At 44.1% G+C, this 67606-nt stretch overlaps 2 protein-coding genes across 2 annotated transcripts; both read left to right on the top strand.

The window, feature by feature from the left end:
- The first annotated feature begins 26908 nt into the window (after nucleotides 1-26908).
- LOC133903865 (uncharacterized) lies at nucleotides 26909-29558 on the top strand. The gene is made up of 3 exons (XM_062345337.1): nucleotides 26909-27340; nucleotides 27413-28018; nucleotides 28105-29558. The coding sequence occupies exons 1-3, from the start codon at nucleotides 27235-27237 to the stop codon at nucleotides 29391-29393; spliced, it is 2001 nt and encodes a 666-aa protein (XP_062201321.1). The 5' UTR covers nucleotides 26909-27234; the 3' UTR covers nucleotides 29394-29558.
- Nucleotides 29559-31354: 1796 nt separating this feature from the next.
- LOC133902961 (ubiquitin carboxyl-terminal hydrolase 9-like) lies at nucleotides 31355-42745 on the top strand. Its single transcript, XM_062344290.1, has 13 exons — nucleotides 31355-31711; nucleotides 33571-33795; nucleotides 34125-34269; nucleotides 34777-34836; nucleotides 34938-35033; nucleotides 35529-35924; nucleotides 36015-36155; nucleotides 38610-38780; nucleotides 40266-40523; nucleotides 40618-40766; nucleotides 41118-41675; nucleotides 41793-42069; nucleotides 42160-42745. Exons 1-13 carry the CDS (start codon nucleotides 31563-31565, stop codon nucleotides 42334-42336), a joined length of 2802 nt encoding a protein of 933 aa, XP_062200274.1. The 5' UTR covers nucleotides 31355-31562; the 3' UTR covers nucleotides 42337-42745.
- The last annotated feature ends 24861 nt before the right edge of the window (nucleotides 42746-67606 follow it).

Raw genomic sequence — 67606 nt, forward strand, 5'->3', positions numbered from 1 at the left:
TCTAATAAGCACAATGGAACATGTAAAGCTAAATGTTGGAGCTGATCACTTGGTCTAGCGTAAAATCAGTAAAACTTCAAAAAATCAGTACATTACAATACAGAGAATCAGATGTCAATTACCAAAAAGATAATCAAATGAAATTCTTCAGCAGCAAATTCTAGCTAAACAAATCAAATCTACACGACTACCAGAGAAGTCTAACACATCACTTGGAGAGAGACACTATTACGAGGCTGGCAAACAATGTATTCACTTGGAGAGAGACATGTTTTCAGCTTGTTTTGGACAGCGCCAGCTTCTACGAAAATCCTAAAACTGAAACATGCTTAGTAGTTGATTTGTCTTCCAGCCTTCCAGGGTATATGATTGTTTCACTATGTTTTCACATTTGGAAAGCCAGAAGCATAAAACATTAATACACTTAAAGAATGAATTGTAACTTCTTAAATCATATTGTTTCATTCCCCAAAGCACACTCCCTATCAATACAGATTGATAAAAAAATAGGAGGGTGTTGGGAAGGAGATGCAGACAGACAATATACCAATTGTGCCACATAAAAAAATATTATCAACAAGTAATGACAACAGTGGTTCACCATCAGTGTCAAGCATAGAAGCACCCATGAAATATCCTATCTATAAAGTTTTTTTCATCTTTAGCCGGTTACAATTGAAATTCAGTGCAAGCCATGAAATAACAAAGACACAAGAATAAAAAAAAACATCTAGGTAAAAACAAGAAAAACCTAGTCGTTGTGTCCATCAGGTTTACTTTGTAATTTACCACAAACAATCCCAGTATCATCAAACTGAAGTTGTACATAACTAGTATATTGAACAGTGCTACATGGAAAAGAAGAAGGACGAGGTCGTGAGGAAGAGGATAGACAAGGTCGTCGGAGAGGAGGTGGTGCAGAGGAGGTCGTCGAGGAGGAGGCATCGCGTTGAGGTACGGTCGGGGAGGAGGCGTCGAGAGGAGACGGCGGTCAGGGAGGAGGCGACGTGTCGAGGCATGGTCAGGGAGGAGGCGGCGGTCGAGGAGGTGGCGGTCGGGGAGGATGCAGCCGTTGGGGAGGAGAAGCGCTCAGGGATGAGACGGCGCTCGGGGATGAGGCCTGTCCGGGAGGAGGCGGCGTTCGGGGAGGCGGTGGCGCTCGAGGAGGAGCCGTGTCAGGGTGAATGTAGCGAACCAGGAGAGTGGCTAGTGCCAGTTCTAATTGCTAACCGGCACTGATGCATGTATCAGTGCCGGTTCTAGAAATCAACCAGCACAGTGTCGGTTCTAGAAATCAACCAGCACTGATACATGTATCAATGCCTATTTCATTTACCAACTGGCACTAATACTTTATCAAACAACACTGATATTTGGAGTATCAGTGCCGGTTAGTACTTATAACCAGCATTGATAATTATTTTTACCCTAGACATATTCTTCTATTGTTAAATTCAACTGAAAAGTTAAAAAATTAATAGAAAAATGATTAGAGTTGAGAAAAATGTGAAACCAAATTTGTTGAGTTTGTATTACTATCGTCTACATGATAAAAATACTTGCATACATGAAATGCACATTAAATTACCTTTATTTCATTAATAAGTCTGTAATTTGTTAATTCTGTAATGAAATTATGAGATATCCATAACCAAAAGAACATGTAAAACCAAAAACTCTGTGATTTTTAGCTCTTCATTTGATTTTCTCCTTTTAATCCAATTTAAATTATAATCAATTCATATAAGTTCGATCGCATGGTGCGGCACTCAGATCAAAACTTTCAAAAAGTTACTATTCACCATACCTGTCCTCGATACAAACTAAAGCTTATCCTAAATTTGAACAAATTTCACCAAATACATGAAAGCTGCTTTCATTAAACGATTAATGCTTCGTTATGGTCACTACGTATGTAGGTAGCTTCCTCAGTGTCATCAATGAGAGAAAGTTTGACATTCTCTCCAAAAGGAGGCAGGTCATCGAATTTGTCACAGTCTTCTTCATTGACAACATCCTCAACACTGACAATCTTTCTTTTTCCTTGAAGAACCACGTGACGCTCCTCCTTGATAGCTGGGTCCGGGCCCTTTACATAGACTTGTGCAACATCCTTGGAAAGCATGAATGGTTGTTCTCTGTATCTGACGAGTTTGACGTCCACGATAGTCATACCATACTTGTCGACCTTGACTCCCCCTGGGAGCCTGACCCAGTGGCACCGAAACAGAGGGACCATCAACTCGCCATATTCAAGCTCGCAAATCTCCTCTATGAATCCATAGTAGGTCTCCATGTTGCCAATGTGGTCATAGGCATCAATTCAGACATCGCTATTTTGATTAGTGCTCTTGTTTTCTTGTGCTCTCGTATAAAATGTATAACCATTGATCTCGTATGCTTGGAATGTACGAATCGTAGTTGACGGGCCATTGCCAGCAGTTCCAACAGAGCATCGTCGGCATTCTTACCCATCATGTGTTGACGTAACCAATTACTGAAATTATTTCTATGCTCTCTTGCAATCCAATCATCTGACTTCGTTGGATTTGTGGAGCATAGCATGCTCACGTGCATATTGACATACGGGCTCACTACAAGTGACTATTGTAGAACTGTAAAGTGTGCTTAAGTGAATGAAACACGATCTTTGATATGGATTGAAGTATGACCTATCATCCCTTTCCCCTTTAGCCTCCCATCATAGCAAGATATAGGCATACCAATCATGTTCAGTTTCATGTAGTCGATGCAAAACTCAATGACCTCCTTCGTACTCCATCCTTGGGCAATGCAACCTTTCGGGCGACCTCAATTACGAACATATTTCTTCAGAACCCTCATGAATCTTTTGAAAGGATACATCTGATGCAGAAACACGGGGCCAAGGATCTTTATCTTACCCACAATGTGAACAATTAGATGGGGCATTATATCAAACAATATCAATGGGAAAATAGTCTCAAATTGACATATAGTATGGACCACGTCTTCCTGCAGCTTGGCTATTTTGTTCGGATCAATGACCTTATGTGAAATTGCGTTGAAGAATGAACATAGCTTTATGATTGGGTCTCAGACCTTATCCAGTAGAATACCTCTAATTACAACTGGAAGCATCTGCATCATCATCACATAACAATCATGAGACTTCATGCTAACTAACTTCTTATCTTTCATGTTTAATAAGCTCCTGATATTGGAGGAGTAACCAGTCAGAACTTTGACATCACGCAAGCAACCACACAGGCGGATCATCTCTTCCTTGCTCACAGTGTAGCAAGTTGTGGGAAGTTTCTTTTTGTCATTGTCAAATTTTATGTAATATAGGTCCTTCCTAAGGTTCATTTCTTCTAGGTCTAGCCATGCATTTAATTTATCTTTTGTTTTGCCGGATATGTCTAATAAGTTACCAATCAAACTATCAAGCACATTATTCTCCACGTGCATGACGTCGATTGTGTGTCGAACCATAAGATACTTCCAATAAGGCAGCAACCAAAATATTGATATTTTTTTTCCATATAGAAGCATGTTGCCCAGCCAGGATTTTTTACTGCCTGTCCCCCTTCCAAGTACAACTCTAAGTGTCTTTACCATCTTAAATACCTATTCTCTAGTGTGAATCTTTAGAGCTTGATGATGCTCCATTGTCCCATCAAAAGCACTTTTATTCTTACAGTTTGGGTGATCTGGACGAAGGAACCTACGGTGTCACATGAAGATCATTTTCCTACTGTTCGTCAGCCACCGCCCCCCCCCCCAGTTTCCTCCAAGCACTGAACACATCCATTGTACCCTTTTATAGTCTGTCCTGATAGGTTACCAAGAGCGGGCCAATCTAAGATCGTTACGAACAGCATAGCGCACAAGCTAAATTCCCACGTCTGTACTCATCTCATACCCATACACCATCTTTCCACAGTACAAGAAGATCTTCAACCAATGATTTGAGGTAAAAATTGATATCGTTGCCTAGTTGATTTGGCCCATTAATCAGCAAAGGCATCATAAGGTACTTCCGCTTCATGCACATCCAAGGTGGTTGTAGATACAAAGATTCACATGCAAAAGCTATCAGTATTTCTCGTGTTGTCGAAAGGATTCATCACATCTGTACTCAACCCGAACCTTATATTCCTCACTTCATCTCTGAATTCCTTGTATTTTGAATCAAATCTCCTCCATTGCATGCCATCAGTAGGGTGTCTAAGTATTCCATCTTTATTGCATTGTTCGGCGTGACATCACATCAACTTGATATTTGCTCTATTAGCATACAATCACTTCAAACGGGGGATTATAGGGAAATACCAAATCACCTCGGGGGGACTTTTCTTCTTTCTTTTCACCCCCACGCCATCGCTCTTAGTATCATCAACGTTGCGCTTGTACAGTGGTGCATTGCAAATGCGACATGCTTCCAAGTCTGCATCCTCGTCGTGAAACATGTAGTCATTTCCACATGCATGTATTTTCTCTACTTCCAATCCCAACGGGTAGACAACCTACTTGACATGGTACGTATTTCGGGCAACACGTTCCCCCTTAGAAGCAATTCCCTCAAAAATTCTAACAATTCATTGAAGCCCTTATCGGCCCAACCATTGCTTGCCTTCATTTGCATCAGTGTCAGTACCACATGCAACTTGTTGTGCTCATCTTTACAGTTCGAGTAAACTGTTGTTTTAGAGTCCTCTACCATGCACTGAAACTTTTGATGTTGTCTTCCATTCGTGAAGTCCTCCTCCCCATCGCGCAACATTTGCTCTAAGTTGTCTTCATTGTTGCCAACAAAAGTGTCCCCTCCATCATTCTCGATAAAAGTATCTTCAAATGCCGATATATCGAAGTCTTAATTAGCCATCATATCGTTGCTTATGTCTTCTTCGACTGTTGGTTGGCCTTCACGCACAACATCTCCAAGTTCACCGTGCTCAGTCCAGCGGGTATAGCCAGCCTTGAAACCCATGTGAATCAATTGTGCACAGATCTGCTCTGTGTTTGAAAACTACTTCTCGTTCATGCAGTCTACACACGAACATCACATATAGTGATTGGCATGCTTCCTTTTTGGCTTGTTGTACAGTACGGTAGCCCTTAGAAAATTCTTAACGCTAACAAAGAACTCTGGCCCTCGATCCTTGCACATTCATGATTGATCCATCTGTAAATCATTATAATTAAACACATTCAACTTATAATCATTAAATATTTTAAAATTTAGAACAAACTTATTGAATTACTTCGCATCTTGATTGGTCCCTATTTGAGGGCCCATATCCTTTCAGTACTTGGGGCAGGTCGGGGGACCCACCTTCCAAAGGCTGCCGTGTCCAATTGCGACCTGTGGGTGGACGTGCCATCCCTACAAAATAGTATTGTATCAATTGTGTTAAATTCACTATGTTGATTAATGAACAGAGGAAACCACTGAATTATTTTTTAAATTCAAGACTTTAAAAATATACGCAAACCACATACTAGAAAATTAGAGCTAGATTTTAGGGGCATTTGCAAATACCTCCATGATTTTTTATTCTTTGCAAGGATCCCACTCAAATGACAGTTTTAGTGGTATTTTTGTAATCTTTTAATGGTAATAACGGTTCAAGTAGTGGCAAATTTGCAATTATCCATAGATTTTAATGTACGCACCCACATCTATTTACATGTGACTATCAATCTACTCCTTAAATCATCTACAATAGCAAAATAGCGGTCATTCTCTAATTTATATCATATTAGAGCTCTTTCTCATTCCAAAATTCAACATCAAGGAACAACCACCTAAATTCAAATCTAGAGCAATATAGCAACTGAATCCAACTAAGAATCAAATGTAGATCATCTCTATACATCTAATAATGACAAAGTTGCAAAGTTTACCTAAATTATATCTCAATTGCATCTCTAAATCCATAACCATAGAACAAGCACCAACCATCAACCCTAGAGCAATCTACCAAGTAAATCTATCTAAAAAAGAAATATAGATCATCTTATTAACCTTAGAGTAGTTGACTCCTCCAAATCTTGAATCCTCCAACCGTAGAGATGGCAAAAATGGTGATCGGCACTATTCTAGTGGGCTTGCGGCGGCTCTAGTCACGCTGGTTGCGCTTGGAGGAGAAGGTGGACTTTATACTATAGCGCTCCATCAGTGCCGGTTGGCCTATAGAACCGACACTGATATATTGATGCCGGTTCCAACCACGAACCAGCACTAATAGTATCTATCAGTACTGGTTCTTAACTCATCAGTGGGTGTTCACGTGTGGGAGTTTAAGAATCGGCACTGATACGTTAACAGTATCGGTTACTATTGAACCGATACTGATGAAGCACCACATATGTGGTATTCTGTAGTAGTGCTCTAAAATCAGGGACTCCATTGCTTGCGCACTTGGAAGCACTACCTTTTGGATCAAGGGAAAATGTGAGTTTGAAAACCAAAGGAAACAACAATAGAGAGAGCCAACCAAGAATGAAAGAACCTAGAAACAAACCCGCAAGCGAATACCAAACTGAGTAAGAAGGAGGAAGGGGCGAACGCGGCTTACTAAGCAAGAAGGCTCCAAGCAGCCTAATAAGCTTGCAACTTTGCAACATAAGCGGTATAGCTAAGCTTACTCACCAAGGGCCGATAGATAGAGCTGCTCTTGTTGCTAATGGAAAAAGATTGGAGTGAAGTTTAGTGTGCTTTCTAAGATCGGAGGAGGAAAAGAATGAAGGTGTGGGCGTGAAGGAGATCAATGCCGACATGCATTGTCTTGATGGAATCCCACGCCTCCTTGGTGCTTGCCTTGATAGCAAGTGTTGAGATCATTGGGACGGCACACAGGATGGCCTCCATTGCCTTCTTTTCCTCATGCAGTTCCATGTCGCCGGTCTCAACTATGTCTTAGAGACCGCATGCCTGCAACATTACCTATGAGTGACCAGTTGCCATAGTTTGTGTATGTGAGCATGGGATATACAGCTGATCCCCTGACCTCCTTCACCACCTGGCATACCACCAGTTCGGTGTTGTTGCCGCTACCACAATGTGGACTCTGGGACATGACGATGGAGATATGGAGTGCCGGAGAGATTTTTCAAGCTAGAGCGCGACATAGTGGATCATGATAGCCAGCTCTGATGCCAAATACCAGCTGCTTTTCTGCTGCAACACACATGAACACGCACACACAACCTAATCGAACTTGAGGAATAAGATGAATAGGAGATGGAACACAGGGGAACTTTTGTGCTACAAAACTGGGCAGCGTTTTTTGTTTTGATCATTGTCATTTAAAGGAAACGCCTAAAACTAAACGTGGACACTCAATGCCGCCCCATGCGTGCGCCACGATCCTCACGAGCTATACCATCCCACAATTCCAATCGTGCCATGTGAGACTCAACTGAAAAAGGAAAATGACCCGCTCCCATGCGAATAGAGAGCACATATAGCTAAACAACAACATGGCTAGTAGATTGCCATGCTAACGATCTATTCCTATCAAACAATCAAAAAGAAAGCAATGCGTAGGATTAATAAACATGCAACATCTGATGGAGTTCTGGGGGAAGGTGCTGGTGCTGCTGGGTGAGTACTCCGTCAGACATGGCGTGGCGCAGTGCACCTGTGTATTCAAGATCTTCGAGATGGTGCTTGAGATTTTGCCCCATGTTCAAGGCGCCAAAGCTTACAAGGTGGAGCTCCGGGAGCTGCACGACCGAGCGCTCTATAAATTTGCCGCAAGGATCCCCTCTTATCCCTTTATGTTAAATAGGAATCAGAGATATACATGGTTGGAAATTTGAATCCTCATCTAAGTTACAATAGCTAGACTTTGTCAGACTACTACAAGATTCAAACTTCTATCTATTAATGCATGGCTAATCAGTTAAAACTCCTAGCCGATTACAGATAGGATCATGCTAGCACTAATAGGCTGAACTGGTTATGGATAGAGGCGCCATATAGATCATATATGCTATTCGAACTAATATATCTTAACATCATCCCTCAATCTAGACCGGGCGCAGCAAGTTTCATATTGCTTCGACATCGAATGAAGAGTTGAGTTGATAGTGGCTTTGTTGGAGTATCAGCTAGTTGATCTTTTGATGATATACTACATAAACAACCATCAGTGTCGGTTTAGAACCGCCGTTAGTGCCGGTTTTTTAACTGACATTGCGCAATTGAAAATGATAATTTGGGATTATCACTGCTAGTTCCTAAACTGGTTGTGCTCATTGTCTATCATTGTCGGTTTGACCAACAAACCAACAGTGACATTTCTACTGTCACTGCTGGTTTTATCCACGAACTAGCAGTGATATTACCACTATCACTGCCAATTTCAACCATGAACCGGTAGTGATATCACCACTGTTATTGGCGGTTATTAGATCCATGAACCTGCAGTGATATCTCCACTATCATGGCATGTTCATGACATTAGCCAACAGTGATAAAATAAAATCACTGTCACCGCCAGTTCATGGCTCAAACCGACAGTGATAATTCCACACCCAAAAAAGCATAGCATATATGGTTCACATTCATGACATATCACATACAGGTAACCGTCACATATCGCATTTAGAGAGGGTTCACATATAGGTAATCATCACATTTCACATATATGGTTGTCATACAGTTCATCATTCACAGATGGTTTCATCATTTATTTATATAGAAATTGAAAAGGAGGCATTAACACTATATAAAAAAAAGCTCATTAGTGGCAGGTGTCACACTTGGCACTCTAAACGCATCACTAATGTGGACTCATTAGTGACGGGTCTAGACCCGATCCGTCAGAGATGATTGTACATCCATGACGGGTTGGTTCCAGACCTGCCACTGATGACTGTACATCAGTGACGGGTGTGTTTAAAAAACAAAAAAAAGAAAACTTTTTCGCATTCGACTAACGAACCCCCACGGCTCCTATGGTCGCTCTCACTCGAACTGTGCAAATTACGTGCTCGTGCATCTTCTAGGATTTGAACTGGTGACCTCCCCCTCGCGCAAAGCTTCCTTACCATCTCACCTCATAGTCTTACCCGATGAATATGTCAAAATTAATTCTTTTGACCTTTCCTGCTCATATGTTTGAACGATTATTTAGGCATCTATATGGCTTTAATGAAAAGTTGTCAACTACAAAATTGCAAATCTCGTCAAGTTCTACAATGTTCGTATAAAGTTTGTCTCCATCCGACTCCGTATGAAAAAATAAATTTGTGTTCAATCCGTGCATTGTTCAGTAAAACAGCCATAACTTTTGCATACGAAATCTGATTTCGACGTTCAACCTCACTTTCGAAGCTAATGAGGAGGCACATCCAAAATAATTCACATGTTTACACACGTGCCTTTCTTGATCCCCAAAAAGGCTTGAAAGACCCTCGATAGGATCTCTGAAGTTTTTGGTCGAAAATTGACCTTCTCCAATTTGACTGAATTTTTTTAGACATAGTGCTACACCTGAAAGTTATTGTTGCACTGATGTTTCATCAATCCGAGTTACCAAACTCATGATAATTTTTTTTGAATTTGCAATTTTCAACTTTGTGGTCCTATTTGTGGCTTTTTTAATCATTCCTATTTGTTTTACACCAGATACAGCAATTTAGTTTGTGGTCAAGTGTGTGGTTTCCTTCAACATTATTTAGACAATTATTTGTGCATCTATATGGCTGTAAATAAAAATTTTATCAACTACAAAGTTGTAGATCTCGTCGAGAGCTATAATTTTCATATAAAGTTTGTCTTCATCCGTTCCCGTATGAAAAAGTTATGGATTTCCAAAATGAGTTGCATTTAATCACTAGTGACGGGTTATAGTTATCACCCATCACCAATGACTCTATTCAGATTTCGAGTAGCCTTTTGATATTGGCCACATTAGTGATGGATCATAGCTGTAACCCATCACTAATATGTGTTCTTCTGACCAGCTACAACTCAAAATCTAACTAATCATTAGTGACGGGTTATAGCTTTCACATTAGTGATGGGTCATAGTTCTCACCCGTCACTAATGAGTGGCCCCGGCACTATACGGTCCAGAGGCTGTATTTTTTGTGTGTCTCATCTCTACCCTTCACTAATGACTCTATCATTAGTGATGTGCTTTCATATGAGCCGTCATTGCGGTCTTTAGTGACGGGAGATTTCCTCTCCCATCACTAATGACTTGGTCGGGTCTCAGCTTAGGGTCACATTAGTGACAGGTCGTCATTGGACCCATCACTAATATAACATTAGTGACAATTTCTTAGCGGTCATCACTAATATGGTGTCTCCTACGTTAATTTCTTACATAGTGTAATATGTAAAATTGCAAATCTTAGCACAATTTAGGAGGATTACATCTCTGTCATTGCAGAATGCATGTGAGTAGCTGAAATGAGCCCTCTTGAGAAATATTTTGGTGGTTAATCGTATGTTTGGCAGAGGAAATTTCACTGAGTAGAGAGGTAGGAGGGTGGCTCTAATAGTCCTAAGATGATCACCATCCACCCCCTTGCCCTACTAAAATCTTTCCTGCTACGATCTCTCAACGATGGCCATCAAATGAACTTCAAAACAACATTAGTGAAACCCTGCATCATACGGATAAAAGCAATGTAAGATATGACATCTCATTGACAACTATATTATTGTTTGAAACTGTTGCCCTCATTGGCTCATGGTCTCAGCTTAGGGGCGCAAGTCATAAAATCAACAATACGTGGATTGTCACAATTCCACATCTCCTTATTCCACACCTCATATAATATGAGAGAGATTGAAAGAAAAGATACAAAATAGTGGCAATTAAGCTACGGATCCTCAATCATATAAGTACATAATCATCACAGGCTCATACAAGCTATTGTGCACTTCAGTCATACAAAAAAAGAGCAAGCTATCGTTCTAAGAAAATGACAATAAAAACTATTCATTTTTGACTTAGTTGTGTGTCCCAACATCACATTGAAACTTTATTTGACACGGTATCATCATGGAAAATTACATCTACCTATTCAACATAGTCATTTTTCTACCATTAATCATCTATTTTTTCTCAACTAGCTAAGTGCTCATGCATTGCAACAAAAACACAAACATTGAAAACATCAAGCACAAACTCATGATATGGAGATGTGAATGTGCCATGAGAGCATCACTGAATGAATACGTTAGGAGTGATATTGTAGTTTGATTTCAGAGGGGATCCGAAAAAGGAGGAGGAGACTATCCACTAATTTTTCTCATAAATTTTTTGTATATATTCATTAGTAAAGCTAGTCTCATATCTGTAGCCGGTAATGAGGTAGGGAAGCTGTAGGATGAGGTTGCACGACAAAAGTGGGTAAATTAATCAAGTTTTAGTATTTTTATTAGATGAGAGGATAGTAGGAGAAGGGGTGATGTAGGAACCAACTTGTGTTTTATATAGTAGAGATAATCTTCTATCCGGTGACCATTTGCAACAACACATATCTAAGTTCTTATATTTGTAGGGAGAACTAGGAAATAGTTAGGGATTACCTTGGGGCAATGGCTCTAAGATTTGGACGAGCTTGCGTAGTGGAGAAGGCTAGGGAGGGTACGACGCAAGGCCAAAGCCAAGGCATCATAGTGGAGGAGGCCGGGGAGGGCGTGGCATGGGGCGGATGCCGTGTTGTTGGAGTGGAGGAGGTCGGCATCAATATGGATGAAGAGGCGACGTCAGCTTCGAGATGTGGAGGAGGTTGCACGGTGGATTGGCTATGAGATTTGGAGGAGGTCGCGGGTTGGAGGAGGCTGGTGTCTAGGTGGATGAGGGGTCGATGTCGGCATATAGATGTGATGGAGGCCATGCTGTGGGGTTGGCTACAAGATGTGGAGGAGGTCATGAGGAAGAGAAGGCTGGGGAGGGCATGGCGTGGGGTGGGAGCTGAGCCGTCGGAGTGGAGGAGGCCAGCAACAAGGTGGATGAGGAGGTGGCGTCGACTCCAAGATGTGGAGGCGGCCACATGGTGGAGGAGGCTAGCGTTGAGTGGATGAGGAGGCGGCAGCGCTTCCAAGATGTGGTGGCCAGGTGTGGCTAAGTGTTGAAAAAGGGTGGAGAAGGATGATTATATAAGGTAGTGAAATTATTGCCGATTCACAACTACAACTTGTAGTGATAGTATCAATGAGAAGGCTAAGGGAATCAAGGTACTATTCTATCACTTTCAGTCGGTAACCTCGAATGATAGTGACTATCCACATAAATACATCTAAAAATTATGAATTGAGAAAAGGTTGTTTGAACTGCAAGGCCAGGAAAGCCACTCATATGTTCCAAACCACTGCAAGTCCAACACAACCCTTCGGTTGTACAAGTCAAAGATGAGATTTATAAAGCATGCAAGTTGTTCCTCGATAGATATTTTGGTAAGGATAGCAAATATAGCAAGTTGCCTTGGGCAAAGATATAGAGGGAGAGGTGAAATACGGTAAATAATTGGCTCACAACGATTGTGTTCACTTGGCCCAAATGATTATGACATACAGTGATATTATCAATGCCAGTTGTTAACCATAATTGGCAATGATACTGTCAACATAAAACACAACTTTAAAATGTGAATTGGTAACAAGAACATAGAAGAAGCATTGTAACAATTGGGAAGATAAATAACTTAATATTAATAAATACAAATTACACCATAATACATAAAAGAAGTTTAAATATAATATATATAAAAAAGTTCATTACACCAGTTAAAAAACCCTCCTCGTGTTTAAATTGGTTGTTAGATCATCTCCCTCCTCTAGAAAGGTGATGTGGCTCAATCTGGTGAAGACGATATTATCGTCATCAACATTGTACACATGACCATGTAGAAATAGAACATTCCCGGGTAATAGGCAGAGTACATTGCTGGGAATCAAAGGCAATCCAGGACAACATAACAATGTTTTGTCCCAGGGTGTGTTGGAGAATAGCATCAATGGTCATCCACCATGTTGAAATCTAAATTACAACATAATGAACATGTATTTCATGGATACTAACTGTTCATGTCCTCATAACAATGGGGTGGAGTATTTATAGGCATACCCAACTACCTAAGTTCAAATTACATTAATACCCTTGTTCATAGGAACATTCCCAGAATATTCCTAAGACATTAATGTCATTACATCCTTACAGACTATATCCTCACAAGACAGTACACATGTCATTTGGCCCTTCGAAAACCTGGGCATGTTTTCGATTTCCACTGGAGATTAGGAATCAATGGAGTTTCATTAGGATCCATTTTTTTGACAGGATTTATCACTACTTTAGCTACTTTAGCGGTTTGGCCAGTCTGCCTCTAGGCCTTCTTTCTGCCTCATCCCTTCGTTCCTTGCCGACGCCTTTGGTGACCTTCATTCTCGCAGCTGAAGCGTTGGTCTTTGGGCCCTTTGCTTCACCTCAGGTAGCTCTTTGAGCCTCACTGATACCTTTGGGACTCCTGTTATTCGGGAGGCTGAAGACTTGGCCTTCAAGCCTCTCGCTTCATGTTGTCTGCCCTTTCCGCTCCAAACCTACAAAATAGCTTCACTATTGTGTTAGCTCTATCAATTACTTCCTATCTAGGGTTGACTGAGGTCGGCCAAAGTCAATTGGGGAGGGGGGGCTGACGTCTACCATTCCCCCAACACACCAGCTTTAGGTTGGATGAACCTATCATCCCCAAACTAGAAGCAAACGTTATTGGTCACCTGGAATGAGACCTAGGTGACAAGCAACAAGCTGACCGACCTTAACCTCCAAGGATTAAAATGAGCCATCACAATGACATAAGAAGTAGATATGCAAGAAATAAGATAAGAAAAATATAGATCTAAGTAAGGAAGAAGGAAGCACTAGATGATAATGAAAAGAAAAACGTGTTGCTTCACAAACCTTTGATGATCATCAGAAGAGAAATGGAGAACAAAGAACTATGCTCTCAATAGTGTCAGAGTAAATTCTCACTTGTGGCGTAGAGAAAAATGATAGAGGCTGGAGGATTAAATAAAGGTCGTAGTTGTGCCGGTTCAAGTTTCCAATATGCTGTGATAGATTGACACATCAATTACCATGCCCCCTATCACTACAGATTGTAGTTACCAAGTGGTAGTGATATCTTAAATGCCCCTTCATACCTCCCACGTGCCCCTTCATTTATTTTGCACCATTGATACTGCATGTGTGATGCCTCTTCGTTGTCTACCACTTCGGCTTCCTTGAATGACCATTATAACGCTCACCCCTTCATCCCATGTGTAGATTAGTTCGTTCATCCTATATATAGCTAGCTTGCTAATTTCAGCCTCTGATCATGGCCAAACCTCCTCCACCGCTGCCACCTCCGGCCTCTCCTCCATCCCCACCGCCATACTCATCAAAGGAAGAGGAGGCAATGCCGGCTTCCTCTAATGAGCGCTCCTTCACTTTCATTGATGATGACTGGTACTCCTCCCCAAATGATTATGATTAGGAGAACTTGGGCCTCAGCCATCTGCTGAAGAATCACTACTGGTTGGTGAACTCAGAGGACTCCTACACCAGCATCAAGGATGATGCATCCTCTAAGGAGGAGGATGATGATAACAAGGAGGAGGAGGCTGGCACCAAGGGCTCCAATGTCAAGGTGCACTCCTCCTCCTCAAGCACTGGCACTGAGACCTCCGACGATGATGATGATGAAGAGGAGGAGGCCAGCATAGAGGCCTTCAACAATGACGATAAGGAGGAGGAGGTCAACGCTACCACGATGATGATGATAGCATAAGCACCGATTTTGACAAGCTCAAGAAGATGACCTTCGAAGAGGAGGAGGCTATTGTTGCCTCTAGAGGTCACAACAGCCCCATCAACGTCAACAATGAGAATGATGATAAGAAGGAGTCATTGTTGTTGTGAGACGATGATGGCCCACCATTAAAGAAGTGGAAGCTAGCATAGGCATACCTAGGGCTAGCATAGCCTTAGTCTCTTTTGCAATTCGGATGTTGGTTTTTCTGTGTAATCTGGAACTTCCAAGCTTAATTAGTCTAATTTGAACTTCCAAGCTTAAATAGTGCAAATTTTGAACTTTCAAGTTTGGCCAACATGTCCTCTTTTGAACTATGTTCCGTGTCACTACCGGTTCATAGAATCAACTAGCGGTGATAAAGGTTATATCACTTCAAGTTCATGTTTTGAATCAGCAATGATAAGTGATATCACTACAGGTTCCAATGGACTCATCAATCTTTTTGCCATTGGTGCTTATTTGTTACACCCCAAAAACCCTAACCTGGTCATCGAGCACACACATGCAACATGACATCATATTCATGCTTTTATTTGTTTTTTGTTTTAAGTGTTCAAAAATGTTTTGAATTGTTACGTCGATAAATGACTCGCTTTTCCACCATATACTTATGAGTGAGAATAGTTTTGAAATAGTTAGGTAGCCCAAAACCATTTAGGAAGGAAGAAGAAAAAACAGTACAAACAGGGAAAAGAAAGAGAATTTGCTACACAAGGGCCCAGCTTGTGGCCTAAACAGGGCTACCCACGGTCTGACCACCAAAGCTCAGAGGCACCCACATAAAACCCATGGACCACATCTCTTCACTCTCTACCACACTCATTTCCACTCCACCTAAAACCGAGAGAGAGGGAGACCACCTCGACCATCACGACGGTCGAAGATCGACGGAGGAAAACTTCCCCGAGCTTCTCGAAGCCTCCCTGAGCTCCTTCCTATCATTTTCCTTGTTGAAGAAGCTTTCCATGTGGTCTTCTTCCACCTCAAGGCCAAACACCACTCCAGAGTCCTATCTCCAAATCGAAGCCTCCCCAGAGTTGACCAACCTTCTAAGAAGCTTTCCCGCACCAAGGTGAAACTTCCCCGACCATTTTCCGTGATGGGCAAGAGTAAAGCCAGTGACACGAGACTAACCCTGGTGATGCTTAAGGGCAAAAGCATCATGGGTGAGTTTTGTTATTTTTTTGTATATTTTTCGCTGCATATTTAGATGAACGTTGTACTAGAGATGAACTTTTCTGTAATATTGTTTCTAGTCTTCATTTTGAGTCCAGTTTGTTGATAACTTGGAACTAGCTACCTCTTATTCTGATAAATTAAGTCGAGCCTTGTTGTAATATAATTTACACTTGTTACACCTTATTACGATGAACGTGTTGTAAAGGTACATGTGTGATCCTAGTAGGCATGTACCAGGAATATCGAACGATTGTGTGATGGACGGTTTATAAGTGTACTAGCTTTCATCTTTATAGCCAGTTGGCACGTTCGATTAAGCTGAATGCAATTTGGACAGCTCTCACAGGTGTGCCATCAGAGCAAGGTTCAACTGAGTGACCCTAAGTTCCGTAATGGGAGGGTAGAGAAAATTTGGCAACCCCACTAAGAACCGTTAATTGAAGTAAAAGTTTGAAATTAAGATTGGTTGTTTGATTTATTCCTTCCCTTATCCTAAAACTATGTCGTCCCTTATTACTTCATGGTGGAAGTTAATTAAATGGATTTCTAACTCTCCTTGTTCTTTCATACTTAAGGATGGCCGCTTTTACCATCGTGATGGCTACTCGTGCTGAGGGTGTGGAGGGTTTCCCAGCACTCCTCCGCGAGATGCTTTGGCGCGTGAATTTCACCTTTGCGCCAGAGTATACAGTGTATGCTCAAGGAATTGGACCTGACTTGGTGGACTACATGGCAATCGTGGACATCCAGACGCGTATCATTGAAGGCAGAGCCAACCCTCACTACTTCGAAGCAGTTGGAACTTTAGAAGAGATGGTTATTCAAGCTATGGCGTACAAGGCAATGGCCATCCTTTGAGGTGAGTTACCCATACTGAGTGAGTGGCCATTCATCCATTTCCCTTTCGCGGATACAACAACATCAACATCTTTGAAGATGTTTCGAACACAGCCTCACTAAGTGAGCACCGCATGGTAGAGTTGGTTTGTTCGTTGGACCAATCATACCATTGCGTTGTGGCTAAATGACGGAAGACGCGAAGGTGCTACAATCAACTTCAACATGCGATTAAATTGAAAGTGTGTCGCGGATTGGTGAACCACGAGGTGCTATATGGAGAGGGCCATATAATGTTGTATGGGAGGGCACCTCAGTCTCATCACTTTCCTATGGTGCTAGATGCAAGGGTACCTCGTCCCTGGGGTCATGGTGTGAGAGTATCAAATTCATTGCAAGTGCCCCAGTTCTATAGTTTAGATGTCACAAGGGAAATGTTGTTAGGTGATTCGAATCATCTTACGCACTCAAGTGCTCCCAATGACACAGGATCTACTCAAGTTCATCTTTTGGATATATTTCATGAAGATTTTGCTAGAGCTTCGTATGGCGAGTGGTTCTAGGCTAGTTGGAGCTAAGAACAAGGTAATAGGGCATAGCTTCTTTTTTGTGAACCTTGGAATGATTAATTGGCCATATTATGCCCCTAAGTGTAATGTATTCGTGAACTTATTAAGAGGATGATCGTGGATGTGGATCATGTTGATTTTGTCGTTGAATCATGTAATGCATGTGGAATGTGGTGGAAAGGCTACTACTTGGCGCCAAACCTCCCAGCAGTCTAATCACTGGTGACAGCAGTCTGACTGCCAATCTAGTGGTATGACCCTGACACTTGCATAGAACGCGTTGTGAGCAGTGAGCTAGGCTACATGAATGCCCATACTGCACCTTATCTTTGAACATGCATTCTCCCCTGTTGTAGGATGTTTTCATGACCATCTCATGCCTTGATCCAACCTATTTTGAATTTCTCAATTGAAGTTAATCATCCATCTTTCTTTCGCCCTTGTCGCTGCTAACTTTTCCTAATGATAGAATGAGAACCCGCACTAGAGCCAGGAATGAGAACCCGCACTAGAGTCAGGAATGAAAACCCGGAGGGATCTGGAGGACAAGGACCACCGACATCACCTCCTCCTTCGACCTTGACCAATATATTGATGCTGATCGAGCAAAATCGCCAATATCAAACCCTTATCCTCCAAGCTCTTGTTCAGAACACCACTCCCCATGGCGATTGTGGAGCTGATCGTCAGGATGACTACTTCGACTTTCTTAGAACCCATCCCCCTACTTTCACCAAAGCTAACAAACCTCTAGATGTGGATCATTGGCTTCGCACCATTGAGCAAAAACTCACTCTCATTCAGTGCGGGGACCATTAGAAGGCTCTACCGCACTCCAACTCAAGGAGTGACAGGTGAATGGTGGACCAACTAAATCGCTATGCACCCGGCTAACTATCATTTCACAAGGGTGTAGTTCCATGAAGCTTTCCATGCCTATAAAATCCCAAAAGGCGTGTTGGATAACAAGGAGCGTGCCTTTCTTCATCTCAAGCAAGGAAACAAGACGGTAATAGAGTATGGGCAGGAATTTAATTATCTAGCCCAATATGCAACTGATGAAGTGAACACCGACGAGAAGAAGCAGGAGAGATTATTCGATGGACTTAACACCAAGATGCAAGAGAAGGTTGTAGTTCTTGAGTTTGCTGACTTCAACAAGTTAGTGAGCAAGGCAATCATAGTTTAGCATATAGTGAAATGCCACAAAGAGTAGAAGAAGTGCAAGAGAGTCATACTAGCATCAACGAGTGGCAACTCTCAATGCCCCCGCTCTGGATCCCCTCCTCCACGAGTTGCAACTTTGGCTCCTCCACAGCCGATGTGGATGATTCATTGATCGTATCCTCCTCCTTAAGGGCAACCTCAGTGGTCTGCCGGAAGTCAGGGAAGTAGTTAGAGTATTAGTATTTATGGCCTCTGCTACAACTGTGGATGTGAAGGTCATATTGCTTGTGACTATCGTTTCCCCCAAGAAAGGCAGTGTGGTGAACACCCCAAACCCCCACCACCTCCTGGACAGCAACATCCTGGAAAGCAAGTTGCTCAAGACCTGAAGCATGGTTGTGTCAACTACACTAACACAGGAGAAGCTAGTGAGGACACCATTGTCATGTTGGGTACATTTTCCATTGATTCTCATCCCACCACAGTTTTATTTGATTCTAGAGCTTCTCATTCATTTATTAAGAGGAGCTATGCACAAGCTCATCGGTTTCCAATGGAACTCGTGGCCATACCACACATGATAAGAGCACCTAGTGGTGAGATATACACCAACCAAATAGTTTGAAATGCGAATCTCCTTACCAATGGGGTCAATTCTGTGCAAATCTCCTTGTGATTGATACAAACGGATTAGATGTCAGGGTATAAATTTGTTAACTAGGAATGATGCAACTATCCAATGTACATCAAGGTCAATTTATTTTACAAGTCCTTTAAATGCCTGGGTCACTCTCCATCTTAAGGAGAATGATTCTTCCCTTCATTCCTTAGAAGTCGTTTCCCCATCTGACCTCACTTCCATTCCAGTTGTGAGCAAGTGTTCCGACGTGCTCCCAAAAGAATTTCCCGGAATGCCATCGGACCGGGACATAGAGTTTGTCATTGAACTCAAACCCGAGATAACACCCATCTCTAAACAGCCATACTAAATACCTCCAAATTAGCTGGTGGAATTAAAGAAGCAAATTATCACACCCCAAAATTCCGATTTTGGGTTGTGAGCATTTTAAAACAATAAAATAATATTTTTTCTGAAATTTGAAAGCTTTTCAAATAAATTTTAGAGTTTAAAAAGAATTTGTTTTGTGTGATGAAAATTATATTTGTAAAATATAAGAATAGGTTAAGGAATTTCAAGGTTTGATAAATCCTTGTTGCATTTTTCCCATATCATTCAAAAGTTCTCCGTGGACAATCTCATTTCACGTCTTTTTTTTATCCAACCCAACGTGTATTGTCTTTTCTCAATGTTTTTCTCTCTAGCCTGTGGATCTAGACCAGCATCATGCCATCAACCTTGCATCATGTTGGATTGCTAGTAGGACGGCCCACATGTGTGCTAAAGCCAGCCCAAACCAGCTCGCTTGCATGTCCATCTACCTGATTGTTTTCATCCATCTCCAAACGATGTCGTCCATTCGTCTGGCAGCCATGGCCACCCAGCTGCCCATCTCCATGGCACTTGCCCTCCTCTTTATCCCAGTCATTTCTTCATTCAATCCCTCACATCAATCCAATCTTTATTCCCCTAAATTCAAGATCAAAAAATGCTGCTCTAAATGTCTCTAATGACCATAATAGCAATTGAAGCCGGCTGTCAGTTACTCCTCGTCGCTAGCCTCATCTTCTCACTCAGATTCAAATTTCAAGACGGCCTCAAATGCAAATATTGACAGTACCAAAGTTGTAGGTCTCGTCGAGAGCTTCGATTCTCCATTTGGATAATGGAGCTAGGAGTTATTGCCCCGAGATCAGTGTTGCGCAGGCTGAATTCAAACAGTTTATCTTATTATGCATTTTTTATATCAAGATGGCATTTCTAGAAATTCCAATGAATACCAAAGTTGTTTGAGTACTACAAGATAAAGTCCAAAAACATCCAATTTGGTGTCCATAAGGTGGAGATATCGTCCTCGAACCATAGCTATCTGTTTCGTCTTCCACCCGTTCATTTTGTATTCAATCTCCAGCTATTTCCTCTCCCTATTTCATGGCCAACAGCACCCAGGCTATAAATAGGAGCTCCACACCCTCCCTTTCCCCTTCCCATTCCCCCCAAATCACAGCCACAGCCGTTGCCCTACCCGTGCACCGCCACCGCCGTTGTTTGCTGCCATGCCATCGACGATTGGTATTTGCGTTCCCGGTGATGCGCCCAGACAAATGCCTTGATTTTTCACAAAGATGTGCCCCTGGTAGGTGCACATAACTCCTCTAAGTAGCATGTCCAGAGGAGCAAAGAAGCCACCAGGATCTACATCACCGTGGTCGCTGCCTGGCGCTTGGGTGCGTCCAGCGCTCGCTCTGGGATGTTATCAGTGTTCCTGATGATTCGGCGAATATTAAGCCGTGCCACCCATGTCACGGTGCATCCTATAATATCTTATATGTGACCATAGGAGGGCTCACTCGGATCTGCAGTGATGCAATGGGAACACAAGCCAGACCTCCAACGCAACAGTTGCCGCCGATGCTGCCATTTGGCACCCCGATAACCTCCTCCCGACCATCATAGCAAGGTGAGTGGTGAGGACCAGCCTCTTCCCCTCCTCCTTTCCCCTGTGTTGTTATCCCAAGTCATCCCTAGCCAAATCCTCATCCCCACAGATCCATCGTCGCGCCGCCACAGTCTTCGCCGTCACGGACAAGCGTGCCATCGCGAATGGCATCGGCGTTCCCCGGCCGATCAGAGCTTGGATCACAATGCCCTTTGACCAACACGTGTCCCTAGATGTTCCACACACTCTCACCAATCAAATCAGCTATTAGAGCATCGACGCCACCGGGATCACTATCGCCGTGCCGCTGCCCAAGTCTGGACAAGTTCTGCACGTGCAGCGCGGGTTCATATCGCGTTCCTCGGTGAACTAGAACTCCAATCCATGAGTCCTTTGGCTGAGACGTGCCCCTGCTAGTCCTATAGATCCTCCCAAAATTGGTTTGTACAAAGCTATAATAGAGCCCCCTATTCTCGACGTCGCAATGCCTGTTGCCCAATGCCTGCACATGTCTTGCGCACCTAGAATGTCAGCCACGTTCCCCCGTGAAACGTAGCTCCAATCACCAATCCCTTTCAATGAGACGTGCCCCTGGTTATCCTCAACAATCCCTAAAAGCAGTTCAGCCAGAAGAGCATCGACATCGATGATTTTGTGGTCGCTGCACCACTGCCCCCTTGTCTAGTGTGTTCTGCGTGTGCACCCAGAATGCATCTACGTTCCCCATTAATCCAGCAGCCATTTTGATGCGCCAAGCATGTCATAGCATATTGAATCATGTTTTCTGCTTGACCCCAGGAGGGTGCACCTGGATCTATAGCATCATATCTGGAACGCGAGCCCTAATCCTAGCACTGTCGTCCGAAACCTTCACCGCTTGATCTCCTACTCTGGTTAGTGCCCGGCTATACTGCCTTGTCAATACGTGTTCTAAGAAATATCAAAACCTTCTATTCAAACAATTATTGAATATCACAGCCAATCTCTGGGAACATGCATGTCTTCTTTGATGTGTCTATGCACGATCACCACCAAACCTTTTGTCGTTGTTTTGCCGCTATCTCAGAACCTCTCTACCCAAGACCAACTATAAAACCAAGCTTGTCTTCCCGTGTTCTACACCATGCTCTTCTTATTTTGTTGAAACACCATTGCTACCCAACGTCAACATCAGTGATCGTCATCACCATCGCCATCTAATCGTGCACCTCACCTCCTTCAGCTCGTCGGTATGCGTGTCCTTTTGTACCTCGGGTCAATCTGAGCCCTGCATGAGTTCATGGCTGCGCAACGACTTTGACTGCACCATCTCAATCAACCCCGAGCCTTTCCCCCACCGGCGACGCCGAGAGCCCACCACCGGCCGACTCCTCCATACCAAGCTCCCCTTCTCTGCTCTCTGATCTTCTCTCTTAGTGAAAATCCCAAATAATCCCTCCAGAGATCCTTTATTTCTATCCTTATCTCCTGTTTAGGATATTTACATGTTAGCCCATGCCTTCTATAGTCAATCATACTCTAACTCTTATAATTCAACTAGAGTTATCATCTCAAATCTTGTTCACCGAGTTTCTTCTAAATTCGAATACCACTTTATACTATCATCCAATTCAACAAGTTCCAACGGTTCATACTTATTCATGCCAATCTATCAAAATTGGTCATGTCGAACTGTATAATCTCTAAGTATTGTTTTAATAATAGAATCCATATTAGAATGCTTCGGCATGCAGGGCCCACATATCGTTACACATACGCTATAGATTCAAGGTGTTAAAATAATACGCTAGAATTATATTAGATATCACACGCTAATATTCTCATACATCCTTTCACACCTAGCAAATCCCATATATTCCTTGCGCTACTGTCATGTCATTGCATGTATTTAGTCTTTTATTCCTTTCCCTACCGATATCATGCCATCGTTATAGTTGTGGTTTTCCTTTGGCAAATAATGTCACAAATTCATCAAGGATATTCCCAGGGAATATGCTGTCTCCTTTTTTCCTTTTAACCCTAATTTAATCTTCTAAAAGCAAGTTCTCCTTCTGAACTCTGATTTAAGCACCCAATTTCTTCTAAAATCGTACCCTATCCGACCATAGTATTTTTATGATGTGTTGTCTCTATTTGGTGTATTGTTTCTTATTTGTTTTGTGCCTTTTCTTTTGTCGGTAGATCTTGTGAGCAAAATATAGCGTTTCTAGAGATTCGATGAGCTATAAGGTCAAGACTTCAAGATATGCCAGAACCAAGTTTACGAAGATAACTGAGCAGCAGCCAAGCAAGTGTCCTTGCTCATTTTGCACCTAACTTAGGGTCTTATGATAGTTGTTTATCCTTCATGCATGCTTATCTAAATTGAAAACCTATGAATAGGGTTTACTAACAATTGTCTGATTATCCTTGTTGTCGTTAATCAAGTAATGGGAAATAAAGGGTAGATATGCTAGTCGCTATCATGGTTGGATTATGATTTAAACTTGACTAATATTTATGCAACATGAATCAGGTGTGGTAATCTTTTGTAGCAACATGGTATAGGGATCCTAACATGATGGTTTATTTGTGGATGGTGCAAGAAGGCGCATGTGTTGTGCTGCACGGTGGGAATGTGTATGTTCCTGTGTGGGGTCCTAAGAACCGGTTCTTGAAGCATGTAACCCGGCTAAACAACGCAACCACGAGACCTATATAGGTACAGTTTGGCCAATTAATTAGTCATCCCTCCGATTTTGTGGGCACCAATGGACGGTTGAGTGGCACAAGAGGGGGCTTCTGCAGCGATGGAATCGTTTGGTAGCGATGAAATCTCAGTAGGTGCCTACGGATTGGCGGAAGCTTTTGTAAAGGCCTGTAGTGATCTCCTGGAAGCACACCATAGGAAGTGTGCAAGTGCTTGATCAGCACAGCAACATGGAGACTGTCACCTGGTAATGCGGGTGATGAAATCATGACTCGTGGGTAAAGTGTGCAAACTCTGCAGTGTATCAACTGATCGATCAGCTGTGCTCACGGTCAAGAGCAGGCTTGGACTTCTTCTTGATTAGATGGGATCAGGGTTCTGGTATGGTTGGTCGGGTAGCCTGGTAATGGGATTACCTGGTGAGTTTGTTAGCCAGATATGGAATATCTCGTGAGTTTGGTAGTCGGATGAAATCTGATGAGCTATACTTTTTGTTTAAGTTGTGTCTTCACGCTTAGTAAATATGATGCTTGTTTCTTGGAGTTATAAGTTAAGGTTGCTTAGTGCGGTAAACCAGTGTCTAACCTTTTCTTAACTTAAGCCCTCATGTCATACTTTCATACACTTGCGAAGTACATTATGTACTCACATTTGTTGTTTCCAATATTAAATGCTGCTCAGTTAGAGAAGACTATATGGAGATTAAGGAAGCTGAAGACTACAATCAAGACGGAGTGTCCTTGGTCGCGTTGTCCCCAGTAAATTGCATGTGGTGTGCCCTGAAGTTTTTGTTGGAGTTCCCTCTTGTTCTTTCGCTGCTGTTTAAAAACTCTGATATCTATTTCAATAAAGTTGTTTTGTTCGATATAGAACTATGTATCACTTATTATGTCACCGCATATATGATAAAATTGATCCTAGCATACATATGGAATGTACTTGATTATTCTTTTGAAAAACCGGGCATGACACAAATTAAGGAGTTATTCGAGAAAGGCTTTGTTCAACTAAGCTCCTCACCCAGGGGATGCCCGACTCTTTTTATCAAGAAAAAAGATCAGAGTCTCCGAATGTGTGTGGACTATCGAACAAGCATCCTCTCTCCAAAATTCATATCTTGTTTGACCAATTGACCAATTTCCGATTCTTCTCCAAGATTGATCTAAGGTTTGGTTACCATCAAATTAAGGTTCGAGCCAAAGATATTCCCAAAACGACTTTCTCTACTTGTTATGGGCTTTACAAGCATACCATCATATCCTTTGGCCTTACCAATGTTCTAACCTATTTCATATATTTGATGAACAAGGTATTCATGGACAAGCTCGATGTGTTTGTTGTGATCTTCATAGATGACATTATCATTTATTCCAAGACTGAAGAAAAACATGTTGAACATCTTTGAATTGTTCTTAGATGACTTCATGTAGGATCAAATATGCGTAAAATATCCAATCAGAGGGGGCGGGGGTGAATGATTGTAGAAACCAAATTCAAATATTAACTCAGCCAAATCAAAAATTGATTTAAACTCGATACTCCACTCGAAATAGATTGTACACACTCTAGTAAAAATAATGTAGAGAAGGATCCGTTGGTCCGATTACCCTTAAATTTTAACAAAAAAAATTAGATTCAAATATGAAATTATTCCAATAAAAATCGAGTAAATCGGTTATGTGGATCAATAATTATGCCTAGTTTAAACAGACTGTATCAACTAGAATCGAATAGATCAAAACCTAGTCGAGTTGAACAAAAAGCTACTCAAGATCAAACCAAAGCCACTCAAAATTTTCTTAGATCAAACACTAAATATTCTAACAAGGTTTTGGATGGATTAAACCAAGTGAAACTCGTTAAAAAATGAAATTAATCGAAAATCAAAACCAAGCATGCAGAATATAGAACAAAGAGAAAATTCCGAATCAGCTATTCATCAACTTACAAAACTTGAGTTTCATTGCACATATGAGTTTACAAGATGCCTCTCCAAAGGATCCAACAAGGATTTTCATGAAATCCCAAAACAACCCTCAAGAAGCGGGAGACCAAGATGCTACCAGACATGGACCAGAAAGGAGAACACGAGGCGCAAGAGTGTCCAAGCCCAATTTGTGATACCTGTTGGGCTAGTAGGACGTGTAATGTGAGAACCGTAAGGTTTAAAGACTCGTGCACGAGCGAGCGAGAGAACTCAACTCAAAATAGAATACCTAAACTCTAATACAGCTGTCCTCCCTCAGTCTCTCCCACCTTCTCTTCTTGCTTCTTCTACCTCTGATTCCCTTCTCCAAATCCCAGTCTTTTTCTCTGATCGATCGGAACATAACAGTATGATGCAACTTGCATGCCTCATACCTATATTAAAGGAGTGACCGCCCTGTTTCATGTTTGCACCCTAGCTGGCAATGCCATTGTCTCCTCTCTTTCAAACAGAGGCTCTCGACCTCGATCTAGGAACATTTAGAAGATTTCGAGCAAAGGACTCCGTGCATGTAGACAATACATTCAAATATGAGAAAGACAAATGCCCTGTTTGGTCCAACTTTTCTGAGCTTTTACTACTCAGAAATAGAAAGCTGAACTAAACAGTCCGTTTCTGGAAATAACTTCTGAAAAGCAAACTGTTTGGTTCAACTTTTCTGAGCTTTTACTACTCAGAAATAGAAAGCTAAACTAAACAGTCTGTTTCTGGAAATAACTTCTGAAAAGCAAAAACTATCATTATTATTATAAGCCAAAAACTAGTTTGGAGAAACTTTTGTTGCTTCCAAGGAATAATATTCTAAGGGCAATTGTATATACTCCCTCCGTTCCGGTATACATGGCGTATTAGCGATTTTGCTAAGACCAATAACGCCGCGTGCTACAAAATTTTGGACGAACGTACCCTCCCGCGCGGCTGCTTCCTTACTCGCTTAAATGCCTCGCAGTCAAACCGTCACCGCCCTTTCTCCTGCATGCATGCAAATCCTGCACCGCCCTTTCTCTTGCATGCATGCAAATCCTGCACCGCCCTTTCTCCTGCATGCATGCAGATCCTCCTCTTGCGCTCTTCCTCGCTCGCCATGCCCAAAAGCAGCAGCGGAACTTCACCGCGCGCACTCCCGCGCTCGCCATGGCCCAAATTGATCACGCGAACAGTCACCGCGCGCTCTTCCGCGGTCGTCACCACTGAAATACTGCATGCAGATCCTCCTCCCGCGCTCTCCCTCGCTCGCCATGCCCAAAAGCTGCAGCGGAACTTCGCCGCGCGCACTCCCGCGCTCGCCATTGCCCAAAAGCTGCAGCGGAACAGTCGCCGCGCGCTCTTCCGCGCTCACCATTGCCCAATTCTCCCGCTATGTATACTCTCTTTTGCCCTCTTCTCCCAGAGACATTAGCATTGATATCTACCACTCCCTTCTTCTCCCAATTTGAGTAGATGGCCAATTTTGATCTCAATTCTTCCCCATCTGATTCGAACGAAATTGTTGATTACCCGGTGATCGATTTGCAGTACGACCTTGAGTTGGCAGCAAGCGATGAAGGTGAGCATATGAATCGATTTGCAATACCCCTGATTTCTTTGTTGTTCTTGGATTGATTTTGATGTTTAACAGAAGGAGGTAGTGGCGTGCACGGCCGAGATAGACGCTGTCAACGCACGCTCGGACTAGCGGGGCGAGGACGTGCTGGACAAGCCAGCCTTGGTGTCGCTGGAATCGGACGCGCCGGCCGTGGAGTCACTGGCCTACGTAACTCACGCCTAGGATTCGCCGGGCGCGGAGTAACCACTACCAGTGCGTTCATTGGTCGCGGAGTCACCACTACCAGTGCGTTCACTGGGCGAGGACAGGCCAGCCTACGAGTCGTCGGAGGAGGACAGGAGGGGACCGGCCATGAGCACGAAGAAGTAGGAGAAGGCGGTATTGGTGACAACTGCCTAGGAAGACGCTGGCAACACAGGCTCGGACTCGCTGGGCGAAGACATGCCGGACGCGGGTTCGTATGTCGTGTTGACAACAGACTCGAAGTCGCTGTACATGGACGCGTCGGCCACGGAAGCACCAGGACCAGTGGCCTCGTTGGGCGCGGACTGGAGGGCATCGAAGGAGTAGTAGGACTCGCCGGAGGAGGACTTGAGGACAACCATGACGGCCAGGAAGAAGAACATGCTCAAATGGATGAGGACGGTGACGAGTCTGTATCAGCACGCCCTGAAACGAGTAAGATTGAGTACATTTGATTTCTGGCCGAATGTATTTTTGGTTATGTTTGATAAGCCTATTGTTTTTTTTTTTCGCATTTGTAGATCAATGTGACAATGTCATTAGAAGTAAGCAGCACACCGATGAAGACAAACGTGCTATATATGCCATTCTCTTGCATAGAACTTCCTTTGGCATATTGAAGCATAGAGTGACCGCGGCAGTTGCTGCTGAAACTGGTGTGCCTTTGAGAACTGTTCAAAGGATATGGAAGAATGGAAAGGATGGTGGGGTACTAGGAGTGGTGAGCAAGAAGCCAAATAATTGTGGCCGCAAGCGAATTGCTTTCGATCCCGAAGCCATTAAAGGTATATCGTTGCATAAGAGGACTACTCTTAAGGATATGGCGTGTGAGATGCATATGTCAAAGACCACATTGTTCACGCGGTTAAAAGAGGGTAGGTTTAGGCGGCACACAAATGCAATCAAATTTACGCTAACAGCTGAAAATAAGAAAGCTAGGGTTCGATTTTGTCTAAACATGTTAGACCACACTAGCTTGCCGCACCAACCAACTTTTCAGGGAATGTATAACATCATCTACATAGATGAGAAATGGTTTTATCGGACGAAACAGACACAAACATACTACTTGGCGCTCGACGAGGAGGATCCAGAAAGAACCACACAAAGCAAGAACTTCATAGAGAAGGTTATGTTTCTGGCGGCTGTTGCGAGACCTAGGTATGACATGGATGGTAACATGACCTTTGATGGAAAAATAGGCATATTTCCATTCACTTTCGTGGAGCCAGCTCGGAGGTCGAGTGCAAATAGGCCTCGTGGTACATTGGTAACCAAGGTTTTGCCATCAGTCACCAAAGATGTTAGTCGTGATTACATTGTGAACAAGTTGTTGCCGGCTATCAAGGAGAAGTGGCCCGTGGAGGAACATGGTACCCCAATATTCATACAGCAGGATAATGCGAAGACACACATTGCAGTCGATGATCCAGAGTTTATTCATGCGGCCTCATCGGATGGGTTTGACATTCGGTTAATGTGCCAACCGCCGAACTCTCCTGACGTCAATATCCTAGACCTTGGTTTTTTTGCAGCACTTCAAGCATTGTTCCATAAGTCATCTCCTTGTGGTGTAGAGGACATCGTCGCGAAGGTATTACAAGCGTTTGATGAGTATCCGGTCGAGTCGAGCAATCGTATTTTCCTCACCCATCAATCTTGCATGAGAGAGATTCTGCGGCTAAAAGGAGGGCAACACTACAAGGTTCCACACTTGAGGAAGCAGTTTTTAGAGAGACATGGTGAACTTCCGATTAGGTTGCAATGCGATTCTACCATTATAAACGAGGCAATGGAGTTCCTCAGTTAATTTTATCAATGTTTAATCCATGTAATGTTGAACCAAGTTTAATCTATCTTACTCGTTTCCATGCACTAATTGGAACTTCAACTCTTTTCCATCAGTTAATTTTTATCTATGTTTAATCAGCTGGTTTTGCACCATTAGTTTTTCCAAACCTGCACCGTCTTATACATGCACTTCAGCAATTTCGAAATTCAGTAAACTTGCACACATATAGCAAATGAAAATTAAGTAACCAAGCCAGAATAGTTCATCCATAGAAGCAGTAGTCCATGGATAAATACGCAACAAGCATTTCTTCGATACAAACTGCATTAATTCATCGATACAATGATGGAAGCAAAATTTTCATCATGTCGCCAATTACCTTGTTCTCTGAATCGAGTACCAGTGAGTCAGGCACAAATCAGTCGTTCAGTGTATCTGGTGTGAGTTCGTCGAGCAGCAACTGTTCGCCGTCCTGGGTTTCGTCATCCTCGTTGACAAAATGCTTCTTTTCGTCTTCGCCGCCTACCCCGTGGTCGCGCTCGTCACCTAGCACATCCACGTGATCGTCAACTAATCCGTCCACACAAAATTCGCCTAGCCCAGGGCCGCGCTCGTCAACTAGGCCGTGGCCGCGTTCTGCCCCGCCGGCGTGCACCAGCCGCCATCCTCTGTAGACAAATCGAGATGCACACAGGTCCTCATCCTCAACCCCTTCGCTGGCTACCCCGTGGTCACACTCGAGGCCTTGCCCGTGGCCATCGCCCTCGTCATCGCCCTCGTAACCGCTCCCAAGGCCATCGTTGTCCTCGACGTTGTCCTCATCACAGAAAATAGAGATGTACTCCATGAACTCCTCCTCAGTGAGATTCTTCAGCCAATCCGGACCACGCACGAAATCCACAACGGCAGCGCTGACGGCATGGCCGAGCTCGCCGCCGCCATCGCTTTTTTTCCTGGCCGCCAAGCACGCCAAAACATCAGCGCGAGCACCATGGCCAAGGTCGCTGTCGCCCTGGGTGCTCTTCCCGGCCGCCATGAACATCAATTGTTCAGCGCGGACACCATGGCCTGGTGCGTCGTCGCCATAGCTGCTTTTCTCGGCCGCCGCATAGACGACATCTTCAGCGCGGACGCCATGGCCGAGCTCGCCGTCGTCCTGGCTGTTATTCTCGGCTGTCGTCTCTGTACTCGCCATGCAGATGTGATGGCTGTTCGGCGGGGAATGGAGAAGAGGAAGCAGCACTGTGAAAACTTAAGGGATTAAGGGAGTACATGCAGGAAACGTTGGGGTTAAGGGAGTAGTAATGACTACACATTACGAGGGGTCACCTGAGTAAAAACTTAGAGGGTATCTCAGGAAACAAATCACCAAAAGCATTAGGCGCCATCTAATATGAAATCTGCATGCAAAAATTATATGCCATGTATACCGGAATGGAGGGAGTATTATACATTTCATCTATATAAAAAACTAATTAAAAACAATTTTTAAAAACAATTTTGCAAAAGCCTCTGCTCAATCAACCACGGCAAACCCGGAAGCCCCTCGTTTTATGCAGTGTCTGGCGCTCCCACAGCCACAACTCGGGCGGGACAGCTACACCATTTACACTGACGGCCGGGTCCCACTCTGTCTCATTTACTTCCCATCCTCGCATGTCGGATACGCACGCAACGCCTGCACGGCAACCCGCTCGGCATTCTTCGCCTCCAATACACGCCAGCTACTCACCTGACCTGTGGGTTCCGCGTGGGCCCACTCGTCAGAGACAGCCACCTGGGGCCTGGACTCTGCATCTGCCTCCGCGCGGTGTCCAGAACAATCGTGCGGGGAACCCGAACACAAACCCACACCCGTCACACCGACACGTGGGCCATCGGAGACCCGTCGCCACATGTCAGTGACACGAGAAAGGACAGGGCTTTCCAAGTCAGGCTCGTCGCCTCGCCTATTATTACAGCGCGCAATTTGACAATTTCTAAATATTTTTTTCTACTCCTAGTTCCTGTCTCGGCTTCTCCGTTCCCTCCCCTTCCCTTCCCTCCGCTCCGCTTCGCTTCTTCCTCCTCCGAATTGAAACGCCCCAGCTGCAAAAGCAAACGAAGCCCTAAGCATCCATTCGATTCAGCGTCTCGCTGTGGTCGGATTCGATCGGGCGCGGGGTCGGATCGGGGCGGCGGGGCGGGATGACGATCCCGAGCGCCGAGGGGTTCCTCGCGGCGGCGAGCTGCCTGCCGTGCACGGCGGAGGAGGAGCGGGAGACCGTGTCCGCGCTCATGCGGGAGGCCGAGGAGAATGTCAAGGACGGCGATCTCCGATACCTCGTCGACCAGAGGTCGGTGCCATGCCTGCCGATTCACCCACCCTGCGGTTTTCTCATTTCTTGTTAATTAATTGTTGTGTGCTTTTGCGTGCGGAATCGGTTCACCGTTCCGGCCGCTGGTGCGGTGGTCGTGCCCCCGTGGATCTCACAGAGGGGGCGAGGGGGGCATTTAGGGTTTGGATTTGGACCGCGGGATCCGAGGTGTACCATTCGTGCGTGACGCAGGCGCGTGGTTGAATCTAGGAGTGCTTGGGCAGGTGATGTTAGGGGCAGTGCAGCGATTATCTAAATACCGAGCCAGTACTTGATTTATTTTCTGTCGTTCCCGAAATCTGGGTGGTTTGCGCGATTGTAGTTGGTGATTTGGACAACAATTATTTGGTGTTGGGAACAGTAAATTTAGGTGGGGGGCCTAGGCTCGGTCTTTTGTGAGCTGATTGGACAGAATGGTTGGATTGGTGATCATGATATATAGAGGGGAGAGCTTATTATTTGGACATTTCCTTCTTTCAAACCTAATCGTATTTTGACCAATTGTAATAGTTGGAAAGATTATATTTATGGTGGTGGAAAACATAAATCAACGACTCACCTGCTGATTTAGGTGGTGCTATGTCTGATTCTGCAATTTTTGTTGGGGGTGGATTTAACTTGTTTAGTAATTCGTCCTCAACTTTTGTGCATTGGTTGTATGTTTTTAGTGTTTGCTTCCTGTCAAAGGCACATGGAATGTTTTAGTTCTGACCACTCTATGCCAATTTGAAGTTGATTCCCAGCAATGTAGCGCCTCTTTAAGGAGGAATGTAGGTTGTGAATATGTTCACTGTTCTATGTATTTCTGGTACGACCTTTGTAGTAGCCAAATGACTCGACAAATGTAGGGTAAGGGGGATCCTTTGGGCCCAAGCGAAACAGTACCAGTACTTTTGTCATTTTTTAACTTATTCTGTGAGTTAGGACTTAGGAGCATGCTCTTGTCCCTCCTTTTTGAATCCAAGGCCCGCCCCTAATGGGTTGAGTAGCGCAGAAGGCAGGGGTAGGTCTATGCTAAGTTATGCGCATAGTGGTAGAATTTTGTGGTTAAGCAGGCCTTGAAATGTAAAACCAGCATTTATCATGGCCTGAAAAATCCTGTATTCTTTTATGTGTCATCGTCCCGGCCTTTGAAAGTTTAAACTTGCAAAGATTGAACTACTAGTATTATGTTCTTTTATGAAACACTACATTATACATTTGAAACTCAATTCTATACTTGTCTTCTTCACTTTATCATTTGTATTGCAGACGTAAATTCCTATCTATTGTACTTTTCATTTGTTAAACTGCTTACTAGTTTGCTTTCAAGGCCACATTCTGCAATAGCAATACCCGCATGCCACGCGCTTGCTGCTATTTGGGACGTTGAATATAATGGGTTCCTAGAATCGCATTTGAAATTGTTAACTGCTGACCCAGATACTTCTCTGATCACATAATTTACGCTTAGATCCTTGTTTGGTGATGTACACTTGCATATATAAATTGATCCACTTGCATAGATAAATTGTACAGGCAACATACACTCTCTAAATGAAGTATGACGAGGTCTTGTGAATTCTACAGATGCTTACATTGGACTATGAAGAATCCATTACTCGCTTTAAAAGTCTTGCAATTTTATGTTCATCATGATTTATATAACTGCATTGTCCAAAACAATTCAGTATACAGGTCCTACATGATAGGTTGCCTGTAAATGCCATATCTTTAGTGCATCAAAGAGTTGGCATTTCTTTTAGAAGTTGAAATATTTAAACCATCCACCTTTTTTTGTTGCACATTTGAAGTTTCACATTGTGGTTATTAAATTACACTGTATGTAAATGTGGCAGCTGGTGGATGAACTGGCAACGTTATGTGGGGTTGATTAGTGATGTGGAAAATGGCACCGAGAAGCTTCTTGAAGCTACGAATAGACCTGGAGAGATTGATAACTCGAAGCTTGTTTTGGAGGAAACAATCAGCAGTAATGAAGAGCCACAGCTTCAAAGAACCTTGAGAGAGGGGCAGGACTACACTTTGGTGCCCCATGAAGTTTGGCGGAGGCTATATGAATGGTATGTTATATTGTTATGTTATACGTGTTTTACACTTTTGGCTTATTTTTGGTAGTTCCAATTCCATTAACTGCACTTAGCAGCAGAAGATGGTCTTTTGTTTGATTTTATCAGAGTTCTCTTTGTTTATATGTCATATTATGAGTTTATGGTTTTGCTAGATCTGCAGTGAGCCTTAATGTCCAGTATATTTTCTTCAATTTCACTGGCTAATCTTTCAGAGAGTTCCCTATAAACACCCCCATACCAGCTCCTAAATAAAATAAAAAACCATGCTACGTGGCATGCAACTCTTTTTCTTATAGTGCCTTCCTTTTGAATACTTGCAGGTATAAAGGTGGACCAGAACTCCCTAGAAAAGTTATTCTTGATAATCCAGCTTCCAAGTCTTACCTAGTTGATGTCTATCCCCTCTCTCTAAAACTGATTGATGAAAGAGACAGTTCTGAAAAGATTATCAGAATAAGTAGAAAGGTGAAGTGGCACTACTTTCTTGTCTTTGATAGAGTGCTCTATATGTGGCTGTCCATCCACAATGCAAATGAAGCTTCTCTGATTCATTTTCAATTTATGATACACAGCCAGTAAAAAGTGAGTTAAGGTTAAAGTGAATCACAAAGCTGGATACTCACATTTTCGGTAGCAAATCGGTTATTTGTTGTGTATTTTGGTATCATCTGCTTTCGTCTGCTCAGGCTCTATTTTGGGATGTCGATACTTTTTGGTTGGCCGTGTGTGAAGGAGAAAAATGTCTCAAATAGGATATGGAATTGCATCAGACTAATGTGGATGGTGGCTCAGCAGTTAGTTTAATGATCATCTATCCAAATTGTTAAGTGTTTGGAGTAATAGGTCATTTAAATTTCTACTTGTCTTAGCATTGTTGGTAAAAACTTGCGCTTCCAAATGAGGACCATGCTTAATAACCTTTTTCTTCTGCAATTGATTCATTTTGTTAACATCTGTTTTTTATGTTTTCAGGCCAAAGTTCATGAGCTCTACAGGATGGTTTGCTCACTTATGTCAGTGGAGCAGTCTAAGGTATAAGTATTATCATCTATTATATCTGATATATTGATGCCTTCTATGCGTAGTATGGCTCATGTTTCCTGATTTTGCCCCGTTTTGCTTTAATGGTTCAGATCAACATATGGGATTATTTCAACAAGGAGAAGAGCAAAAAGTTGACTAATCTCGAGGAGACACTGGAAGAAGCTCAACTTTTTATGGACCAGGAGGTATTATGCTATGTACCTTTACTTTTTTTGGACTGAAAACTTTGAGTTCCCTTTAAAATCATAAGCGAGATGGTTGCTGTCTTTTGCCATTACTGTTGCCTCGGATCTTTCTCTTCCACGGTATCTTTTGTACTTAAATCTTTCTTATTTTGTTATGTCACTTTATATTTGCTTTCCCAAACCATCTTGCGGTTAGGATTTGAGTGAATCAAGTTAGCTCTTTTAGTTTTTATTACATAAATCTGCTTTTGAGTGTTTTTGTTTTACTTCTGTCTACTTGTGATATAGTATCCATCTAAGTTTTTTATTGTGCTGGACATGAATGAGCTTGTGTTCTGGGCTGGATGCTCACTATCTGTTCTATTTGTAGTACCAATGCTTGTGGCTTTCCGAATATGTGTACTTGCCCTTTTTGGTGGCAAGTTTGTTACGGCCTAGATAATTTCTGGTTGTGGATTATCTAAATGTAATTGCTCCTTGTGCTTGCATTTGCAGATCCTCTTGGAGGTAAAGGCAGATGATAGCTGTTCAGATTTTAGTACAAGATCCACAAACAATGAATTAGCATTAATTCCATTAGAACCTTCCACGTCATCATTTTCAATTGCTGGAGGGCCCACCTTTTCAAATGGTTATTCATTTGGAATTGGTTCCAGTTTTTTGCAAGATAATAGCTTCAATCCGTTACTAAGAGATACAGAAGAGGGTTATAGTAGTTTCAACAATGGTACGAAAGAAGACATCCATGGATTGAGTGGGTTAAATAATTTGGGTAATACATGCTTCATGAACAGTGCCATACAATCCTTGGTTCATACACCTCCACTGGTGGAGTACTTTCTGGGGGACTACACTACAGAAATAAACACAGAAAATCCACTTGGGCTGCAGGTATGAGTTAATTCGTATACTGAAGTTACTAAAGAAATCTAACATTTGTGATGATGTTGCTGATATTTTAGGACTTAATATTTTATACAGGGTGAACTTGCAATTGCATTTGGAGAGTTACTGAGAAAACTTTGGTCGGCTGGTCAAACTTCTGTTGCTCCACGTGCATTTAAATCAAAGCTTTCTCGTTTCGCTCCACAATTTAGTGGATATAATCAGCATGATTCTCAGGTTGGTGTGTGTCGTATTTCTTCCTAGCTAGCATAATGCACTATGTCGTAGATATCAGATATCTTTGGTACTAGCCTACTACATTTTACGCAGTTCTGAAATACTGATGCATGATGGCTACTATTGAACAAAGTTCATCCACGTTTAATGTTTTCATATGCTTATTATGGATATATGTCCTTTTGGCTATAAATACAAGACTGCTTTTATGCATATTTCCCATCACTTGGCATCATCTCTTTCTGAAAAACTGACCATCTTAAGTTTAAATTCTCTTGAAAAAAAGACCAAGTTTTAGTTCTCTCTAATTCTCCTCTTCCTCCTCCACTGCCTATTTTCTTTCTATCTCCTTGCCTTTCATATTTTTCTCTCTGGCCTTCCTTGATGACGTACATAGTTTGTATTGTTAAGGGTATAATAGTCAAGGGTATTATGATAATCTCCTAGTCTTATGGTTTCTCTCATGTACTCTATATATTGCCCTTATGGGGCCCCCATTGAATACAAGTTGTTATTCCTAACATGGTATCATAGCTAAGTTTTCTTTTTTTGGACGCCGCAACTCGTCCCGATCTAGTTCACCCGCCGCCGCCGCCTCAATTAAGTCGGTCGGCTTCCACCCACCCAAACAGTTGGCCGGCCTTGCTACTCGTCGGCTAGCTCGGTGCTTTCGCATGCTCCCCTTGGTCGTGTCGCTTTCGTTGCCTCCCTCGCCCGCACCTCCTCCCGCTGTATCCCGCTGCCTCCCTCGGTCCTCCGCCCGGCGTTCCAACCCGTCGGATCCGCCGCCTCTTCAAGACCGAGGCAGCGCCGTCGATCCACCTGCTCATCCGTTCACTCTACCTGGACCTGACAGTCTCCCGTCTGATTGCTTGTCCTGTCACTAGACTCGCTTGCCTATAGTCGACTTGCGCCTCCCACCATGTTCGTCTCTGGTTCCATCCGCCTCTCTTCGCCATTGTGGTAGGCCACCGTGGTGCTCCCTCTGCCGCCACTGCCCAAGCCACGTTCGATCCACCTCTCTAGCCAGCGAGCACGGCACATCCATGTACCCCACCGGCCGAATTTGTGCTGATGGAGAAGCTTTGCCTCGGCTGCTACGACTCCTCCCGTGGCAACGTCGTCTTTCGGTCGCTGACGAGACCATCAGGATTTGGTGGTGAAGCGGTTGATTGCGCTGCCCGACGACTGGATCCAGTTCCCGGAGATGTAGGAGATTTGACAGATCTTGGTGGACCACTGTTGGGTGGAAGGGGACAATGCAAGCGTCGGCTGGGACTCCAAAGGCTATAGTCCTATTCCTTTGGGTCTAATGCAGGGGAGGGTCACACAGTCTGGCTGCCCAATAGATTTGGTCGAGTGAAAAATGCTAGAAGGAAGGATTATGCCAGCGGCTTCAGCTTCATGATTCGTGATTCTCTACTTCTTTGCTTGCTCTTCTAGCTGCTGCTTTGCTGCTCTCATTGTGAGCCTTTGCAAGCTAGTTATGAGTTGGGATTAGGGAAGGTATTCGATGTTTTGTGAGCTGCTGTGTGCTTATGTTCTTGCGAGATGGCTTGTTGTCCGTGGTCCATGGTTGCTACTCTGCTAGCTTCCTTTGTTTCTAGCTTTAGTCCTTGTCTTCCGTTGCGTCCATCCAAGTCCTAGTCTTGCTTTGAGTTCGTCTATGCCATGCAAGTCCACATATTCCTTAGTTAATTAGTCATTTTCTTTTGTGGTTAGCTAAATATTCGTCTTTGTTTGGCTAATCCTTTCCTGTCCTTATTGATGCAATTGTGCCATCTAGTTCTTTCCGTAGTTTTAGTGACAACTTCATACTTGTCATTACTTTGTTTGCAATTCTTGATCTCAGGTATTCTTTTGTCATCTTAGTCATTTCGTAGCTTTAGTGACAATTTCATTTGTTGTCTTGCTACTCGTCGTCGCTTTGTTGTGATTCTTGACCAAGGGTATTCATTTGTTGTCATCATCATGACTCTACTCCTGTGCTTTGTTTTGCACTTCTTTGGCTTGATTTGACAGGACTACCAAGGTTTCACTCTACGACGGCTTTGAAGAGACAGATTTTGAATGTATTAGTTCTATTTTGTTGCTATTCCTAACATGTATCACTTTGGCATCCCTTCTTTACCAGGGTTGTCAACTCTGTGCCTGTTACATCATCTTCCCCATGTCATGTCTTTCAGATCGTGATACTTCACTTTGTGTAATTCTGTTGATAGTGTCATAGCATGTTCATTTTTGGAGACGCCCTTTGCAACTTCACTTTGCGTTTTAGGCATCATATATAATTCTTTCCAGCATGTCAGTAAATTGTCTCTTTTAGCGGTTATTGTACCTGAATGCATTTGCATAAGTTTGCTATTTTTATGTGGATTTTAAAGTTTTTGTTTGCACTTATTTCATTTGATATTCTTCTGCTCTTATTTCGGTATTACCCTCACTTTCCTACAGGAGCTACTTGCTTTTCTGTTGGATGGTCTGCATGAAGATCTCAACCGTGTGAAAAAGAAACCATATATTGAAGCAAAGGATGCCGATGGCCGTCCAGATGAAGAATTTGCTGAAGAATGCTGGAGTTACCACAAAGCACGAAATGACTCAATAATTGTAGATAAGTTCCAGGTAATTAAATCTCCCAACATGGCATTCAATAATTCATTTTCGTATTTGGACTTTGTGGATAATGTTCTACTACAAACTGAATCAATCTTTGTGCTAATTTTTGTACAAGAAAAATTCCATTTTGCCACTCGTTGCAACCCTAATCTCTCTTCTTCCAGTCAAGAGTTATTCACTCTTTTCCCACTTTCCATCAGTGCACATTTCTCTTTTGCCATGCCTAGGTCATTTGACCATCAAGAAAAATACAGAAAATTTGAAAAAGTCGAGAAAAGTACCAGAATATCAAGAAAAAGAAAACAGCAATTGCTTTGGGACAAAAGTGGAAAAGTTCAAATGTCGGGATGCACTAGGAAAAGTGGAAAAGCGAGAGGCAGGATTATGTGACATTATAAGAGAGAATATTATTGCATTGATTGGCAAATGGCTAGAAAAAAAGTTTTTCTTATAAGATGCTACCATTCCTTTTGGTATAGGCAACATATATAGGTGGGAAAGAACTCTGTAAATCTCTGCAAGTATGACACAATAAAAGTTATTTTATATTGGAAAAATAACACTAAAAGCCTGTTATTTATCCAAATTTGAAAAAAAAATCTTGATCTAGTTGGTCAATGATTTCGGAATTCGAATGATTTAAATTTCTACTTACAGGAAGTTTTTGTTTTGTCTAACAAGAAAGCATATTAAAGATCTATGAAATATTCACAAAAAATGCCATTCCAAAGAGTGAAATTTCCTGGAACACCCCAGGATTAGCATCCATGAAATAGCCACTCTAAAGGTGAAAATTATCAGGAAACACCATTCTTAATTTCTCTTTCCCGTTTTAGCAATCTGAAAACACAGACATGATCCTTCTTCCTCCTACCCTCACCATACCCTGTGCCAATCTGCCTCTTTCTATCACCTACCACCGTGGCTTTGCTTGACCTCCTACATCTTGGCAGCGTGAAGCCATTTATGTCCAGTGTGATGGTTCCGGATCTTGTTCTGCAGCTTGTTTATCGGTGTATACGTGTAGTTGGTCAGTTACTCACAAATAAGAAGGCAGACACAATGGGGACTTTGCTGCCTGCATTGATTTTGTTGGCTGCGAGGGCTGATTGGTGTTGCGGGAGTGGAAGCAAAGGCTCCACTTGACCTTGACATTGCATTAGTTCTTGATGTGATTGTCCGCGCTGCTAGGAAGCTTGGTTGATGGGCTGAACTAAATTCGGCTAAGATACTGAGATTGATTATGTACTCAATAGATTGCATGAACATAGAAATCTCTCTGTTTTCTGGAAAATGTTTTAAGGATCGAATATACAGTAAGAGTGAACCGAATAAATTCTGTTATCTTGCATTTTGCTTGACTTTAATTGTTACATAATTACTCTTTCTCTGATTTCTTTGTTTTATATACATTGATTGTTTGTTAACTTGCGATAATTCAGCTCTTTGTGTTCTGTGCTGTAACCATCAATTCTTTGGTTGATGCTGCAGGGACAATACAAGTCCACATTGGTGTGTCCGGTTTGTAACAAAATCTCTGTTACCTTTGACCCATTCATGTACTTGTCATTACCACTGCCCTCAACAGTTACTCGAATGATGACTGTAACTGTGTTTAGTGGTACTGGGGATGCTCTTCCCATGCCTTACACTGTGACGATACAAAAAAATGGAACTTGCAAAGACCTTGCTAAAGCCCTGACTGATGTATGCTGCTTAAAGAGTTCTGAAACACTGTTACTTGCAGAGGTAAGAGTCAATATTTACCTTTCTTGTGCAGTCATTCTAAAAGCCTACCTTTTACAGACAAAAAAACTGAATAAATATTATTCATATTCTTCAGGTATACGAGCACCGGATTTATCGCTACCTAACGAATCCTTTGGAGACACTTTATAATATAAAAGATGAAGATCTACTTGTTGCATATAAGCTTCCTGTTGGTCATGAAAAACTTTTGAGGTTAGAGATCCTGCATCGTAAGGGGGACAGGTGAGGTCATTATTCACCTGCATATATAGAACATAAATTATGACGCCAGTACCAAACATGCAGAAGTCAATTCTTTTATCTGTTCATCTCAGTAACTATTTTCTACCGCGGTTTATCATTAGTCATTACTATGGGTGGTTTATTGAAATTGTACTGTGGTTCAGCAACACAGTGATGGATTTTAGTTACAGGCCTCGAAGAAGCACCAGACACTTCGAGAACTCATTCCTTGTTTCATGTTCCCATGTTCTTTGATGCTTGTTTTTGCTCTTTAATTTTGTCTGTTCGTTTTTGTGGAATTACTTTCCGAATTTATGCTTATGTATGGTAATGTTTTTGTTAATCTCCCAGATTTGGTGCGGAAACCCAGTTTAACATTAGCCGGAAGCTCATTGGGAGCCCTCTTGTGACTTGTATTCCTATTGACTCCACAAGGAAATCTGATATTTATGCGGCTGTCTCTGCTGTTCTGGCTCCTTTTGTACGAGCAAAAGTACACGGTTCTGATGAGTCTGTAGTCAAGTTGAATGGCTATGGTCCACGTCTGGATGGTATGGTACTGACTGATAATGGTAACTCCTGTGAGGAGGGTCTCTCCACATCAGATGCAAATGAAAAAGCAGCTGATGATGAGCTTTTGCCATTTCAACTTTCATTGACTGATGACAAAGGTATTACGAGAAATGCTATAAACACAGATTCTAATCGTGTTTTGGGGTTAGTTATGAGGTTATCGATGGACTGGTCTGATAGAGAGCATGAAATATACAACATTGATTATATGGATGAACTCCCTGATGTCTTCAAGCATGGTTTTCTGTCAAAGAAAACACGACAAGAAGCAATCAACTTCTTTTCATGTTTGGATGCTTTTCTGAAAGAGGAACCTCTGGGCCCTGATGATATGTGGTTAGTACGATTCCCATGTTCTTTGTTAATTGAAATAGCTTTGCATATTGTTCTCATTTGAAACAAGCCTTTTCTTTAATCTGGTGGCCTGTACTGATGTCCTGCCAATCTAAACAGGTACTGTCCTGGTTGCAAGGAACACAGGCAAGCTAGCAAGAAACTGGACTTGTGGAGGTTGCCTGAGATATTGGTAGTTCACTTGAAAAGGTTTTCATACAGCCGGTATATGAAGAACAAGCTTGATACTTTTGTGAATTTTCCGATCCATGATCTCAATATGAGCAAGTATGTGAAGCAGACATCAACTAGTGATCAGCGCCCCATGTATGAACTCTATGCAGTGATCAATCATTATGGTGGCCTTGGTGGTGGCCACTACTCTGCGTATGCGAAGGTACTTGTACTTAGTTTTTGATATATATATTCTGCATGTCAATTTTGCATTTGTTTATGTTCTTAGACGTGCACTTGTACGCACATGCAGTTAGTAGAAGAGGACAACTGGTATCATTTTGATGATAGTCATGTTTCGTCTGTTAATGAGGATGAGATCAGGACATCTGCAGCTTATGTGCTTTTCTATCGACGTGTTGGGGGTTCAAGTACAGTGGTGAAAGACGGCCCGGTTGACATTGATATGGTTGATTCACTGGAAACATAGATTCTCGAATCATGGACCAATGTGTGGTTATGATTTTGTGGCCAACATATGATTGCTAGACTCAACATTGGTGTATCGTAAGTCCATTGAGCCATTGACGTTTTGAAGGCGCGGTACAGAAGAAGCGACATCTAATTAGCATGACAACATTGATCTTTCATGCATTTTACAACCCTTCTATAACGGATTGGGGTTTACGATATATACTCTGTTCCCCTCTTTTTTAAGTAGAATTGATATTGACAGGTAGATTGAGAAATGTCGCTGGAGACCGGACTGCGACTGAAAGGATGTCAAAATACTGCATTTTTTGCCTTGCTGAGCTACAGCCTAGTTTTGATTCCATTTGTATTATACTGTCCCATCCTCATCAGCTCTAATGCTAAGTGTTTATTTTGTGAGCAATCAATTCGTTGTGATGCCTACTTAGCTCTCAAGATGATCGCATGTTTTGTTTGAAATCAGCTGTAATGCTGAGTGTTTATTTTGTGAGCAATCAATTCGTTGTGATGACTACTTAGACTATCTCCAGCAGCTATTTCAAATTTTCATCCTTAAAATACTATTACAACATCCCCTATCGTTATTACAGCATCTTTGATTTTTCTACTGTAGTAGCTACAGTAGACCGCAAACACTGTAGCACTGAAAAAGTGAGATTTAAGGACTCTCTTGGAGATGCCTTAGCTTTCAAAATGATCGCATGTTTTGTTTGAAATCAATCAATCGATCGATGGAAGATAGTGTCGCTGATGGCCAGCCGATTAAATAATACAACTGGTTCATGTGACCGGTTTTAAATTTTGGTAGATACAGTACGTCCATGGTGATACGTATCTGCTGTTGCCCGTTCTCCGTTTGCATAATTTTGTTTTTGCAGCGGCCGGTTAGGACAGAATAGAAGCTGTCGGTATTGGAGGGTCTTTTCCTAGAGATCAGAAAAGATATTTTCTTTATTTTTTCACTTGAGAGAAGATGTATAATTAGTACGTCATATACAGTCTGAAGGAAGGGTGGACCAAACTAATAGGAGAATCTGATCGATGCATGCCAAAATAATCTTGTGATCGAAGTCTCAATGGTAGCAAATTCCAAAAAATAAAGCATTCAGGTGTGTTTTTGGCTCTTTCAACTTTTTCTATATCAACCTTGAAAGTAGTGAATACGAAGAAGAGGATCCAACACACCTTGTATTCACTATATGCGACCCATATAAATACACCTGAGTGTTTACGAATGAGGTGACTAAGAGCATATCCAGCCGCTCCCTTAAAACTCATCTCCTATGTCTTCCCTAAAAGATTTCTCTCTTATGTTTATTCACTCTCCACTAGATCCTCTAAATTTCAGCCTCTATTTCTCACTCTCCAATATTACATTGAAATCTTATAAAATATTTGAATTGTAACGGCTATATTTTCAATGGCTAATTATGTAACAGATATATTTTTAATGACTATTTTTGTAATGACTATTTTTTCAACAGTTATTTTTGTAACGGATATTTTCCGAATAGCTATATTCTCAACCACTAATTTTCCAACAGCTATATTTCGAACCTCTATATGTTGGCTCTTCCTGGTGGTCCTCCACCGTATCACAATGAGTCGCCGCAGCTTCCTCATGCAACAAACCCTGGATTCATCGTCGTTAGATGATGATGGCGAACTTATTATTACTACCACACACATATCACACAATCAATATAAGCTTTTGAATGCACCACGCTATGGCGGTTCTGTGCCTGGGCATCAAGAAGTTAATCGCAATAGAGAGGCAGGGCATTTGAGACTACCCCAAGACTACTTTTCAGATGCTCCTACCTACGGCCTAACTGTCTTCAGGCGCAGGTTTGTAATCAGTTCATATATTTGTGTTCATGCTTTGTTGTTGATCCTCTTGACCACAACTCATTCTTCTTTGCCACACAAGTTTAGAATGGCGCGTTCTCTATTTTTGCGCATAGTGCATATACAGTAGAAGACCATGATAAATATTTTATGCAAAGAAGAAATGCAGTTGGACATCTTGATGGAGTACCAGCGGATGCTACAGATGATTATGTTCGGGATTGGAGAAAGCATGACTATAGAGTCTGAAAATGTTTGTAAAAGCTATTGTTGAAATATTTGGAGATGAGTATTTAAGATCACCAAATGAGAATGATACTGCTAGATTACTTGCAATTGAGGAGGCAAAAGGTTTTCCGGGAATGCTAGGGTGCATAGATTGTATGCATTGGAAGTGAAAAAATTATCCTGCAGCATAGCAAGGTCAATATAGTGGCCATGCGCATGAGCCCACAATCATTCTAGAAGCCATTGCTTCACAAGATCTTTGGATTTGACATGTATTTTTTGGTTTACTTGTGTCTCACAAAGATATTAATGTTTTTCAACATTCCCCACTCTTTGCAAGACTAACTGAAGGGCAAGCTTAAAAGTAAATTATATTATCAATGGTCATAATTATACAATGAGGTATTACCTTACGGATGATATATATCTTCCATGTGCGACATTTGTGAAGACAATACAATCTCCACAAGAAAATAAGGCAAACTTATTCGCACTAGCTCAAGAAGAAGTAAGGAAGGATGTCGAACGAGCTTTTGGAGTTCTCCAAGCTCGTTTTGCCATTGTTTGTGGACCAACTAGATTATGGGATCAGGACACACTATGAGAAATCGTGATAGGTTGTGCCATCATGTACAACATGATAATTGAAGATGAGTGAGATGAAGATGAAGACTTCCATTACGAAGGTGTCAGCAAAATTGTTAGACCATCACATGCTCATACGCTTGAACTGGATAAGTTTCTTCAAATTCATCACATTGGAAATAAGCAGACTCACAGTCAGCTTCAAGATGATCTAGTCGAGCACATGTGGCAACATCATGGAGGATTATAGTTTCTTACAACTGTAATAATCTATTATGTATTGTTTTAACAATGTAGTTCACAAAATTATTATCCGTATTTTCCATTCTTCACAAGTTCGATTACTGCATTGTAAAAAATGGAGATGAACGTAGCAAGGCAGTAAGCTTTTGACCATACCAAATGTGCCAGTAGCCAAGCATCTCCTCGCTCAGTCGAGAGCCACCTTATCTTCAACTTGGCTCCTCTCCTTGCTCTCTCCATCACTCGCCCCCTCTCACTCACCTCCTGCTCTCTCTCTTGGCTGCATCGAGCGCCACAACCACAGAGCCGAGTGAGCTGCCATCGAGCAGAGCACAACAGCAACCGTAGAGCACGTCACTAAGCTGAGCTTGTCGTCCACCTCATCGACTACCACTAGGATCCACCGAAGGGCAGCGCTAGGAGCTTGCTTACCCCCTCCTCAAGCCAAAGCCCAACTGAAGCTCGCCGACGCGCCTTCTTCTTCCCCACGGTCGGTCGCCTCCACCCGAGCTCAACCCTCTCTATTGACCCACCTCTCCAGCCACCCTCTGACCGAGCTGACCGCACCACGAGCTCCTCCTTGCCGAAGTGAAGCTCCTTGGCCTCTTCCCCCTCCCTCTCTCCCTCTGAATCACGCTGCTGCTGGGTCATCACTTGGGCACAGGAGGCAATGCGTGGGAGGCGAGCGCGCAGGAGCAGGCGCGGGGAAGGGCTAGGTAGTCGGATAGGGGATGAGCTCGCTCCCCTACATTTGAGGGATGATCTCGGGGAGTCAGGGGACTCCTATTTTTAGGGGATGAGATATGACATATGCTAGAGACCGATTTCGGAGCCCAATCCCTCAAATTTAGCTTTAGGGGCTCAAGTAGAGCATGTGCTGGTGATGCTCTAACATCCTAGACCTATACATATGCCACTATCCAAAGGAATCGGCCATGATCTATCTTACTAAGACTCAGCCTAGCTAACAGTCAAGAGAATCGAGCAGAAAGACTCGGAAGTGCCTTTGAGGACTGTTGAGAACGATTGGCGCGTTGAACTGGTAAAGGGAACCATTAGCTATTGCTAACACCCCGCCACAGTCGATGCGTTGTGCGAGCCAATGCAGAGGCTGGAACGAAAGTCTTCAAAGATCAACATCAGGCTAGAATGAAAGTCTTCAAAGATCGACATCAAAATACCTTTGGTTATAACATCAGCAAATTGTTGGTTTGTCAGAAAATGAAAGACGCGAACATCACCGATGATGACCTTTTTATGAACGAAGTGGATATCCAGCTTGTTGTGGTTTGTGATAGTGGTGGACGGAATGGCAACCATATATACTGCCAATACATTGTCACAGTACACAATGGTTGCTTTGGGCATGAGACACTGTAGCTCATCCAGCAATTGTCATAGCCAGCGTCACTTGGTGACAACGATCGGGACACTGTGGACTGGTGCTTAGATGGCCAGGACACAAGGAAATTGCCGAGGAAGATGCAGAACCTTGAAGTTGACTGACGTGTATCTGGGCACCCGACCTAGTTTGCGTCGGAATAAACCACTAGATCAAATGAAGAGGAGCGGTGAAGATGAAGGCCAAAAGTAGTAGTGCCTTGATGTATTGCAGAATACACTTGTCAAGGGCCATATGACCTTCCCACGAATCATGCATGTGCAAGCATATTTGTTGGACAACATATGCTATGTCTAGGCATGTCACGGTCTGGTACTGCAAACCCCCATCAATGCTTCTGTAGAAGGAAGAGATAGACACTTTGTCACCGTAGGAGGAAGACAACTTTGGTTTGACATGAATCGGTGTACTGGAAGCCTTGCAATTTGACATGCTAGCGCGGTCCAGGAGCTCGCTGAAGTATTTCTCTTGTGAAAGGAAGAAGCCATTGAGAGAGCGCTACACTTGGATCCGGAGGAAGTAGTTGAGCGGACCCATGTCCTTCATGGTGAACTCGGTGTGCAGGAGGGCAATGATGTGTCAAAGAAGAGAGTTGGAGCTTGCGGTGAGCGCAATGTCATTGACATATAATAGTAGATAACTGAGATAAGTGCCCCGCCATAGGACAAATAACAATGTGTTCGAGCGCATTGCAGAGAAGCCAATCGAGTGGAGAAACTTTGGAAAATGAGTGTACCATGCCTGAGGTGCTAGCTTCAATCTGTATAGGGATTTGGAGAGAAGACAAACATGATTGGGATGGGTCACATTGACGAAACCAGCAGGTTGTTGGCAGTAAACGACCTCAGAGAGCTTCCCATGGAGGAATGCATTCTTCACATCGAGTTGGTGAGCGGGCCCATTGACGTGAAGTGATGATGGAGAGAAATGTTTGAATGGATGTAGGCTTCGTCACCGGAGAGAATGTTTTGGTGAAATCAACACTGACACATTAGGACAACCTGCAGACCACCCATCGCACCTTATACGTTCAAGTGACCTATTCGGCTTGAGGTTATGCTAAAAGACCCACTAGCTGGAGATGACATGCACGCTGTGGGGATGACGTACAAGCGATCATGTGTCATTGGTGAGCAGAGCATCGTACTCTTCTTGCTTAGTGGGGCACCAGTGTGGGTCGTGAATGGCAGCGTGCACAGAAGCTGGGATTGGTGACATCGTAGATGTGTCCGCCAGATGTGCGTACCATTGGTTAGGCATGTGGATACCGCCACATCCACGAGTGACCATTGGATGATAGGAGCTAGTTGAAGGTGGAGGCGCCAGATCTATCGATGGGTTAGGAGCCACTACGGATGATGCACCTAGAGGAGCTCAGTGCATCCTAATCATGGACGGAGGAACCACCAAATGTTGATGGAGAAATGTGATGAGCGTGGCCACCATTGATCCTAATGTTACTGTGTGGCATAGAGACATCAGGGTGCGAGGTTGTGGTGTTATTTGGCGAGAGTCGATGATTTGAGGTGACCAGGACAAAGGCATCGACACCGGATGCAGCAGGAGCCCTCATAGAGATCGGCCGCGAAAGCATGATGGGAACATGTGTCTTGATGTTGATCAACTGAATCGCAAGACCCGTTAATGAGGAAGGTGCTGACATGTGGTGCTCATGGTGAGGAGAGAGAGAGAGAGAGAGAGAGAGAGAGAGAGAGAGAGAGAGAGAGAGAGAGAGAGAGAGAGAGAGAGAGGCACCAGAAGAGACGAGGATCAAGCAGTCATTGATACCATGAAACGAGTGAACACGAAGAAGAGGATCCAACACACCTTGTATTCACTATATACGAACCATATAAATACATGTACCTGAGTGTGTTAACTGACTAACATCCTAGACCTATTCATGTGCCACTATCCAAAGGAATCACCCATGATCTATCTGACTAAGACTCAGCCGAGCTAACAGTTGAGAGAATTGAGCAAAAAGACCAGGAAGTACCATTCAGGACCGTTGAGGATGATCGGCGTGTTGAACTGGTAAAGGGAGGTAACAACGATTGCTAACACCTCGCTGCAGTCGATTCATCATGTGAGCCGATGTAGAGGCTAGAACAGAAGTCTTCGAAGATCGACATTGAAAGACCTTTGGTTATAACATCGACAAATTGTGGGTTTGTCAGAAAATGAAAGACACGAACATCACCGACGATGTTCTTTTCAAGAATAAAGTGGATATGTAGCTCGATGTGCTTCATGCGACAATGGTGGATGGGATTGGCATCCATATATACCACCAATACATTGTCACATTACACAATGGTTCCGGTGATGGGTCTAGGTGGCACTCACAACCATTTTCGGCATCCCTGGGCCGATTCAGCTCCTCCAGCGTTTTGGCCCCTTTCATCCTTATTGGTGTGGGAGCACCAGGAAAAAGCCCTGATCTGCTTCCTCTTGATACCGATGACCCCCTTAGGTGCCGTTCCCTCCTTGGAAGTGGTGCTGTTGTGTTTCCCTGTATTCTCTAGGTGAAAACCCAATTTCGGTTATCTAGATGGACGACGACACCATTAGCATCATATACTTCTTAGAGGCGTTGACTGGGAGTTCCTCCCCTGTGTTTCTGGGTGGCAGACGGCTTAGGTCTGGCCTTGGTATGTTCTTCGGCATTGTTGGCCTGGTTTAGCTAGGTAATGGGTTAGGTGATGCGATGCTCTCGGCCTAGTTTAGGTAGTTTGTCCACTGTATTTGCGGTTTTGTACTCAGTTTTCTCTTAATTAACCGAGGTGGCTATGTGCATCTTAGCTATACAGAGGATGCAGACGGACTTTTATATGGTTGTATTCTCTTGATATAACGATGAGAGTCGATACAACTTCCATTATCATCGAAAAAAGAGTCTATTGTCTCTAAAAAGGAAGAATAGGAAAGAAACATAGTCTACTGAAGTAGATCTACCGACAAAGAACAAAAAGGTACATTAAATTCCCGATAAAAGTGATAATTTTATGACTGGCTTTTTGACAAAATTGTACTATCTGATGTATGTACTACAAGTCCATAACTGTTTTATATACTATGATACCTATCTAGAATACATTATCCATGTGAGATCATATGGCATATGGCACTACTTGTCAAGCTATGGCTTTGCTCAGTAGATAAGCTCTACCCCAGAAGATGTAGAAAAGACAAGCATTTGTTGCACTATTTTCACTTTTAATCCCTATTTTTATGGTAAAAGAGGTTAAGTTGTTGTAGTGTACGTACTGTTTAATAGGGCATATTTGGTCACTTATCAATAGCTTTTTCTCAAACTTGGTTCATCTTTGGTTTGTGCACATGACGGTTGCACGGAGAAATACAGTGAAACGAAGGGCGTACATTGTTCATCCATCCTCAAGGATGAATAGATGGTTTATTCAATAAGTACATGGACGAATCCAAAGCATATGCATCCGAACAACATAAAACTCTCAAGTTATGTTGGTTTGTGATATATTTGAGCTAATACTAGGAGCTACAGCCTATAATAGGGTCCTTTAATAATTAAACAATTCTCCAGAGGGTCAGTGCATGATTGGGGAATGGCAAGGATATTCTACTTGTTAGCTTGTTAGTGGATATAATCAAATATTTTTAATATAACATTAATAACAACATGATCAAAAATATATTCCAAAGCTATAGTATACAAATCAAATCATTACCCATAACACATGATGGGGGAAGCATGCAGTCAAGATGTTTTCCTTAGCTAGGCACATGTTTTTTCTGAAGAGCTTTTCTGAGAAGCTGGCTACTCTGAGAGTTTGCTTGCTGGAGAAGCAGACATTTTAGTAGTCCTGCTTTTCATACGATTTATTGTCTATTTTGAGTGTGAAAAGATGAGAATGCTCCTGAGAAATATGATGACTTTTTTGTAGCTAGTTTAGTAGAGATATTGTTGTCTTATAACATTTTGATATTTTTTGAAAGAAAATTTTGATGACAATAATAGCAAGGAAAATTTGAGAAGAAATTCTACATTCTGTATATGCACAAATTGTAATTTAAATACTGATTATGTCGATATCTATGATGACATGTCTATTTTCTGATTAATGATGATATTGCTGTTTTCATTTTGTTGGGGAATGGTTTCACATGCCCCCTTCGGATGGTGAGTCGAAGGCCTCTGATGAACACTATTTACTAACAAAGAATACAATTGCGTTATTTTAGAAAATACTTGATGACAAATGGACCCTTCGGGCAAGTGGCTCAGGCCTTCGGAGGCCGACCGAAGGCCTGCCCATGTCGCCTCGAGGAAATCCCCGAAGAAAGCGCCGAGGCTATCATCACAGATGAAGCCTTTGGTGGGCCTTCGGAGGTCAACCGAAGGCCAATTCGTGACGCCACGACGAAGCCAACTGAAGGTATGCCGAAGGTCCCATCTGTGATGGACCTTTAGGAGCTCGGGCGAAGGGGCGGCGTTCACTGGAATCCGAGGATGGTAGAGGGTATAGTAGTAAATATGCTAATGCACTTAGTATTGTACTAAAATACTCTCGAATGCCGAGAATGTGTCTGTTAGAGGGATAAAGAATTAAATTATAACTGGGAGTGGTTGAGTACGAGCTATAAATAGGCCAGTACTGCAACTGGAAAGACGAATGACATTAATGATATTGCACAGTTTCCCATAAGCGCGTGTCACGTTAAAAACCCTTCGATTACCTTTGAGAAGCCAATGGCCCCTCGTGTTCGGTAACCCTAGTTCCCAATAGTTGGCACCGATCATGGGGATCGAACATTCCAAAGCCATGCTACCCAAAAAGAAGCTGAAGCCACTTGGTACATCAGCAACATTGCCAGAGCAACTGATTTTAGTGGGGGCTTTGGCCGAAGCACACCCTTTGGTGGTGTCAGAGCTGGTCAATACTTCGACCGGTAGAGCTAACAGCAACCAACAGAGACAGGATGGTGTGAATGTGGTGGTCCCAGGCGATGGCAAAGCTCGTCATGAAGACACTCTTCAGGAAGATGCAAATGCAGCAATACAAAGGGTAGAAGCTAACCTTCACGCCCACTTCGAAGCTTCGGCAGAAGAAAGGGGGAAACCACATCTTGTTGGAGAGCTTAACGACTTCAATAGCTTGGGAGAGTACGAAGTCAAAGAAGAAGAAACTGAGGAAGAAAGGGTGGCCAGGCTAGAAGCTGAAGAATTGGAGAGAAAAATTGCATAGAAAAAGCGTACGCTGGATGGCTTGGCAGTGAGTTGGAAGGCCACTGAGTATCACCATCGATCTGACGAAGCCAGAAGAACTCTAGAAAAAAAATACAAGAATAAATCAATAGGTTGCAGCCGGGGGGCAAGCAGACACACGTGATCACTCCTTCGTCAGCATTTATAGTACGACTAGTGCAAGACCTTTGGCATAGGTCAGGCATTGGTAATCCAGAATCACGACTCTCTGTTAGCTTACAAAACCAGCCATAGCCTTCGGGCTTCAAGATGTCGAGGGTGGTGATGTTTGATGAGGAGTCAGATCTAAAGGAATTCATTATGAGTTTCGAGGCAATAGTTGAATCCGCTGGGGGAGATGACACAACACTAGCGAAGACCTTTATGTTGGTGGTCAAGGGGATAGCAATGTTGTGGTACTTGTTGGCATGGAAAGATGGTTGTTGCCTCCCACCGACCAGTCAATTTGGTGATGACTGAACGACCGAGAAAACTTCTCCATATGGACAGAGTTGGTCCTTCTCGGGTTTGTTCGGCGGGTGGAAAGTGATATGTTCTTATCATTGTTGATGATTTCTCTCACTATTCTTGGGTCTTGTTTCTTATGAGCAAGGATGAAGTATTCTTACACTTTCGGAGCTTAGCTTTAAGATTGTTCAAGGAACTTCCTAGTGCATTAAAAGCAATTCGCAGTGATAATGGTACCGAGTTCAAGAACTATCTCTTTGATGCCTTTTGTCTTGATCATGACATTGAGCATCCGTTTTTTGCCCCACGCATTCCTCGGCTAAATGGCATGGTTGAGAAAAAGAATAGGACTTTGGTTGAGATGGCTAGGATGATGCTCAATGAGCATAGGACTCCTAGAAAGTTTTGGACTGAGGCCATTAACATAGCATGCTACATCTCAAATAGGTTTTTCTTTCGCTCGATCTTCAATTTGACTTCTGATGAGTTGTGCTTTGGGAGGAAGCTGAAGGTTTCAAGTTTGAGAGTTTTTGGGTGTCGGTGCTTCATCCTAAAGCATGGTAATATTAACAATTTCGAGTTACATTCTTCTAATGACATTTTTTTGGGGTATTCTCTTTGTTGGAGCAAGAGTTCATCTTGCCCCAGCAAGTACAGTGAGAGTTTCTTCTAAGGAGGATATTCAAGTTTGGAGACGAAGTTTAAGAGGAAGGAACACAACGATATATTGATGGTAGAAAAATGTGTCACTCTAGGAGGAGTATCACAACGTGACTTGATGTGTTTTCACCTTTCTGTCTTTTTTTTTGCTGTCTTGATTGTTCTCCCTCCCCTCTCCACAGGACCATGGCCTCATATTTATAGGGCCGTGCATAGCTTGGTGTACAAGTTATCATAATGTAAAAATATCCAGGATCTTACCAAATTACCGGGCCTTATCCCGGATAACTATCTTCTACCCTATCAGAGAGATAAATATCCACCGTGGTAATTATCGTGGTGCCTCCTCGCTGAACGGGGTGAGTCGGTTGCTGATTCCGGCCCGACGCTGCACTGTCAGGGGTGTCAGGATAGCCTCCATCACGCCGGGGTATCAGAGCGGTGTCCATTAGCCTAGTCCTTTAATGCCGGTCACTTACTTGCAGGAAAAGCACGACCGGTGCTCCCCTTCCGGCAGATCTTTCCTAAGGCCCACTAACTCAACCCACTGCCTTCGGGAAGATGTCCCGAGTAGCCCGAGATGGGGGCCTCGGGAGGCATAGATCCGGGAGGTGAAGGCTTTGGGAAGTAGGACCCCGGAAGGCCGGGGCTTCAGGAGGCCGAAGCTTCGGAGGAACGAGGCTTTGGGTGGTCGTGTTTTGGGAGGCTTTGGGAGGTTGAGTCGGCGGAGTCAAGGGAAGGCTTCGTAGGTACGAAGGGGTACCATGAAGGGATCTAATGACATCGGAGATCGAGCTTTTAACAGAGGGTCCGAAGATCAAGGCTTCGGAGGGACCTGGATGGTGATCTTCAACCATTTTCCTCAGGCTGGTTTATTTCCCCCCACCAACAGTACCCTCTCATTCTCGGGCCCCGATGTTTCGGAGGGGGGAGAGGTTGCAGAGGAAAAATCAACCCCAGCCTGGTATAGTATCAAGGATGCCTGATGGCAATTCTCTGTCCTTTGAGGTCGCTAGAGTAGAGGTTACGTGTGGGTTTGGAGAATCCCACGCGTTCACTTAGTCACTAGAGTAGAGGTTACGTGTGGGACAAGATGTGCCATTGCCACGTTCTGACTGGATAATGCAAGGGGTCGTTTATGGTCTTGTGCCCTCGACCTTGTCACGCGCCGAAAGGGGTTTGGGTTATTAATGTGACGGGACGTCTGTGCGAGAAAACGAGGCATTCATCATGGAGCGCTGCCACGTGTTGCAGGGAACCCGGATATGGCCACGACCCCCCAGGTGTTCAATGGGGGGGGGACACGAAGGTGTTCATCTCACTTCATCTTCCGGACCTATGTGGCCGTGTGGCCCGGGTATAAAGCCGGGGTTACCCAGTTGGAGTCTCTACAGCCCTACAAGCGAGCAGTTAACCTTGACTTGAGTATGGCATCGTCTTCTTCCTTATCCTCTTCGGAGATGTCGATGATCTCGACGGCTTCTTCGGGAGCCGAACCATTTCGGTCGTCAGCAGAGGCGTCGTTGGCCATGCCGCTTCCATCTCTGAAGGGGAGGCGGTTGCCCACCGCTCCGGCCCGACCTTTGGCCGGGGAGGCCATGCCTGTCGAGATCATCGATATCTTCGATGACGATGAGGAGATCGACTAGGATCTCCTGCGAAGGGAGAGTGAGCTGGCGGTGAAGTAGGAGGAGGCCGAGAAGGTGAGGGAGAAGGCCCCACCGGTGACCTCCTCGGACTCCTCAGAGTCCTCTGACAGCTCAGGAGCCAGCTACTGTATCGGCTTCCGCAGCATCAGGCCGCAGATGAAGGCAGTCATCGGGATGGCGTGCTTGGTGACACCGTGACATATCCTTGTCATGGCTGAACTTAGTCACCTTGTACTCTTTCTCGCCCTGTTTTGCTCCGTAGGGATCTATCTTCTTCGTGGCAACTTCTGTACTGTTACTTTAGTGTGTGTCCCCAGGATGTACTAGTTGTTTTAATAATATAACATGGACCTTCGGGAACGGTCGTGTCTCCTTCCGTATCAGAGTGTGAGGGGATCTTTCGAACGGGTGACCGCATGCGTGCATCTTTCGTGCCTCCAAACCGTGCTTCTTTGTCCCCTTCGAAGGCAATGGCCAGTTTTTCTAACGACTGGGGCACCGAGCCTTTGCATATATCATTGCTGATTTTGTTCCTTCTGGGGGAGAGGTGGCCATGGGAATTTGGTGGTGATGGATACGTAGTGTAACTAAGGAGAACCGGGTGGAGCAGAGGCGACCTCGTCGTCCCTGGTTGCTGTGTACTCCTCGGGCCTGGGACTGGTGGGGCCTCCTTCCTAATTTGTTCAAGATTTCTGACTCAGCGAAGTCCATCCAGAACCTTTGGAGACAAGCTCCAGAGGTGGTACTTGACCCTTCGGGTTCCTTAGCGACTGCCCAGGTTGAAGGCGATGATGTGTCGGAGGCGCAGCCGAAGGCTAGACAAGAGAGGTGGTCCGCGACCCCCTCCGGTCTTTAGCCGCTACCCGACTTCGGAGGTACTCCTTCCGGAGCCTGGCGATGGCGCGTCGGAGGCGAAACCGAAGGCTAGGAGGGAAAGCTAGTCCACGACCCCCTCGGTCCTTAGCTGCTGCACGGATCTGGAGGTACTACATCCAGTGCCTGGCGATGGCGCGTCGGAGGTGAAGCTGAAGGCCAGGCGGGAGAGGTGGTCCACGACCCTCTCGACCCTTAGCCACTACCCGGCTCCAGAGGTATTCTATCCAGAGCCTACAGATGGCGCATCGGAGGCGAAGCTGAAGGCTAGGAGGGAGAGGTGGTCCATGACCCCCTCGGCCCTTAGCCGCTACTCGGCTCCAGAGGTATTCCATTCAGAGCCTGGTGACGGCGTCGGAGGTGAAGCCGAAAGCCAGGCGGGAGAGGTGGTCCACGACCCCCTCGGCCCTTAGCCGCTGCCCAGCTCCGGAGGTACTCCGTCTGGAGCCTGGCGACGGCATGTTGGAGGCGAGGCCGAAGGCTAGGCTGGAGAGGTGGTCCGTGACCCCCTCGGCCCTTAGCCGCTGCCATGAATTGCGGTCTCTGCAATGGATAGTCGAGGGTTCCACTATGTTTCCCGTGCCACGAGGTGTGGGCTTTTATTAAATGTTAGTATAACACTCATAAAATGACATATGAAATGTGTTTTTAAAGGAGATGGTAGGGTAATGATTTTACCTTTTACCATACGTGTTTGAGTCACGCGGGTCATACCTTTCCCTGTAGGGAGGGGGATCTTTATACCTTTTTGACCTGTGTGCGGTGCTCTTTGGAGGCTAGCGGGTTTCGTATCCCTTCGGCACAGAGGTATTAGTCTTCAAGAGGCTGGGGTACTTTTCCCGTTAGGTCCTTTCAGAACCTTTTCTCCCGGCGGAGTTTCCGGAAAACATCTCCATCACGGTGTTTTTTTTGGAAGTCTCTCTGTTTTGCCAGAGGTTTTATAAGGCTCTCAATTGTGCAGAGGTTTGTTAAAGCTCTCCGTTTTTGCTGGAGGTTTGGTAAAGCTCTCCGTCTTTGTTGGAGGTTTGGTAAAGCTCCCCGTTTTTATCGGAGGTTGTGTAAAGCTCTCTGTTTTCACCGTAGGTTTAGTGAAGCTCTCCGTTTTTGCTGGAGGTTTGGTAAAGCTCTCCGTCTTTATCGGAGGTTTGGTAAAGCTCCTTGTTTTTATTGGAGGTTGGGTAAAGCTCTCCGTTTTTACCAGACGTTTGGTAAAGCTCTCTGTTTTTACCAGAGTTTTGGTAAACCTCTCCGTTTTTGCCGGAGGTTTTGTAAAGCTCTCCATTTTTTCTGGAGGTTTTGTAAGACTCTCCGTTTTTGTTGGAGGTTTTGTAAGACTCTCCGTTTTTATCGGAGGTTTTGTAAGACTCTCCATTTTTGTCGAAGGTTTTGTAAGACTCTCTGATTTTGTCGGAGGTTTTGTGAGACTCTTCGTTTTTGCGGGAGGTTTTTTGAGACTCTCCATTTTTATCGAAGGTTTTGTGAGACTCTTTGTTTTTGTCGAAGGTTTTGTATGACTCTGTTTTTATCGAAGGTTTTGTGAGACTCTCCGTTTTTGTTGGAGGTTTTGTAAGACTCTCCGTTTTTGTCGGAGGTTTTGTAAGACTCTCCGTTTTTGCCGGAGGTTTTGTAAGACTCTCCGTTTTTATCGGAGGTTTTGTAAGACTTTTCATTTTTGTCGGAGGTTTTGTAAGAATCCTTGGCATGTTTTAATGCCGTAGGTCCTACACACTATCGGAGCTACGCAATACCTTCCAGGAAACCTAGACAGTCTTGCCTTCCAGGTGACTAGGCATGCTAAGCCCGCGGTGTGTAGGCTTGTCTTGCTACCGAGGAAACTTTCGGGGTGCACCGCAACACTGTCCATTAAGGATGTGCCCTGGCGCATGGCATTTATACGACTGAAGCTATGCAATGCCTTCTAGGGCACCTTGGGCATAATCTGCCTTGCAGGTGACCTAGGCACAAGTGGCGCCCGCAGTATATAAGCATGTCATAGAGAGGATTCCTTGCGACAACATTCCTCAGAGCACCACATCGTCACATCAGGGCAGTCCCTTGATATGCGGCGTCCACACACTATCGAGGCTACACAATACCTTTCAAGAAACCTAGGCAGTCTTGCCTTCCAGGTGACCTAGGCATGCTACACCCACGGTGTGTGTGCTCCACTTCCTACCAGGGCAAAGCCTACCCTCCGGGAAACCTTTTCAGGTGACCTTGGGTTTAGGCAAGTGATGCTTACTGGTGCGTGGGCTTGTCACGCCTCCGGAGAAATCCCTTGGAGGCGCAGCAACTATATTACCAAGGAAGTCCCTTGATAATCGGCATCTACATACTATCGAGGCTACACAATACCTTTCAGGAAACCTAGGCAGTCTTGCCTTCCAGGTGACCTAGGCATGCTACACCCGTGGTGTGTAGGCATGTCATGCAACGAGGATTCCTTGCGATAGCATTCCTCGGAGCACCGCAACTCCGCCACCGGGGACATCCCCCGGGGCATGGCTTCGACACCCGAGGCTATGCAAATGCCTTCCAGGGCACCCTGGGCATAATCTACCTTGCAGGTGACCTAGGCATAAGCGGCACCAGCGGTGTGTGGGCCTCACTATCTACCAAGACTACGCAATGCCTTCCAAGAAATCTAGGCAGTCTTGCCTTCCAGGTGACCTAGGCATGCTACGTCCGCGGTACGTGGGCTTGTCACGCCACCCGAAGATGTCCTACGGGTGGTGCTGCAACAAGGTCTATCAAGGAAATCCCTTGATACATGGCAACTACACTTTTGAGGCCGCACAATGCCTTCCAGGAAACCTGGGCAGACCCGCCCCCCAGGCGACCTAGGCACGATACATCTGCGGGAGTGTAGGAATTTTGCATGGTTATACTAGCTAAATTTTGTAGTCTACTGTTGGCAATAAGAAGCTAGTTGTAGCATAAAACATAGCTAGGTTGTATAACTATTCATGCTAAGTGAGAATGTAACTTAAGTTTTATTGCTTCTACCTAGTGACTATCTATCGAAAAATGACTTCTAGCAGCAAGGTTGGAGGCCTCCAACAGACTCTAACCTGACCGTATGAAAGACGGATCACTAGGTAAACTACTTGGTGGTTAATAGAGGGTATACCTTTGTAGGAATGAGGCCTCTGTTGCGAGGTTTGGTGGCCTCGAAGACTGTGGCTAGGCTGGGAGAGGTAGTGCTTGACCCCCTCAGCCTTTAGCCCTTGCTCGGCCCTGGAGGTAATCCATCTGGGGCCTGGCGACAGCATGTTGGAGGCGTAGTTGATGGTTAGTCGGGAGAGGTGGTCCGCGACCCCCTCAGCCCTAAGCCGAAGCCTGGTTCCGGAGGTACTCTATCCGGAGCCTCGCGACGATGTGTCCGCGACTCAGTTCTTGTTGCTGGTTGTGGTACCATTTGGTAGGGTTGGTAGCGATGGTGCAGAGTTGAGGGGTCGGGGATTTGCCCGGGAGTTACCCCCAGGCCTCCGGACCTTGTGTCGTCCTTCGCCCGCTCTTTCTACGGTCATGTATTCTGCTTGTCTTCTGAGGTATTCCTCCCGGAAGGTCATGAGGGTGCGATAGTTGTTGGTGTTGTGGCTGCGCCCTGGTCTGTGCAAGACGCACCTGTGTGCCTCGGGGGCGCCGGAGCTTGGAGTTGTCGTTGGGGTCATTGCCGAAGGCGGTGTGTCCCGGAGCCTGTGGTTTCCCTGGGTCTGCTTCCCCCTTAGGAGACCATCGAGGCTACCCGGTGCACTGGCCTTTGGGGCCGAAGTGGTTTTGACTATGCCTCCCCGGACGAGGTGGGCTAGGGGTTCCTTGTGCACAGTTGGTGTTACGAGGGCGGCGTTGGAGGCGCTGGCGGTGTCCGCGCACCCTGGAGCCCTCCGTCTCCTTGGAACCCTCTTTCGCCTGAGGGGCCCAAGGAGGGCGCTGGGTGGACAGACTTTCTGAAGATGTTGGCTCACTCGGGGTATCCCAGGTGTGATCGAAGGGGATACCTGGGGACCAAGTCTAGGTGGGAGCACTCCTGGGTTGGACCACCCAGAACCATTGGAAGGTAGCCTGCTTGGATGTGGCTTTGGCCACATCCTCTCCTGAGGCGGTGAGATCTTTGTTGTGTAGAGGCTGGAAGGCCTCCACGCCGTCTGTAGTTCCTGTACCGACCCAGGGTTCTAAGTTGGCCAAGGTCGGAGGAACACCGTCCCACACGGTAGCGGGGCTGGAGCATGCATACGGTGCGTATAGCTGAGGTAGCCATGCATATGGTTGCATGCTTGCAATGGTGGGTATGGCAGTTTTAGCTAACCCTTTGGTGGTTTTCCTGGTGGATTCCTACCTCTCTTAGCACTTCTGTATTCGAGTCCCCATGGACGGCATGCTGTTGGAGCAAGAGTTTGTCTTGCCCCAGCAAGTACAGCGAGGGTTTCTTCTAAGGAGGAGACTTAAGCTTGGAGAAGAAGTTTAAGAGGAAGGAACACCACGATATATTGATGGTAGAAAAATGTATCACTTTGGGAGGAGTATCACAGTGTGACTTGGTGTGTTTTCACCTTTGTGTCTTTTTTTTTGCTGCCTGCTCGTTCTCCCTCCCCTCTCTAGAGGACCATGGCCTCCTATTTATAGGGTCGTGCGTAGTTTGGCGTACAAGTTATCATAATGTACAAATATCCAGGATCTGATCAAATTACTGGGTCTTATCCCGGATAAGTACCTTCTACCCTATCGGGGAGATAAATATCCACCGTGGTAATTATCGTGGTGCCTACCCCCTGAAGGGGGCGAGCTGGTCGCCGATTGTGGCCCGACACCGCATTGTCAGGGGTGTCATGTGAGAACCCGACCAAACAGTATTCGAACTAATCATCAGGCAGATCATTAACATAATCACAACCTCGACGATTAATCAAAATATCGCTCCAACAGTCCCAGCACGTGTTTTGTGCCCAAGGATCGGAACACATGCCTTCCAACATATTCATTACAACACAGTTTAATAAAGAGCAGGTAATTATCATTTATATTACAAGTCTTTAAACATGCAGCTGTTTCCACAATTTACATCAAAAGGAAACAACAACTACGCAGTGGAAGAAAAGTATACAACAAAAGGATATGGAGCCACATGCCCTTAGGCTCCATACCAAAACACTGAGTTCGGAGTAGAGTGTGCTACTCCTGCCTGCCACCCTGATCGGCAGGCACAAAGTAGCCGAACACCGCCTCTTCCTCACCGACCTGTGAACCTGCAACAACTCAAGGGCAGCACCTTGAGTACAAAGGTACTCGCAAGCCTTACACAGTATGTGTATATATATTCCCGACTCCAAGGATCATGCATTAAGCTGGTAGCAAGAATTAAACATGGTTAAGTTAATTAAGCGATAAACATCCTAGACATAGGTGTGAGCAACTAACTTAACCAACTTATATGAAACTACCCTGCCATAACTAACAACTAAGCATATGTAAAAGTAACAACGAGTATATCAATGTGAACAAGTACCAACTCGAACCACCAACCACCATACCCAGACCAAAATCACACACCCAACCATCAACCTCATGCCATCATCCACAAACCACAACGAGAACTCTACGACCGGTGCAGATAAGCGATAGACATGCTCATAACCGAGAGCGCGATAGTTCGAACTATTTTTACACCCTGCAGGGGGATACTCCTGGACCCACACGACATGAGGACCATACGGCTTGTACCACCCGCTAACGTGCACACAAGGGGTACCCGTGACAACCTTTCCCAACCAGCCCCAACCGTGTGCGACATGCAACGCTCGGCATGGCGGTACCAGAACTACTCCCGGAGCAAACTAGTACCGCTTACAAGCCAGCCCACTCACACCATCGTTGTTCAGGCCTCACAAAGCCACAGCTGCGAAGGTATTCGGCTCACCTGACCATTAGATCAGCATGTGCTGATTAAGGTAAGTACTAAAGCCGACTACACTGACGATCGGTGCTTAACCGGTGCAAGCGGTCTACGGTGCCCGATTTTCCTTTACCATCCTACCCAGGGAACTCCACATCCAGGCAGGCTAAACACCCTCCTAGCACTGCTCACACCTCGCCTCATACTCACCACTCAACCAACCACCACATCTCAACCACCTTAACATCAAGTATTTGTAACCATAAACATAACTGTAAGACAGGAGCAACCCTACGCTCACGAACAACAGAGTACGCCGCCGTTCGCCTTCTACCGATGACCTAATGCATTGCTAAGCATATAAGTTGAGCTTACACCTAGACACAACATCATCTCTAGGCTACAAGGAACATACACAAACAGATGACAAGGGTAGAAGAAATGCAATGGCTTAGGTTCTACCCAAGGGTACCCGACGGCACATGCATACATATATAAGCATATTTAACATTTTAGATTTCAAGTTAAACCAGTCCAATATGATAGATGCTTGCCTTGATGCACTGGCCCACAAAGGTGGGTTGCCTCCGGATCACCCTCGCTCGCCAGGATCATTGGTTCAGCGATCTCTAAAAAGAATAACGCATGCAATGCAATGAGTATGAATGAAGTGCAAATATATGCCACAATATGCATATAATGGATGAAAATATTTTTCCTAGATAGAACAAGTCATAAGGAAACTAGCAAAATTGGATTAATCAATTTTGGACTTATGATGAATTAACGGTGAATTTATGAAGCTTTAAACTAATTAATTAATATCAGATATTTAGTTCATTATTTCATGGATGGGGATATTTTTAATAGGTAGAGTAGGTTATTATGAAACCAACAAAATTTGTTTCATAATTTTTTGGAGCTACAGAGAATTTATTATGAATTTTACTAGTTTTAGTAAGCAGTAACTGTGCTGTCTGGGTATACAGTGGTCAGACCGCAGGTATACTGGCGGTCAGCCCACCAAGAGTCGGGGTCAGACCACCGGAAACGCGGCCAGAGCACCCCCCGTGCAAAGGGTTTTGGCCCCTGGCAGTCTGACTGACCTTGGGGTGGCGATCAGACCACTAGGAGTCACCGGGGGCACTTTGGGAGCTCACCGGCGAAGATTTCGGCGACATTTGGAGTGGCGACTTGGACCTAGAGCATCACATTGACTTCCTCTACCACTTAGGACAACATGTATATGCCGAAATCGACCAAAACTCGGCTATTGCTTCTAATTCATCAAGAACTCATGAACTTCAACCCTAATTCCAAATTCTTGGATTTCGACCAACCAATTCATGCATCCATGCCATGGGAGCCTAGGAGACTCACCCAAGATGTTTTGCCGAGCTTGAGGACCATTGGCTGAAGAAGGAAATGGAGGAAATTTCTCGGGAGATGAAGAAATCCGGTGTTCTTCACGTTTTGACCCTAGACACCAAAAGACATTAAAATACACCAAAAGAGCAAACAAATTGGAGGTATAGGAAGCTTATGAGATAAGGATCGCAATGGTACCACATGCTCACCTTGATTCGGCTCCTAGAGCATGGATTTGAGGGAGAAAGATAGAGAGTGCTTGAGAGAGGAGAGAGGGAGCAGCTCCCTGAGGTGTGGCCGGTTGGGAGAGGAGAGAGGAGCACATGGGGGAGTGAGGGAGCAGGTGGGGCTGCTGCCCAAGTGGAGGGAGAGATGGTGGGGCCGGTCGGTGGGCCCACGTACAAGAGAGAGAGAAGTTCGTTTGACTGCGAATTCAATTATTTTCTCTCCCGAATTTCTTTCTCTCATCCAATTGATTTCAAACGAAGTGCTCTAGTGCGCCAAAATAATTTACATCAAAATTAATTATGACACTAATGATGCATGATTAAGCTTAATCACACGATTATGGAATTTAGGACGTGACATGTTAGGATAACCTCCATCATGCCAGGGTATCAGAGCGGCATCCATTAGCCTAGGCCTTTAATGCCGATCACTTCCTTGCAGGCAAAGCACGACCGGTGCTCCCCTTCCGGTAGATCTTTCCTAAGACCTGCTGACTCATCCCGCTGCCTTCGGGAAGGCGGCCTGAGAAGCTCGAGACGGGGGCCTCAGGAGGCATAGAACCGGGAGGTGAAGGCTTTGGGAAGTAGGACCCCGGAGGGCGGGGCTTCGGGAGGCCGAAGCTTCGAAGGACTGAGGCTTCGGGAGGTCGTGTTTTTGGAGGCTTCGGGAGGTCGAGCCGATGGAGCCAAGGGAAGGCTTCCTAGGTACGAAGGGGTACCATGAAGGGATCTGATGACATCGAAGATCGAGCTTTTAATAGAGGGTCCGGAGATCAAGGCTCCGGAGGGACCTGGATGGAGATCTTCAACCATTATCCTTAGGCTGGTTTATTTTTCCCTCCAACACTCTTCATAGTCATGCTTACAGGATTTACAATCTTGACACTAACACTATCATGGAATCCTATGATATGACTTTTGATGAATCAACCCCCTGTGCTAGTTGATGAGGACATCACTCTTTCGGATACACACACACACCGAGTATTCCTCCAACAATAGGTCCATTGACACGAGCTCGTGCACGTTAACTAAATCATGAGGTGAGCTCGTTCCTTAGTGTTCCTTTATATTTTGATAAGGATGGGATGCTACTGAATAATTGTGATGTATTGTTACTTAGGAACATGGGAGAAGAACAGCAAGGGCGCCCAAGCCAAAGTGGAGGTCCAATCAAGTTCGAGTTCGTTTCGGAGTCCAGGACCAGCCCGCACTAAAATCGTCGCCCAGGACGCATACGGACTCTGTTTTCGACGTTCTACACATGGTTGGAAAGATAAGGAAATAAGCTTTCCAACGGGACTGGTCTCATGTCCAAATTCTTTCTGAGTCAACAGGAATCATCAAAACAAGTAGACATCCAGAATCTGTCAGGGTGCTGCGCCACCATCTTTTGGGCCGTTGGGCCGTGTAACGTGTTGGAGTCCATTAGGGACGCGTCCAGGGTTCCTTGGCCGACCCTAGTATTTTATATACAGTAGCCACCGCCCTAATTATGGTTGGATTTTACTTAGATATTGATCTACACACAGATTGTGAGATTTTCGCTCTTGTTCCGGACCGACTAGGCCGCCGCAAGTGTTTGTGGAACCCCAACTTCGAGTGCTTGAATTCTATTCACAATATTTCAGATTGCATCTTCTACGTTCTTGCTTGTGTTCTCGGTACGTTTGCAGGGATTGAGCCTTCTTGGCGAGATCAACCGCGCGACATGGTTGATAACCATCGGAGCTGTGGTGTAGTGATTGCAAGGGAGACGATCTATTCGGGTCGAAGCCTTTGGATTATCAACGTCGAGTTCTCCACCCACCGACTTATCGCTACCTATCGAAAGATCAGGCCAACATAGCTCATCGCTAGTTCTATCCTTGAATGTGCACATGATCAGGAGATGAGCGAAAGCATCTTTGTAGATGGCGGCCTTCCAACTCTTGGCGATGACGAGGATGATCCACTACTTCTCTCGACCACACCTGCTCTAGAGCTGGCTCATACTTCTTCTACTTCAGCAGAGGGTCCTGTAGCCTCTACTTTCACTTCAGCTACTTTTGAGTCTACAACAGCAGTGTTTGATGGGGAGGTACATTCATAGCATGAGGCCCCTCAACACATTCAGTGGTGACACCCTCTACAAATGATGATCGGTGACATCAATGAGAGGGTAATGAGGTCCAAATTTGCTTCTCATTCTCATTTTACTGATTCTGTATTCTTTGCTTCTTTTGAGCTCTATGATGTTAGACATGCTTTATCTGATTCAAGTTGGGTTAATGCCATCCATGAAGAGCTTGAAAAATTTGAGAGAAACCAAGTTTGAGTCCTTGTAGAACCATCCCCTAATGTTCACACCATAGGAACCAAATGAATTTTCAAAAACAAACATGGAGAGGATGCATCTGCAATAAGAAACAAGGCTAGACTAGTGACCCAGGGTTTCACTCAAGTTCAAGGGATAGACTTTGGAGAGATTTTTGCACCCATAGCTAGGCTAGAAGCCATTAGGATCTTTCTTGGTATTCGCGGCATCCAAGGGTTTCAAGTTGTATCAAATGGATATCAAGAGTGCTTTCCCAAATGGTTTCATTTAAGAAGAGATCTATGTTAGGCAACCCCTAGGTTTTGAGCACTCTAAATATCCACATAGAGTTTACAAGCTTAGAAAGGCTTTGTATGAGCTTAAGCAGATACCTATAGCTTGATATGATAAGCTTAGGTCTTTCTTGCTAGAGCATGGGTATGCGATGGGGTCAGCTGATAAAACTTTGTTCACTATCAGGCATGTCAATGATTTCTTACTTGTTCAAATATATGTGGATGATATCATTTTTGGTGGCTCCTCTCATGTACTTGTGGTCAAGTTTGCATAAACTATGACCAGGGAGTTCGAGATGTCGATGATGGACGAGCTCAGCTTCTTCCTTAGGCTGCAAATCAAGCAATGTAAGCAAGATACATTTATCCACCAGATGAAGTACACCAATGACTTGCTGAAGAAGTTCGACATGAGTGATGCGAAGCCCTTGGTGACACCGATGGTTACCTCGACCGTGCTTGATATAGATGAAGATGGTGAGGTGGTGAACCAGCGGTAGTACCGGAGCATGATGGGCTCTCTCCTGTACTTGATGGCGATAATACCTAACATCCACTTCGTTGTTTGCTTGTGTGCTTGTTTCCAGACTTCACCAAAGATGTCTCACCGCCAAGCAGTGAAACACATTTTGAGGTATCTCAAGCACACTCTCGAGTATAGGCTTTGGTTTTCTACTTGCTCTTCACTTTCTCTTCGAGGCTTTTTGGATACGGATTTTACTGGTTGGAATAGGAAAAGTACCTTTGGTACTTGTCACTTCTTAGGTACTTCGCTTGTGTGTTGGTTTTCTCGTAAACAGTCTAGCGTTGCGCAGTCTACTACTGAAGCTGAATATGTAGCTACTGCTAGCTGTTGCTCGCAGATTTTGTGGATGGTTGCTACTTTGAAGGTTTTTGGTGTTGAATTTCAGGAGTGTACCATTTTTGTGTGACAACACCAGTACCATAAGTTTAGCCAATAACCAAGTTCAACACTCCAGAACCAAACACATAGATGTGAGATTCCACTTTCTAAGAGACCACGATGAGAAGGGAGATATTGAGTTGAGCTACATAGATATCCAACACCAGCTAGCAGATATATTCACCAAGCCTCTATATGCTACAAGATTTACCTTTTTCAGAGGAGAGCTTAGTGTGTGCCATCCCTATGGCATTGTGTGAGAGGGACTTGTCCTTTATAGATATTCTATCTTACTCTTGTTGCATATGCATTACATTTCATTTTGTAAGATAATCATAGTAGTTGATCTTTGACTTGTATGTCTTTAGCATTTTCTTTTGCTAGACTTGAATTTGGACTAAGTTGAGTACTTGTGTGGAGCAATCTTTTAATCTTAGGCTCTTCTTGATGCTTTGACATGATACATTTCAAGCAAGCTTGCTTTCCTTAATATGGAATTTGGAAATTTTATGAATCATGTAGGCTATGAAATGCTACATTCTTGATCACCATGTTCGTAATTGCTTAGGTGTTTAGTCAATGCTTGTGTTAGGGCTAGTTTGATGAATATCTTGCTCTAGGTCTTCTTGGTTCAGGACAGTAGATTAGGGAACATTGCACTATATTTTCTATCTTTATTAAATGTTTAGCTCATGATAGAACTTTGGGGGAACATGTGTTCCTTTTGTCACAAAGACACTACTTAACTTGATCTTTTGACCATCTTGATAACTTGTGCGAATTGAATAATTATGAAAAATCAAGTCTCTTGTGTTAAAATGTGATCCAATATGGTTGTCTTGAAGGCCCAAGGTGTTTGCCGTTCCCAGTTGCATGACACTTTGATTGGATAAGAGGCAACTTGAGGATAAAATGAAATTTAAAGAAATGTGCCTCCCTGTTAAATTCTTTTTAATCACTTGATCTACCTAAGTCCTGGTTTCATATGTGAGTGTTTGCAAAGCTTATTGTCATGAACACTTGTTTGCCTAGTCTGATGTTGAAATTGGCTGGTTCTTAATGCTTGTATTGCCTCGGAATGAGTGGATGCATATGTGGTGG

The sequence above is a fragment of the Phragmites australis genome, chromosome 21, assembly GCF_958298935.1.
Source record: "Phragmites australis chromosome 21, lpPhrAust1.1, whole genome shotgun sequence".
NCBI classification, from domain to species: Eukaryota; Viridiplantae; Streptophyta; class Magnoliopsida; order Poales; family Poaceae; genus Phragmites; species Phragmites australis.

Coding starts and splice junctions, on each gene's coding strand:
- LOC133902961 (XM_062344290.1), top strand. CDS start 31,563: ATGACGATCCCGAGCGCCGAGGGGTTCCTCGCGGCGGCGAGCTGCCTG. Junction 38,781..40,265: donor TAATTGTAGATAAGTTCCAG/GTAATTAAATCT, acceptor TTGATGCTGCAG/GGACAATACAAGTCCACATT. Junction 41,676..41,792: donor CTGGGCCCTGATGATATGTG/GTTAGTACGATT, acceptor CAATCTAAACAG/GTACTGTCCTGGTTGCAAGG.
- LOC133903865 (XM_062345337.1), top strand. CDS start 27,235: ATGGCCAATTTTGATCTCAATTCTTCCCCATCTGATTCGAACGAAATT. Junction 27,341..27,412: donor GTTGGCAGCAAGCGATGAAG/GTGAGCATATGA, acceptor GATGTTTAACAG/AAGGAGGTAGTGGCGTGCAC. Junction 28,019..28,104: donor ATCAGCACGCCCTGAAACGA/GTAAGATTGAGT, acceptor TCGCATTTGTAG/ATCAATGTGACAATGTCATT.